We start from the raw sequence: 72,089 nt of genomic DNA, 5'->3' as shown, positions 1-72,089 counted from the left end.
GTTTGTTTAGCTTGTTCCAATGCCATGCTGTCTTTCTCTCCCCAGTGAAAGTCATAGCGTTTTCTAGAGACTGCATGCAGAGGTTGTAAAATGTTACCTAAGTGGGGAATATGATGTCTCCAGAATCCAAACAAGACAGTACATTTCTGGGCCTCCTTCTTAGTGGTGGGGTTTGCAAATTCTAGTATTTTAGCCCTAGCTTTTGGTAAAATGGACTATTTCTTTGCATTCCATAAAACACCAAGGGATTTTATACTTTGTGCAGGTCCTTGAATTTTACTAGGGTTAATTTCCCTTTTTTTTTTTTTTTTTTTTTTTTTTTTTTTTTTGAGACGGAGTCTCGCTCTGTCTCCCGGGCTGGAGTTGCAGTGGCCGGATCTCAGCTCACTGCAAGCTCCGCCTCCCGGGTTCACGCCATTCTCCTGCCTCAGCCTCCCGAGTAGCTGGGACTACAGGCGCCGCCACCTCGCCCGGCTAGTTTTTTGTATTTTTTAGTAGAGACGGGGTTTCACCATGTTCACCAGGATGGTCTCGATCTCCTGACCTCGTGATCCACCCGTCTCGGCCTCCCAAAGTGCTGGGATTACAGGCTTGAGCCACCGCGCCCGGCCTAATTTCCCATTTTTGAGATAGGAGCTGGGTTTTTACCCGCTTCAAGCCCCGGTTAGCTAGTTCTTCAGTTTTACCCTGACCAGGCCCTCTGGACAGCTGCTTTTTTCAGCAATAGGCTGATAGCTTTGAGCTTGATCAGTCAAGACATTGACTGGCATTGGGCCAGGGCCAGTCTGGAAGTCAGATTAGCATTTTCCTTTTTCAGCTTACATTTCTCTTGTAGCAACCAGACCCTATCTCGATAAATTAATTTATAAGCAGCAAGCAAACACCATCCACTTTGGGATGTCCCCTCAGCATCTCCCTTGCTGACCAGAATCCCCTGCAGCACTTCACGCACAGTCAAAGGTTTAAATTGCACTAATTTAGATTCCCAATTCTCACAAAGGCCAGTTCCCCTGGACCATTTACTCAACAAGAGGGAGAACTGGGGGAGTTCCCATCCCGGGATATGGGAAATCCCTGAGCCTCCAGCCCTGTCCTTCTGGTCAAAAAGGGGCACACTTTTGTTTCCAAATCCTATTTGTGACGCCAAAAATGTTCTCTGCTGGCAATGTTGAGGGGAGAAGAAAAGACACACACACAATACCTTTAAGGGTAAACAACCTTTATCCCACGTAAATGGCAATGCAGACATTATAGACTAATAACATAATAAGCAAATGACATAATAAGAAAATAAATATAAGCAGATTGATATAATAAGCAAATTGCAATAAGAAGAGTAGACGGGAAAAGATATATATTTATCCTCACCAGGCTATGGAGGATTCACCACCAGAGAGGGAAGCAACAGCCACGACTCCAGAGTCAGACACCTGTCTGCACAGATTCATCCGTCCTCCACAAATCCCCCTGTCTTGATGAATCAGCTGTGTCTAGGCAAAGGGCAAGGTGAACCCCTTGGGCTGTTACACAACCTCTGCCTCCTGGCTTCAAGCGATTCTCCTGACTTGGCCTCCGGAGTAGCTGGGACTACAGATGTGCACCACAACAAATGGGTAACTTTTTATATTATTAGTATAGATGGGGTTTCACCATGTTGGCTAGGCTAGTCTTGAACTCCTGATCTCAAGTGATCCACTCACCTTGGCCTCCCAAAGTGTGGGATTACCAGCGTGAGCCATCCGTGCCTGCCCCTAAATGATTTCTATCTCCTACAGCAGTTTGAAATTACTTAAAGGTTGTTTCGAATTGAAAAAATAAAAAGAATGTGGATAAAATTAAAATATAAATAAAAAATTACAAGATATTACAAAATACATACGTAAATCTGGAGTGGTCAAAAATGACAAATTTGATTTATTTATAAGGTTTTATTAAAATTAGCTTTAATAGATAATATACTATTACCAAAGTAAAAGTTGATTTTCTGTTGAACAAAAATTTTATGTATTATTAATATGACAGCAAATTACTTCCGGTCACCTTTTGAACACATTCAACAAGAGAGAGATTAAAAAAAAGATAAAATTTTCCCACGCTCTAGAGTGGGCGTGGCTCAGCTCAGGGAGGAAGCCTTGTTTGAAAAGGCTGCTGCTTAGGCTGTCGCTCTTTGTTCACTCAGCCCAGCGTCTGATCACACCTTATGTCACTCAGGGCCTGAGGGGGCGAGGCCTTAAGCATTATCCAATCAGGGACGCTGGGCTGGAAACCGTCCAATCAGGCACGCAGCCAGAGTGAACCGTAAGGCTTCCGGGTTTGGCGGGGCCTTTGTCTCTCGCTGCAGCCGGAACTCCGGGTGTCTTCTTCACTGCTGTGTGTCTTCTGCTCCTAGAGGCCCAGCCTCTGTGGCCCTGTGTCCTGCAGGTATTGGGAGATTCACAGCTAAGACGCCGGGACCCCCTGGAAGCTTAGAAATGGTGAGAGTGCCGGTCCGACATCCCGAGAGAGGGGGACGCGCTGGTTGGAACCGGTGAGAAGTAGCTGTGGCGGGACTCAGGCCTCCGGGCAGTCAGCTCCACAATCTGCGCCCCAAGTTCTCCTTGCCCAGCTCGGCCTCAGTCCCGTTCAACCATAAGATGGCGGCTACGCTGACAGCCGGGCCCACGGGCGTCCTGTCTCTTCCCTGCGCAGTGACCGTGCTCTGGCCTGGAGCGCTCTGTGGGCTGCTCTGCACCCGCAGCGCCCCATCTCTCCCAGAATGTGCAGGTACCACCGGAGGGTCGTCAAGGGAGAATCCTGACTCGGGGTGCGGGTCAGGGAAGAGCTGGAGAGGGAAGAGCTTTGGTCCGTGGGGTTCACAGTCTCTGTTTTCTGCTATTAAAAAATTATGGGGCCGGGTGCGATCGTTCACGCCTGTAATCCCAGCTCTTTGGGAGGCCGAGGCAGGCGGATCACTTGAGGTCAGGACTTGAAGATCAGCCTGGCCCAAATGGGGAAACCCCATGTCTACTAAAAATGCAAAAATTAGTTGGGTGTGATGACAAATGTCTATAATCCCAGCTTCTCGAGAGGCAGGAGTGAGAGAATCGCTTGAACCCGGAAGGTGGAGTTCGCAGTGAGCTGAGATCCTGCCACTGCACTCCAGCCTGGCGACAGAGGAAGACTCTGTCTTTAAAAAAAAAAAAAAAAGTAAGCACCTTAAAATTTCCTTCTCTTATGTAAACTGTTTGAGTAATTTCCCTGGATTTTTCAAACACTTAGTTTCAAAAACCAAGTGAATAACTGATATGGAAATTAAAGCTTGAACCTAAAAACTCCAAGCTAAGGCTAATATTAAGCCTGCAACAGGATGTTATTAAAGACTCAGTTTTTTTCTGAGGAGCCTCCCCTGCAGATTTCCCAGCCTGCTCATCCCAGCCATGTAAGGAGCCTTTATCCTGAGAGAAGCTACAGAGCCCTAGAAAGCTGGGGATCCACAGGCAGTTGCAGTTGAGATTAAGATGAAAGGAAACTGAGAGGGTCTTACTGATGATGAAGTTTTTATGTTTTGCGGCACTTTCTACACTTTGTAAAATAAAAAACATTAGATTTATGTAAAAAAAAAATGAATTCCAAAAAATTATTGCAACAGCAGAAAGTACCGACTAAGTATAAGATCTTTATGGCTTGCAAAGATGTCGGCAGAAAAGGGCTTTCTTTTTTAGGGAGGAGCAAACAAGATTAGAAAGGAGGTGTGAAGGGAATGGCAAATGGAGAGTGAAAAAGTCAGATTTTAGATCAGAGAATGTCTTACCCTGAAATCAGCGTATTCTTAGGAGGGACGTAAAATGGGGTTGTATGTTGACTCAGACTGAGGGTAGCACAAAGTTCAGGAGCCCGAAGGAGGGAGATAAGCTTAAGAAAAGTTTGACTAAGGATTATTTTATTTTAGGCTAAGTGTGGTGGCTCACACCTGTAATCCCAGCACTTTGGGAGGCTGAGGCAGGTGGACCTGAGGTCAGGTGTTTGAGACCAGCCTGGCCAACATGGTGAAATCCTGTCTCTACTAAAATACAAAAATTATTGGGAGGCTGAGGCGGGCAGATCACCTGAGGTCGGGAATTCGAGACCAATAAATAAATAAATAAATAAAAATAAAAGATTCAGGTATGGTGGTGCATGCGTGTAATCCCAGCTTCCCATAAGACTAAGGCAGGAGGAGATTCGCTTGAACCCGGGAGGTAAAGGTTGTGGTTAGCCAAGATCGCAAAACTGCACTTCAGTCTGGGTGACAAAGTGAAGAAATATTTTATTTTGAGCATGGAAGACAAATTCAGCTGATTTTTTTAATGAGAAAAAGGAGAAAATGTGCAGTGTGTGTGTCTGGCTGTGTGATAAGTAAGAAAAGAGAGCACCATCTAAGTCATAATGGGAAGAGTGTTTCTTTCCATAAACTGTTCCTGGAGCACACAAAGGATGGAGAATTTTATTAATCACAAATACTTTCCAGTATTATCTATGTGTTTCATCTTTCCCCATCTCTTTTCTTTGTTCTATGCTTTTCTTCCATTTGGCTTTTCCTGGGCTGCATCTCACATATGAAACTGGTAAACCTAACTACAGTGTTTTGCTGAGCTCTGTGAGTAGCTCTACCAAATTATCGAACTTCAGGGAGGTCATGGGACTCCCCAGTTTTTAAACAGTAGCTCAGAAGCGTAGAAAAGCCCATGGGGTTTGTGATTGGCATCTGCAGTGAGGACAGTGTTGCGGGACCGAGCCCTGAATCAGGGTCTGTGTTGACGCTGGGTGGTGTCAGAATTCAAGTGTTAGACAATGAGTTGGTGTTGGAGAATTGTTTGATGTTCAGCAAACTCTACAAATTTGGTGCCAGAAAAAAGATATCACAGAGGCCTGGCCTGGAATAAAACTCTAGGTGTTTGGGAATGGGAGCTCTGTTGTCCAGTACACAGGCTGTCACACTGCCCATTGTTCTGTGATTCCAGGTATTCTCCCAGGGTGACAGAGGACTGAAAACTTAGAAGAAAGGAGCTCTGATGACAGACCCCATTTTCCCACAGCTGCCACCACAGGATTCCCACCCACTCACAAACACACACACACTAGACATTGACATGGCCACACTCCACTGAGGCGTAAGCACCACCCTCAGGAACTTCACCATGGCGTTTTTGATCCTAGTGTTTCTTGCTAAGAACCCACAAGTGTCTACAAGTCTCCTGACATATCCCCACCCCCAGCTACTGAATCTGCAGCAGCAACCTGTTTTCTCCACCAACCTAGCATTTTGGACCAGCTGTTCATAATCTCATACGTTTGCATGCACTCAGTAATAAATCAGAGTACAGCTGCATTGGGACTACTGTCTGTAGCAAAAATCAGTCCTCTCACCCACATTGCACTCTCTCCCACCCAGGGATTTAATTTTTTCTTTTAGTTTTTATTTTTGTTTCAGGGTACCCTTGGGTTTGTTTTGGTACATGGGGGTTTTGTGCACAGCTTATTTTGTCACTGAGGTATTAAGCATAGCACAAAACAGGTATGTTTTCTGATCCTCCTAGTCTTCCACCCTCTACCCTCAACTAGGCCACAGCATCTGTTGTTCTCTTTGTGTTCATATGTTCTTATTATGTAGCTGTTACTTATAAATAATAACATGCATTTGGTTTTCTGTTTCTGCATTATTTTCTTTTTCTTTCTTTCTTTTTTTTTTTTTTTTTGTTGAAGACAGTTTCACTCTTGTTGCCCAGGCTGGAGTGCAGTGGTGTGATCCAGGCTCACTGCAACCTATATGTCCCAGTTTCACGTGATTGTCCTGCCTCAGCCTCCTGAGTAGCTGGGATTACAGGTGCGTGCCACCACGCCCAGCTAATTCTGTATTGTTAGTGGAGACAGGGTTTCTCCATGTTGGGAAGGCTGGTCTCAAACTGCTGACTTCAGGTGATCAACCGACATTTGACTCCCAAAGTGCTGGGATTACAGGCTTGAGCCACTGCACCAAGCCTCTGCATTTGTTTTTTAAGAATAATGGTCTCCAGCTTCATTGATGTTATAGAAAACAACATGATTTTATTTTTTAGTGGCCACAAAGTATTCCATGATATTTATGTACCATATTTTGTATTTATTTTATTTTTGAAGACATGGTCTCCCTTATTGCCCAGGCTAGAGTGCCATTGCATGATATTGGCTTACTTTAGCCTCAACCTCCCAGGCTCAAGCAATTCTCTCCTGCCTCATCCTCTTCTTGGGGCTACACATGGGCATTACCACACCTTGCCAATTTTTCTTTTTGTATTTTCCGTGGAGACAGGATTTTGCATTGTTTTCTCAGACTGGTCTGAAACTTCTAAGCTCAGGCAGTCCACCTGCCTCGGCCTCCCAAAGTGCCGGGATTACAGGCATGAGCCACCGCATCTGACCATACCATATTTTCTTTATCCAGTCTACCACTGATAGGCATTTAGGGCCTGTCCATGTCTTTGCTATTGTGAATAGTGCTGCACTGAACATGCATGTGGATGTGTCTTTATAATATAATAATTTATATTTCTTTGACTATATACCCAATTATGAGATTCCTGGGTCAAATGATAATTCTGTTTTTAGTTCTGTGAGGAATCACCACACTGCTTTTTACAGTTGTTGAACTAATTTACACTCCCACCAGCCGAGTATAAACATTCCGTTTTCTCTGCAACCTTGCCAGCATCTGTTATTTTTTGACTTTTTAAAAATAGCCATTCTGACTGGTGTGAGGTGGTATCTCATTATGGTTTTTCTTTTAATTTCTCTAATCATTACAGATGAGCATTTTTTTCATATGCTTGTTAGCCACATGTATGTCTTCTTTTGAAAAGCATCTGTTCATCTTTTTTGCCTACTTTTTAATGAGGTTGTTTGTTTTTTTCTTTTAAATTTGTTTAAGTTTCTAATAAATTCTGGATATGAGACGTTTGTCAGAGGCAAAGTTTGCAAATATTTTCTTTCTTCTGTAGGTTGTCTGTTTACTCTGTTGATAGTTTATTTGCTGTGAAGCTCTTTAGTTTAAATAGGTCCCATTTGTCAATTTTTGCTTTTGTTGCAGTTGCTTTTGGTAGCTTCCTCATGAAGTCTTTGCCAGTTTCTATGTCTAGAATGGTATTTCCTAGGTTGTCATGCAGTGTTTCTTATAATTTTACATTTAAGTGTTTAATTTATCTTGAGTTGATTTTTGTATATGCTGTAATGAAGGGACCTAGTTTCTGTCTTCTACATAGTGCTAGGTAGTTATTCCAGCACCATTTATTAAAGAGATAATTCTTCCCACATTTCTCTTGTCAGCTTTGTCAAAAATCTGATGGTTGCAGGAGGGTGCCATTATTTCTGGGCTCTCTATTCTGTCGCATTGGTCTTCAGCTTGAGTCTCTCCAGCCTGGCTTATCATTGGGCCATCAGCCCAGGGTCACTGGAAAGTCCCTCAAAATCACGTAGGTGTCTTTGAGGCATTTGAGGATGTTCAGAGCAGAATTGTGTTAGGCTGACAAGAGTGGCTAATTCTCCTTCTGTCTCAGTGTAAGAGAAATGAGTCATCCTGTGTTTGTTCATCCCCTCGTTGGTTGGTACCCAGATGAGAGTTTCTCCAGTTTTCTGGTACTTGGATGATAAAGAAGGAAAAGATCTGGAGACCCAAATGGATAAACTAGTTGCTCCCATTTTATAGGACCATTAAAAAAAAAACTATTAAGCAGTCTTGGTTCCTACAATCCAGAAACTTTTAGTCTAGACAAGCAACTGGATAAATAATGGAATTATGCATCATATGCTTGGTACAATACATAGATGTGTCCAAACATAGGAGTTATCTGTTTTTTGAGGTTTGCGTAAAACTGATGATTCTTTATGATTAAATCAGATTTTATTTACTTTTTTGAAAGACGAATATTTCAACAGTGATGCTGTGTTCTTCTATGTGCATTAGCACATCATAAAAATTTCTCCTAGTGCAGTTAATGATTAATGATTCACTTGCTTAAATGGCTCTGACAGATTGTTTTCACTATATAGCTGATTATTTTTCTCTTCATTATTAAGTATCTTTATGCAGCTCATGTGAGTAAACCATCACATTTAATCTGGCAGTTGTCCTTTCTTCTTAATTTTGTCTATATATTTTTCTTTGGAAAATGCAGGCTCTTAGGCCGGGCGCGGTGGCTCAAGCCTGTAATCCCAGCACTTTGGGAGGCCGAGACGGGCGGATCACGAGGTCGGGAGATCGAGACCATCCTGGCTAACATGGTGAAACGCCGTCTCTACTAAAACATACAAAAAACTAGCCGGGCGAGGTGGCAGGCGCCTGTAGTCCCAGCTACGCGGGAGGCTGAGGCAGGAGAATGGCGTGAACCTGGGAGGCGGAGCTTGCAGTGAGCTGAGATCCGGCCACTGCACTCTAGCCTGGGTGACAAAGCAAGACTCCGTCTCAAAAAAAAAAAAAAAAAAAGAAAATGCAGGCTCTTATCTTTGTTTACGGGCCAGAAAAACTGAGAAAAACACAGGCTATTCCACTGACTGGATGTTTGACAAAATATCCTTCTTGGGCCAAAAACATTGACATTATTGGTGAGCTTGTTAGAAATTCGAAAAATCAGACTTCATTCCAGATCTTCTGGGAAAAAACCCCTGCACAATAAGGTCTTCAACGTATTGTATATATTTAAATTTGAAAGGTGCCTTCTAACTCAACATATCTTTTTTTTTTTTTTTTTTTTTTGAGATGGAGTCTGGCTCTGTCGCCCAGGCTGGAGTGCAGTGGCCGGATCTCAGCTCACTGCAAGCTCCGCCTCCCGGGTTTACGCCATTCTCCTGCCTCAGCCTCCCGAGTAGCTGGGACTACAGGCGCCCGCCACCTCGCCCGACTAGTTTTTTTGTATTTTTTAGTAGAGACGGGGTTTCACCATGTTAGCCAGGATGGTCTCGATCTCCTGACCTCGTGATCCGCCCGTCTCGGCCTCCCAAAGTGCTGGGATTACAGGCTTGAGCCACCGCGCCCGGCATCTTTTTCATCTGAATATTCACAGCTCATTCCGTATGGTGTAAACATAGCACTCAAAAATGTACATGTTTGTGTTCCTTAATTTTACACTTTACTATCTAGAAAAATATATGAACTGATGTTGTGGATCTCATGCTGTTCTTTTTCTCAGAGAATACATTAGATAATATTTCTGTTTTGAAAGTTATTTTATTGGATAATTTTAGTCCTATAAGTCAGAACCATTTGTGTTTACTCTCTCATTTCACCTTAAGTCAAATTAAAAATTCCACACATGACCACTTGGTAAAAATGTATGTATGTGTGTTTCAGGGGCCATTGCAGTTTAGAGACGTGGCCATAGAATTCTCTCTGGAGGAGTGGCATTGCCTGGACACTGCACAGCGGAATTTATATAGGAATGTGATGTTAGAGAACTACAGAAACCTGGTCTTCCTTGGTGAGAAAAACTTTAATACATTATTCATAATATACACAAAAGGTTTTATTTCTCTTTTTTGTAGAATTTTTTTAGTAATTTATTCTTTTATAGAAGAGTTTCAGATCCACTTTTTCAAGAAAATCTTCAGAATTCGGTCATTTAGAAAAGAGAAACTCTTCGGTGCCTCTTGCCTGTAATCCCAGCACTTTGGGAGGCTGAGGTGAGGTGATTACCTGAGGCCAGGAGTTCAAGATCAGCCTGGCCAACATGGTGAAACCCCATCTCTACTCAAAGTAGAAGAAATTAGCCAGGCATGGTGGCACGCGGCTATAATCCCAGCTACTCAGGAGGGTGAGGCAGGAGAATAGCTTGAACCCAGAAGGCAGAGGTTGCAGTGAGTTGAAATCATGCCATTGCACTCCAGCCTGGGCAACAGAGCAAGATTTCGTCTTGAGGAAAAAAAAGAAAAAAAATTTCTTCAAGATGTTTCATCTTAATCCAACCTTTCCCTATTTCTGAGGTGAGCTGTAATCTTCACTCCAAATTGGTGGTAATTCCAGAAATTTAGTGGCATAAAATATTGTAGCTTCCACCTGAAAACCTAATTACCACCACCAATTTTTGATTCAGTAGTGCCAGGCAGGACAATTAAGAAACCTACAAATTGAAAGTTATTTTCTTTCTTTCTTTCTTTTTTTTTTTTTTTTTTTGAGACAGAGTCTTGCTCTGTCACCCAGGCTGGAGTGCAGTGGTGTGATCTCAGGTTACTGCAACATCCACCTCCCAAGTTCAAGCAGTTCTGCCTCAGCCTCCCGAGTATCTGGGACTACAGATGCACATCACCATGCTCAGCTAATTTTTGTAGTTTTAGTAGAGATGGGGTTTCACCATGCTGGCCAGGCTGGTCTCGAACTCCTGACCTCGTGATTCACCCGCCTCAGCCTCCCAAAGTGCTGGGATTACAGGCGTGAGCCACTGCACCCGGCAAATTGAAAGTATTTTCTAAATATTTAGAAATTTCTGTTATAATTTGTATTTTGGTATTAATTTACTAGAATATTTTATTACATTGTCTTTGCTGAGCACATTACTAGCTTGCAAGTGGAGAATATGAGCAAGATTCATGTTATTTGTTTTTAATAAAACAGGTATTGTGGTCTCTAAGCCAGACCTCATCACCTGTCTGGAGCAAGGAGAAAAACCTTTGACTATGAAGAAGCATGAGATGGTAGCCAACCCCTCAGGTAGGTGTGAGTGAAAATGAATACAACAGACACAGATAAGAGGTCCCCAGGTCAAAGAGAAGGCCAGTCCTTAAAGTGTGATTTGGGAAGCTGTGTTCCAAAGGAAATAGTTCCTGGTCAGCTGGGTTTTTTTTCTTTTTGTTTTTGTTTTTTTTGTTTTTTTTTTATTCTTTTTTAAAATTTTGCTCTTATAAAGGGGCATCTTCTGCTTATGCTTTTAAATTCTGTAAAAATTCTACTTTTCTTTCAGTGAGCTCCCTTCAGGTTCACAGTGAGAGCCAAAGTCCTCTTCATGGCATGTAAAAAACTGCACAATCTGACTGCTTTTTCATTGTTTTGGGGACATATACATATCTGCATGATTTTGAGAATTATTTCTCTTTTTGCATCAGGTCTGAAATGTGTGAAAGTAGTCATTTCTGTTGAAAAAAAAATTTTTTTTTTCCTGCTTAGTCCTTTCTATTTTTATTACTACATAGTTTTAAAATATAGTTTGAAATTATAAGATGATATTCTTCTGCTTTGTTCTTTTTTTTCAAGATTGTTTTGGTTATTCAGAGTTTATTTTAGTTTGATGTAAATTTTAGAATTGTGTTTTCCATTACTGTAAAAAAAAAACCACTGCAATTTTGACAGGACGTTTATAAAATCTATAGATCACTTTGGATAATATGACACTTTAATAAGATTTATTCTTTCAATCTCTAGACATAAAATATTTTAAAATGTATTTGGACCTTCTCATTTTTTTTTTGTTGTAAACATTTTCTTACCTTGGTTAATTTTTTTCTCAGAAATTTATTATTTAATGCTATATTAAATAAGATTTTTTCTTCCTCTATTTTATCAGATAGTTTGTTTTAAGCATATGAAACCATACATACACTTGTGTGTTAATTTTATATTTTGCTAATTTACTCAGTGTATTTGTTAGTTTAGATAGGTTTTAATGTACTGTTTATGGTTTTTTAAATATAAGAGGTATGATCCACAAACAGCAACTTTTACTTATTTTTCTTCAATTGCAATGGATTCTTTTCTTTTCTTTTCTTTCTTTTTTTTTTTTCTCCCCCAAGATGGGGTTGGGTTTCACTCTTGTTGCCCAGGCTAAAGTCCAATGGCATGATTTCGGCTCACTGCAACCTTTGCTTCCCAGGTTCAAGCGGTTCTCCTGCCTCAGCCTGCTGTGTAGCTGGGATTACTGGTACTCGCCACAACACCCAGCTAATTTTTTGTATTTTTTTGGTAGAGACCGGGTTTCACCATGTTGGCAAGGCTGGTCTCAAACTCCTGACCTCAGATGATCTGCCGGCCTTGGCCTCTGAAAGTACTGGAATTACAGGCATGAGGCACGCCTTCTAGCCCAGTTGCGTGGGTTTCTATGTAGGCAGAACTGACCATAAACTGTGGCTCAAGTAACTGAAACTGAGTCAGGAACCACTTCAGGAACCCCAGTAAAGGCCAAGGTCTGCAGGCCTGCCTACATTACTGTAAATGGATGTCTTCTTCTAGGTCTCTGGAATGGAAGGACCTCTGCCAGACTGTGGCTGGGAGTTTGGGGTGGTTATAGAGTAAGTTCAGAATTCTCAGTGGGACTAAGTTGGGTGAACCCTATTCTGGTCTGTAGCCAAGAACAAGGGTCCTGTAGTTTCCCACCTGAATGAGAGCCTGCCTTCTGAATAGAACACTTCTCAATCTTAAGCTTTAACAGCGTTTCACAACTCCCTCCCTGGCTCTCAAATCTCCCTTAGCGGCACTTATTTTGGAGATGGCATCTTGCTACATCTTTGATCTGGTCTTTGAGACCCAGGCTGGTCTCAAAATCCTGGCCTGAAGCAGTTCTCCAACCTTAATGTACCATGGAGCTGTCATTACAGGTGTGAGTCATAATCCTGGTTCTCTCATAAAAGTATTTTTGTCAGAGATGGCTGACATTGTTTTGCCGTAAGGGAATATGAAAATATGGCACTTTTAATCTTTTCATCTCACTGATGTCACTCTCCCTATAAGTTTTTACTTTCTATTTTCTCTTTCAGATTTGTTTGTAATTTTAGATTCAGATATTTAAGGCAATATGCTAGAATTTGCATGGTATGCCTGAAGTAAATTGTATAATTAGTAGGCACCCATAGTTACTAAAATAGTTATTTATAAATTTAAGTTTTCTGCAGGCAAAAAGGAATTATAGGATGTTCATCTACTTTTTTCAGCCTATATCTCCATAATAAAATAGTTTATTTCCTAATACTTGTTGTTCATATCAGAGGGTCTAACACTATTCTGGAAAATATATATTTTTTTATTTAACAATGTAAGCTACTCTTTGTTTCTAAAGTTGGATTACAGCAGTTTCAATTTGTGTAAGAATACCATATATGGAAAACATTAAAAGTAACTAGTTTCTTTTAAATGCTAATTTATTTTCTCATTAGAATCTTCTATTCATAATTATACTGTATATTCTCTGAAATTTTACTGCCACACAGTGCATGCCAATGATTCAGAATACTTGCATTTAGTGAGTACATACTAATAGTTAAATATTGCAATTATCTAGAAAATTTTTTTTTTTTTTTTTGAGATGGAGTCACGCTTTGTTACCCAGGCTGGAGTGCAGTGGTGTGATCTTAGCTCACTGCGAACTCCACTTCCTGGGTTCAAACTATTCTCATACCTCAGTCTCCCAGGTAGCTGGGATTACAGACATGTGTCACCATCCCCAGCTAATTTTTGTATTTCTAGTAGACATGGGGCTTCACCACGTTGGCCAGGCTGGTCTTGAACTCCTGACCTCAGGTGATCTGCTCATCTTGGCCTCCCAAAGTGTTGAGATAACAGTCGTGAGCCACTGCGCCCGGCCTGACAATTTTTTTAAATTATACATCAATGTTGCATACAAGATTTTACGAGTAAACATTTCTCTTATTGTTGTTTTGAAGTTTTGAACCCCTCTGGGGTTCAAGTGATTCTTCTGCCTTGACCTCCTGAGACGCTGGGACTACAGGCATGTGCCACCACGCTCAGCTAATTTTTGTATTTTTAGCAAAGATAGGGTTTCACCATATTGGCCAATCTGGTCTGGAACTGCTGACCTCGGGATTTGCATGCTTTGGTCTCCCAAAGTGCTGGAATTACAGATGTGACCCACTGCACCTGGCCTCAGTGTAGGTTTCTTAACATTAGTTTATTGGGTGTTTTGGGTTTACTTATGTATTACAATTTTAGACAATTTGCAATTCTTTTTGTACATTTTAAGTCAATTTAAGATATAAGTTATGCATGTCTATCACAATCAGATTACATATGTATGTGTATTTATCTATAAATATGACCCCAATTTTAGTTATGGCTTATCCTATATTCTTTCTTAGCTGATTTTTGATGGTAGTTTTATCTTGTCTAAGTGACTAGTCATCAAGATAGTCTTATTTTCACCATGTGTTTAATGATGACTATATATTTGCTTTTGTGAGAGAAGTACTTCTACGATTTGAAAGTAATTTTCAAAAAGATATATAATTCTGTTTTGGGTTTTTTTTCAGTTTTTCTTTTAAAAAATTGTCTTAAAAACACATAACATAAAATTTACCATCTTAAATCTATTGAAGTGTGCATTTCAGGGCCAGGCTAGGTGGAGGCTCTTATTTGTAATCCCAGGATTTTGGGAGGCCAAGACTGGAGGATCCCTGGAGCCCAACAGTTTGAGATCAGCCAGGGCAACATATGGTGACCCCTCTCTATAAAAAAAAAAAAAATTAATAGCTAGGTATGGTGGTGTGCAGCTGTGGTCCCAGCTACTTGGGAGATTGAGGGGAAGTCAAAATTGTACCACTACACTCCAGCTTCGGTAACAGAGTGAGACCCTGTCTCAAAAAAACAGCTGTTCATTTCAGGCATGTTAAATATGTTCACATTGTATGCAAAAGACTTCTAGAAACTTTACACCTTGTAAAACTAAAAGTCATTGACCATTAAGTACCAACTGCTCATTTTACCCTCTTTCTAGGCCTTAATAGACATACCTTCTACTTTCTGATTTTATGGTTTTGACTACTTAACATATCTCATATACATGGAATCATACAGTATCTATAATTCTGTCACCGGATTAATTCAGGTGACATAATATTCTCAAAGTTCATCTTAAAATTGAGAATATTGTTTTTTCTAAGGTGGAATAATACTTCATCATATGTATATGTTACATTTTTATTTATAAATCAAGAGACATCTGGATTGCTTTTGTGAATACTGGTACAATAAACATGGATTTTCAATTATATCTTCCAGGTCTTGTGTTGCATATTTTGTTTTTTTGTTGTTTTCCTTTTTTTGAGATGGAGTCTCACTCTGTTGCCCAGGCTAAAGTACAGTAGTGCAATCTCGGCTCACTGCAACCTCTGCCTTCTGGGTTCAAGTGATTCTCCTACCTCAGCCTCCCAAGTAGCTGGGATTACAGGTGGATGTCACATCGCCAAGCTAATCTTTTATTTTTAGTAGAAATGGTATTTCACCATGTTGGCCAGGCTGGTCTCAAACTCCTGACTTCAGGTTATCTGCCCACCTCAGCCTCCCAAACTGCTAGGATTACAGGCTTGAGACATTGCATATGGCCTGTGTTACACATTTTGGATATAGATTTATACATGAGGAACATTTATAACATTTTAAAATAATGGCTGTGTCTTTGTTTTCCACCAGCAATCAACATCGGTTTTATTTTCATTGCACCTAATGGGTGTAAGTTGATTTTGTCATGGTGTTTTTTAAAAAATTTCTCTACAAATTAGTAATTTTGTATGTTCTTTCAAATGCTTTTTCCCATTTGTGTATTTTTTTTTGTTTTTTTTTTTTTTTTGAGACAGAGTCTCGCTCTGTCGCCCAGGCTGGAGTGCAGTGGCCGCATCTCAGCTCACTGCAAGCTCCACCTCCCGGGTCTACGCCATTCTCCTGCCTCAGCCTCCCGAGTAGCTGGGACTACAGGCGCCCGCCACCTCACCCGGCTAGTTTTTTGTATTTTTTTAGTAGAGACGGGGTTTCACCATATTAGCCAGGCTGGTCTCGATCTCCTGACCTTGTGATCCACCCGTCTCGGCCTCCCAAAGTGCTGGGATTACAGGCTTGAGCCACCACGCCCGGCCCCATTTGTGTATTTTTATGTTTAAGCATTTTATTTAAAATATGTAATTGGCCGGGTATGGTGGCTCATGCCTGTAATCTCAGCACTTTGGGAGGCTGAGGCAGGGGGTCATGAGGTCAGGAGATCGAGACCATCCTGGCTAACACGGTGAAACCCCGTCTCTACAAAAAATACAAAAAATTAACTGGGCATGGTGGTGGGCACCTGTAGTCCCAGCTACTCGGGAGGCTGAGACAGGAGAATGGCGTGATCCCGGGAGGTGGAGCTTGCAGTGAGCTGAGATTGCCCCATTGCATTCCAGCCTGGGTGACAGAGCAAGACTCTGTCTCAAAAAAAAAATAATAAAATATATTATTGTATCATTCAAGGAAATAAACAACTTTATTTTATCAGTGTTGATATTCAGCTTTCAACATTTTTAAAAGAGATTATTTCTTTCTATTTTGTATGCATGGCAACTTTGTGGAAGATCAGATGATCTTCTGATCACAAAGATCTTCTGATCACAAAGATCAAAGATCAAATGAACAGAAGGGTTCATTTCTGAGCTCTCTATTCTGTTCTTTCATCTGTTTATCTTTGTGTCAGTGTTACATCGTTTATGTTACTGTAGGTTTTTTTTTTTTTTTTTTTGAGTCAGAGTCTCACTCTGTCACCCAGGCTGGAGTGCAGTGATGCAATCTTGGCTCACTGCAAGCTCTGCCTCCTAGGTTCATGCCATTCTCCTGCCTCAGCCTCCCAAGTAGCTGGGACTACAGGCACTCACCACCATGCCCGGCTAATTTTTTGTATTTTTAGTAAAGATGGGGTTTCACCGTGTTAGCCAGATGGTCTCAATCTCCTGACCTCGTGATCCACCACCCCAGCCTCCCAAAGTGCTGGGATTACAGGCATTAGTCACCACGCCTGGCCATGTTACTGTAGGTTTTAACTGTAGGTTGTATTGACATCTTTGAAAAATGAAATTTTTTGCCCCCTGAGCAAGAATATGTAGAGTGTGTTTCATTGTCACGTAGTTTTGAAATTTCCAGTTTGACTTTTGCTTTTAATTCCTAGTTTCATTCAGTTTTTGTTAGAAAACACAGTGTATGTAGTGTTTTTAAAATAATTGGTGGTTGTTGTTTTGAGACAAAGCTTACTGTCACCCAGGCTGCAGTGCAGTGGCAGAATTGTGGCTCACTGTAGCCTCAGCCTCCGGGGCTCAAGTGATCCCCTTCACCTCAATATTTTGAGTAGCTAGGACTGTAGATATGCACTACCATGTCTGGCTAATTGCTTGTTTGTAGTGTTAGGATCTCACTATGTTGCCCAGGCTGGTCTCAAACTTTTGGCCCCAATCAATCTCCCAAAGTGTTAGGATTATAGCCAAGAGCCATGGCACACAGTCAGTATTTTTAATTTAACAAAACTTGGTATGTGTCCTAACAGAATACACCAGATGCAAATAGGAATATTGTGTATTATCTTGGTTTTGACTGGAGAGTTTTGTGTGTTTCTGTGAAGCCTAGTTGGTCTATAATATGGTTTGGATGTCCATGTTATCCAAACCTCATGCTGCAATAGAAATTCTCAGTGTTGGATGTGGGACCTGGTGGGACATGTTTGGGTCATGGGGGCGAATTTTTCATGATCCACCCATGTCAGCCTCCCAAAGTGCTGGGATTACGGGCATGAGCCACTGCATCTGATGGGGAATTTACTTTTAAAGGCATAATGTTATACTGGAGAGCAGGAAGAGCTGTGTTGGGTATAAGTAACAGGCTTTTCTTTATCTTCTATGTGACTCTTTGCATTGTGCTCGCCTGGGGCCCTTCATACACTTAACTGACTTATAAATTTTTTACAGATGTATTTTGGGCAGTATGTTTTTGTTACATTTACGTGTCCAGGAAGAAATTACAGCTCGCGATATTTTGCTGTGTCATCTTGCTTAGGTAGTTTGTATAACTTTATAGGTTAGATTTGTAAATTATATTTATCTGAGTCTAGCAATCGAAGTAATGTGTTTTTATTGTTTCTTTCAGTTTTGTGTTCTCATTTTACCCAAGACCTTTGGCCAGAGCAGAACATAAAAGATTATTTCCATAAAGGGATACTGAGAAGATATGAAAAATGTGGACATGACAATTTACAGTTTAAAAAAGGCTGTGAAAGTGTGGATGAGTGTAAGGTGCACAAAAGAGGTTATAATGAACTTAACCAATATTTGACAAGTACCCAAAGGAAAATATTTCAGTGTGATAAATATGTGAAAGTCGTTCGTAAATTTTCAGATTCAAACAGACATAAGATAAGACATACTGGAAAAAAACCTTTCAAATGTATAGAATGTGGCAAAGCTTTTAACGAGTCCTCAACCCTTACTACACATAAGAAAATTCATACTGGAGAGAAACCCTACAAATGTGAAGAATGTGGCAAAGCCTTCAACTGGTCCTCACACCTTACTACACATAAGATAATTCATAGTGGAGAGAGACGGTACAAATGTGAAGACTGTGGCAAAGCCTTTAGCCGGTTTTCATACCTTACTGCACATAAGATAATTCATAGTGGAGAGAAACCCTACAAATGTGAAGAATGTGGAAAGGCCTTTAAGCGCTCCTCTAACCTTACTACACATAAGATAATTCATACTGAAGAGAAACCCTACAAATGTGAAGAATGTGGCAAGGCCTTTAAGCGCTCCTCTATCCTTACTACACATAAGATAATTCATAGTGGAGAGAAACCCTACAAATGTGAAGAATGTGGCAAGGCCTTTAAGCACTCCTCTGTCCTTACTACACATAAAAGAATTCATACTGGAGAGAAACCCTACAAGTGTGAAGAATGTGGCAAAGCCTTTAAGTACTTCTCATCCCTTACTACACATAAGATAATTCATACTGGAGAGAAACCCTACAAATGTGAAGAATGTGGCAAAGCCTTCAACTGGTCCTCACACCTTACTACACATAAGAGAATTCATACTGGAGAAAAACCCTACAAATGTGAAGAATGTGGCGAAGCCTTTAAGTACTCCTCTTGCCTTACTACACATAAGATAATTCATACTGGAGAGCAACCCTTCAAATGTGAAGAATGTGGCAAGGCCTTTAAGTGCTTCTCTATCCTTACTACACATAGGAGAATTCATACTGGAGAGAAACCCTATAAATGTGAAGAATGTGGCAAAGCCTTCAACTCGTCCTCACACCTTACTGCACATAAGAGAATTCATACTGGAGAGAAACCCTACAAATGTGAACGATGTGGTAAGGCTTTTAAGCGCTCCTTTATCCTTACTAGACATAAGAGAATTCATACTGGAGAGAAACCCTACAAATGTGAAGAATGTGGCAAAGGCTTTAAGTGCTCCTCTACCCTTACTACACATAAGGTAATTCATACTGGAGAGAAACTATAAATGTGAAGAATGTGGCAAAGCTTTTAACCCACTATCCTTTTTACACATAAGAAAATTCATATTGGAGGGAAACTGTAAAGCGTGATAAATGTGGCAAAGCCTTTATTTCATCCTCACACCTTAGTAGACATGAGATAATTCATGCGGAAGAGAAAGCCAATAAATAAGAAAATGCGACAAAGCCTTTAAGGACACCTCTGCCCTTCCTAGACATATGATAATTCATACTGGAGAGAAACCCTGTGAGTTTGATGAATGTGGGAAAGCCTTTAGTCAGCTATCAACTTTTACTAAATATGAGAATTTATATGAAACATAAACCCTATAAATACAAAGAATGTGACAAAGCTTTTAGGAAGTTCTGAACCCTTCTTACACATAATTCATACTGGACAAAAATCCTACAAGTTTGAGGAATGTGGCAAAGCCTATAACAAGTTTTCAATTTTTTTTTTTTTTTTTTTTTTGAGATGAAGTTTCATGCTCATCACCCATGCTGGAGTACAATGCTATGATCTCGGCTCACTGCAACCTCTGCCTCCTGGATTTAAGCCATTCTCCTGCCTCAGCTTCCTGAGTAACTGGGATTACAGGTGTCCTCCAACATGCCCAGCTCACTTTTGTATTTTTAGTAGAGATGTGATTTCGCCATGTTTGCCAGGCTGGTCTCGAACTCCTGTCCTCAGGAGATGCACCTGCCTTGGCCTCCTGAAGTACTGGGATTACCGGCGTGAGTCATGATGCCCAGCCACAAGTTCTCAATTCTTAAGAGACATGGTGATAATTCATACTGAAGAGGAAATCTATACAGCTAAAAAATATGACAGTGCTTTTACCAACACCTCCAACTTCTCTATACGTAACAATGATTATACTAGTGTGAAATCCTAGAAATATATAAAATGTGTCAAAGCCTTTATATGGTTGCCACACTTGATTGTAGGTAAGATAATTCATACTGGCAAAACTACAAGTGTGAAGAATGTGGCAAAACTTTTAATCAGTTCTTAAACCTTATTTCACAGAAAAGCTAGTATCCTTGAGAAAAACTGTACAAATAGAAGGAATATGGAAAACCCATTAATTCCTACTCACATCTAACTCAACATAAAAAGATTCCTTTTAAGAATGGTGTGAACCCGGGAGGTGGAGCTTGCAGTGAGCTGAGATCTGGCCACTGCACTCCAGCCTGGGCAACAGAGCGAGACTCTGTCTCCAAAAAAAAAAAAAAAAAGATTCCTTTTAATAAAAGCATTAAAATTGCAATTACTGTCAAAAAAAACTTTCAGAAAGTATAAGTCTTTAAAATGAGTATTTTTTGTAAAAAGCATTACAAATATAGAGAGGGTTATATAGTACATTTACTTTTATCACAGATTTTATTGCACACATTTTGTACTGAAGGAAACCCTAACGCAGTTGCTCAAGCTTTGTTCAACATCAGGGAATTTATACTGGAGATGAGTCCTACAAATGTATTAAGTTTAGAAACACTTTTTTTTTTTTTTTTCAGAAACTACAGCTTAGAAAACAGCAGAGAGTTTATACTAAAATATAATTTTGCAGATGCAGTAAATATGAAAAAATATTTAATTCAAAATAGATTGTATATAAATATCAGAGAAGTTACAGTAGAATAACTAAGGCCCTGATATTTCAGACATTATACTAAATCAGAGCATTGGGTATAAAAACTAATCCACAGCAGCAGTTTTTAGGTAAATGATTTCTATGTAACTTTAAAAGGAGTAGATTTTTGGAAGCATTGTAATTCCATTGAAAGTGTATTTGTTTCCTTGAATAAAATGTTTTGAAAGCTGAATAATGATGTAATACAGATTTCAAATTATGCTGTTATTTTCTACTCACATGTGAGAAAGCATGTGATCAATTGCTTCTGCATCAGAGATATCAGAGATTTTAAAAAATTATTTGGACATTATGACCTTTTCTATAAAATAATAAGAACATTAAAATGTAAGCTCCATAATGAAAATACAAGTGGAGAGGCTCTTTGTAGTAAAATTCTATTAAGTAATGTATAAGGTAAATGTTCAGAGCAATAACTTTATTATAGTGACAATTATGTTTAGAACGTTATTAAAATAAATGAGTATATTACTTTACTACTTGTACTTTTATGTAATAAAATGCAGTACATTTTAAAACTGTTAGGGCTGGGCTTGATGGCTCACACCTGTAATTTCAGCACTTTGGGAGGCCGAGGCGGGTGGATCACCTGAGGTCAGTAGTTCAAGACCAGCCTGACCAACAGACTGGTCTTGAACTACTGGAGAAACCCAGTCTTTACTAAAAATACAAAAAAATTAGCCAGGCATGGTGGTACATTCCTGTCATCCCAGCTACTCAGGAGGCTGAGGCAGGAGAAACGCTTGAACCCGGGAGACAGAGGTTGCAGGGAGCCGAGATTGTGCCATTGCACTCCAGTCTGGACAACAAGAACAAAACTGTCAAAAAATAGGTTGTGAACTTAATTTTATTTTATTTTTACCATATTAACACTATTGTGCATCTGATGAACCATTATTGTGCCACTAACTTTATCTCACCTTACTCAAGGGTGTAGGTACAAGATGGTAGGAATATAATATACTATTTGGCACATAGTAAAATAACATCTCTATTAGTCACTTTGTTAGTGGCTTTAAACTGCAAATGAGTTAAAGTGTATTCCCATAGATTACATGTTTACTCTTTTTTCTTATTGAAATTTTTTATTTGTATTCGTGGATATGTAGTATGTGTATATATTTATGCCTTATATGGCATCTTTTGACTCAGGCCTACAATATGTAATAATTACATCATGGTAAATAAGGTGTCCATCACCTCTAGCATTTATCTTTTGTATTACCAATAGTGTAATTATATGCTTTTTCATTTTAAAATGTACAATTGTTATTGACTACAGGATTATTTTTATGGTCATAATAATTATACAAAAGTATAAATAAAATACAGCCAGGTGCAGTGGCTCACATCTGTAATTCCAGTGCTTTGGGAGGACGAGGCAGGTGGAATGCTTGAGGGTAGGAATTCAAGACCAGCCTGGCCAACGTGGTGAAATCTTGTCTCTACTAAAAATACAAAAATTAGCCAGGCATGGGCCGGGCGCGGTGGCTCAAGCCTGTAATCCCAGCACTTTGGGAGGCCGAGGCGGGCGGATCACAAGGTCAGGAGATCGAGACCACAGTGAAACCCCGTCTCTACTAAAAATACAAAAAATTAGCCGGGCGCGGTGGCGGGCGCCTGTAGTCCCAGCTACTCAGGAGGCTGAGGCAGGAGAATGGCGTGAACCCGGGAGGCGGAGCTTGCAGTGAGCCGAGATCGCGCCACTGCACTCCAGCCTGGGCAACAGCGTGAGACTCCGTCTCAAAAAAAAAAAAAAAAAAAAAAAAAAGAAAATGGAACTGCCCTGGTGGAGCTCCAGAACCTGGATTACCCGTTCTAATTTGCTAGCTCTTGGGTAAGAAAAAGAACAAAAATATTCTTCTCCAGTATCACATTTTACAGGTAAATATAGTTGTGATCATGGCTCTGGATATTTTGTGGCCTTGATCTCTCATGCCTAAGATGCTTATTTACACTTACAGATTCTGCCATCAGATTCATTTTTCTCCTGGATCCTCTCACATAACTGTAGCAGGTCAATGAACAAGATGTGAAAAATCTCAAAGAGACGCGGTCCCAAATGGAGGCTGTAAGATGTTTAGGTTGATGTCTCACAACACAGAAAATGCCTTTTGTTAGTTTTCTGTACATTCTCTATCCAAAGTCCGGTCTTTTTTGTAAATCCCAGGCAGAGGCCAGACCTCATTTGCAGATTCTAGGTAGCGTCAACCTGGCTGTGCATCTTTTGGTGTTACAGCAAGCAGAGTGCAATCAAAGTAAAGATTGCCTCATGGAGGCTGCTCTAGAACATTCTAAATGATAACTCTACATAAAAAAAAAAAAAAGCTGATACAACATGAATAAAAGTACACAGTTTATTTGGGTCAAGCTTAAGGATTATAACCTGGGAGCAAAGATTCAAGTTGCCTAGAATCTACACTTTAATTAGCAGCAGTTACAAAAGGATTTGTAAAGACAATAACAGAGGAACAGAGTGGGCTGGATCAAAGTTGTTTTTCAGAAATTTTTCTTTACAGAAATAACATTGATTAGTGATTAGATATATATTAATGGTTTAGGGTATAAAATATAGTGTCCAGGCTGGGCTCAGTGGCTCACGCCTGTAATCCCAGCACTTTGGGAGGCTGAAGTGGGCGGATCACCTGAGGTCAGGAGTTTGAGACCAGGCTGACCAACATGGAGAAACCCCATCTCTACTAAAAATACAAAATTAGCAGGGCATGGTGGCACATGCCTGTAATCCCAGTTACTGGGGAAGCTGAGACAGGAGAACTGCTTGAACCCGGGAGGCAGAGGTTGCAGTGAGCTGAGATTGTACCATTGCACTCCAGCCTGGGCAACAAGATTGAAACTCCATCTCCAAAACACACAAAAAGGAATATAGTGTCCAATGTGGCATTATTAGTGTCATTTATAGCTACTTGTGGCAATAGTGAACAGTTTCAAGAGATGAATACATAGTTAATAGGGGGAGAAAGATATAGCTGCACTTTTAACATCTCTCTGAGTTTGAGAATCAAAAGGACTTGCATTTTTCAGATAAAAGATTTTTATTTCTCAAATCTCAAGACCTGAATTCAAAATTTGGAGCTGCAGATTTACAAGCTGAATGGCTAGAATAGCAGCAGGTGTTACCTGCATATTTGTGGGCATTTTGGCAAGAGGAGGAAGAAGAAAGTGGAGATTCTCATGTCTCTATATCTACTCAATGCATGCATGTTACTCTGATTGGGTTTCTGGGCTCCATATTTTCTGAATCAGTTTCAGGTCTGAAGATACAAGAGTCAGTGAAAGAGGTAAAATGATTGATTGCTTCTCTGTCAAGTTTGTAGACATTTGGTCTGGTCTAGTCTCTCTACAAGTGCCTGTAGAGGGCTATAGATACCAAATAGGCAGAGACACAATTCTGTCTGCATATTTATGGGACAGCTTGCACTTTGCTGCACAAGTTGACTGGAAGCCTGAAAGGGAAAGTCCCTTCTATAGTAAATTCTAATTGGCACCTTATGTGTTTATATAATGTCTGGTAATTCCAGACAGTGTTTGGAAACAATAATTAAAAGAAAAATCAGGCCGGAAGTGGTGATTGACGCCTGTAATCCCAGGACTTTGGGAGGCCAAGGTGGGTGGATCAACTGAGGTCAGGAGTTTGAGACCAGCTTGGCCAACACAGTGAAACCCTATCTTTACTAAAAACATGAAAATTAGCCCGGCACGGTGGCAGGTGCCTGTAATCCCAGGTACACGGGAGGCAGAGGCAGGACAGTCACTTGAACCCAGGAGCCGGAGGTTGCAGTGAGCTGAGATTGTGCCACCACACTCCAGCCTGGGTGACAGAGAGCAACCTCTAGCTCAAAAAAAAAAAAAGAAGAAAAGAAAAAAAAAAAATTCTGCAGCCCCTAGAGAAGCTCTAGCCCCAGAGAAAGAAAACAGTTTCATCAGCCCCAGACAAACAAAATTTTCTCCAGCCCCAGAAAAAGAAAATGGTTTTATTACAAAATTAAACTTGAATGTGACATGCATCATACTCAATCTGCTTAACAGATAACAAAGGCGGAAAGATGGTCACCATAATTAATCCGTAAGTAGAATTTCCAGCACCATGTCATACATAGTTCATCCTAAAATCACCTGGAGATTGAAGAGGCCATCTGTGTATGCGAATTCCTTATATTCAATGACAAATAAACTTCACATCTTCATAACAGGAGGTAGTTCAGCAGCTTCAAACCAGGTGTCTGCTGAAGCTAGGCTTTCACTCTGCTACAAAAATGGTTGCAAAGGGTTGGATCTTTTGATTATTTACATTTTAGAGCAGTGGCTCTGTACTCACTGGCACTGGGCTCCAGCACTCCTGCTTGCTTTCTCCTGGTTGCTGGTGTCCTCTCGACTTCTTCCGTCTGGCACAGCCCAGAGCACAGCTCACATTTTATGTGAACTACATTTGCCACAGCAGCACTCTAGTGTCACATCAGAGTGAAGCCTGAGCTGCAGGAGGAGAGCCTGCAGGCCTCCTGGGTAGAATTACACCTTCACAATAATGAAACTGAGAGCAGTGTTTCCGTCTCAGTTTGTGCTTATAATGGTGACATGGAAAAAATGTTGCTGAATTTCCAACATGAGTCCAGATAGAGATAACTCCAAAAGTTCTCACTGTGACAGCCCACCTCATTCAGACACCGAGGGATACTAATAAGGCTTCTGAAACAGACAAAGCATTGGAGAGAAAAACAGATCTCCTTCTGAGCAAGATTATTTTGAGAAGAAAGTTAAAAAGATCTTAAGAAAAAGTTCAGGCCGGGCGCGGTGGCTCAAGCCTGTAATCCCAGCACTTTGGGAGGCCGAGACAGGCGGATCACGAGGTCAGGAGATCGAGACCACCCTGGCTGACACGGTGAAACCCCGTCTCTACTAAAAAATACAAAAAAAAACTAGCCGGGCGAGGTGGCGGGCGCCTGTAGTCCCAGCTACTCGGGAGGCTGAGGCAGGAGAATGGCGTGAACCCGGGAGGCGGAGCTTGCAGTGAGCTGAGATCTGGCCACTGCACTCCAGCCTGGGCCACAGAGCGAGACTCTGTCTCAAAAAAAAAAAAAAAAGAAAAAAGAAAAAGTTCAGATTAGATATAAGATTGTTCAAGTTAGCCAGAAAATATTCCTCTAAAAGCAATTTCTCTCTAAACACTCAAAGTGCACAGCTGCTCTCATCAGCATTATGAAGAAAGGGGGTATATTTTCAGAATAATTTTATAAAGTTTCTTTTCCTTCTCTGCTGCTCTCTCATCTTCTAGCCACTGAATGGGTGTTCTATACTGAAATACATCTGACAACTTCAAACAGTACTTTTTGATAAAGAAATAAAATCTATGTTCATATAGTGGAATATATTAGAACTTGCAACATAGCTAACTGAAGAGGTATTATGGTGTCAGGGTGGCCACATCACCTGTCTTTATTTGTCTTGTAATAGCAGCATACCAATTTAGTGAAATAAAAGATACTAAAAATGTGTTTATTCATAGTTATTCCTATTGAATAAAGTAACAAACATGTCAGACTAATAATCCTAGCACTTTGGGAGGCTGAGGTGGGTAGATCACCTGAAGTCAGGAGTTCAAGATCAAGCTGGACAACACAGTGGGAACCCATCTTTACGAAAAGTACAAAATCTTACCCAGGTGTGGTGGTGCACACTTGTAATCCCAGCTACTAGGGAGGATGAGGCAAGAGAATCACTTGAATCTGGGAGGCATCAGTTGCAGTGAGCTGAATCATGCCACTACACTCCAGTCTGGGTAAGAGAGTGAGACTCTGTCTCAAAAAAAAGAAAATACTGCTTTATTTATATGAATGCAGGTTGCCTACAAACACTACACATAATGATGCTAATTGTTCTGAAGTAATAAATAGAAAGAAAGGTACAATTACAGACTCTACTGTTCAGTTTATGCACTGAACTGTTCTTGTTTTTGCAGTATAAGCACTTCAGCCTGCAAATATTGGATAATTTCCTTGGATAATCAGGTTTCTGACAAAGAAACTGAGTATCTTTTAGTGTTTATCATTCTGTATTGCTAAATTTAATTTTATCTTTGTGCTAAGTTTCCGTGTGCTCTTAAAATTAGCTTTTATCTAAAAAAATCTGTGCCCACTTTAAAGGACTAAAAATGAAAAAATAAACTTTTCAGAAGCAAAAACAAAGCAATGAATCTGAAGTACTAGAAAAAGAAAATCTGGAGTCATAAAAAATAACAAAAGGTTTATTTAGCTGTTAATATGATTTACATATATTTTTAAAAAGCAGAGAAAATATCTACATATAATCTAAATCCCTTAAGAGCAAAGAGAATAGCAAAATTTGTTTTTGAACTTTTTAAACCCCAGCTTTCCAGTGCTCTGTAGCTTTTCTCAGAATAAAGACTCCTTCCATGGCTGAAGTGAGCAGGCTGAGAAATCTGCAAGGGAGGGTCTCCAGAAAAAAACTAACTGGGCCTTAATAACCTCCTGTTGACCAGGCATGATGGCTATGCCTGCAATCTCAGTTACTCCAGAGGCTGAGGTAGGAAAATCCCTTGAACCCAGGAGGTAGTGTCATGGTGAGCCGAGATCACGCCATTGCAACAAGAGTGAAACTCCATCTCAAAAAAAAAAAAAAAAAAAGTTTAAAAAAAAAAAAGCCTCTTTTTGCAGGCTTAATATTAGCATTAGCTTGGAATTAGTAGGTTCAAGCTTTAATTTCCATGTCAGTGTTATTCACTTGATTTTTGAAGCTGTTTGAAAAATCCAGTGAAATTACTCGAACATAGTGTATATAAACAAAGGAGATTTTAAGATACTTACTTTTTTTTTTTTTTTTTTTTTTAGCAGGAGTCTCGCTCTGTCACATAGGCTAAAGTGCAATGACTCGATTTCAGTTCACTGCAACTTCCATCTCCCGGGTTCAAGCAATTCTCTCGTGCCCCAGCCTCCCAAGTAGCTGGGATTACAGGTGCCCGCCACCATGCCCGGCTAATTTTTGTATTTTCGGTAGAGATGGGGTTTCACCATGTCGGCCAGGCTGGTCTAGAATTCCTGACCACGTGATGCGCCCGCTTCGGCCTCCCAAAGTGCTGGGATTACAGGCCTTAGCCACCGCGCCCGGCCACGAAGCGGTTTTTAACACTAATGCAATTCCTGGTTTTGTGTCCGTCCCCTATTGGCTGGGGTCAGAAGGCACAATCTAAGCTGACCCCTTTGGCTTAGACCCAAACTTTTTCCAAGTAAGGTAAATGCGCGATTTGCGGGAAAAAGGAGAAGGGGACGAAGGGGGTAGCGTTGATTTACAACTTTTACAACTTATGACCAGGAAGTTGAATCTTGGAAGGGTAAGTTAGTTATCCTAACACTTCTTTACCTCAAGTGATCCACCCACCTTGGCCTCCCAAAATGCTGGGATTACAGGTGTAAACCACCGCACCAGGCCCCATAAATTTATTTATTTATTTATTTATTTTTATTTATTTATTTATTTTTTTGAGACGGAGTCTCTGTCGCCCAGGCTGGAGTGCAGTGGCGCAATCTCAGCTCACTGCAAGCTCCGCCTCCCGGGTTCACGCCATTCTCCTGCCTCAGCCTCCCGAGTAGCTGGGACTACAGACGCCCGCCACCACCTCCGGCTAATTTTTTGTATTTTTTTTTTTAGTAGAGACGGGGTTTCACCGTGTTAGCCAGGATGGTCTCGATCTCCTGACCTCGTGATCCGCCCGCCTCGGCCTCCCAAAGTGCTGGGATTACAGGCGTGAGCCACCGCGCCCGGCCCAGGCCCCATAAATTTTAATAAGAGAAAACAGAAACTGTGAACCCCACGAACCAAGGCTCTCCTCATTCATGAACCCGCACCCGAGTCAGGATTCTCCCCTGATGACCCTCCCCTGGTCACTGCACAATCTGGGAGAGACGCCGCGCTGCAGGTGCAGAATGGACCAGAGAGATCCAGGCCAGGACCCAGTCACTCCGCAGGGAAGAGACAGGACACCCCGGGCCCGGCTGTCAGCGCAGTCACCATTCTATGGCTGAAAGGGGCTGAGGCCGAGCTGGGCAAGGATAACTCGGGGCGCAGATTGTGGAGCTCACTACAGTGAGGCCTGAGTACCGCCACAGCCACTTCCCACCGATTCCAACCAGTCCCTCCCCTCTCTCGGGATATCGGACCGGCACTCTCACCATTTTTGGTTTCCAGGGGGTCCTGGCGTCTTAACTGTGGATCTTCCAATACATGAAGGTAACAGGGCCACAGAGGCTGGGCCTCTAGGAGCTGAGGACACAGAGCAGTGGAGACAAGACCCGAAGCTCCAGCTGCAGCGAGAAACAAATGCCGCGCCAAACCCAGAAGCCGGCCTCTTCGCTCCAGCTGCGTGCCTGATTGGACGAGTTTCCAGCCCAGCGTCCCTGATTGGATAATGCTTAAGGCCCTGCTCCTCAGGCCCTGCGACTTGGCGCTCAGTGAAGAAAGAGTGACAGCTTAAGTTGTGGCCTTCTTTTTTTTTTTTTTTTTTTTTTTTTTGAGACGGAGTTTCGCTCTCCTTGCCCCAGGCTGGAGTGCAATGGCGCAATCTCGGCTCACCACAACCTCCGCCTCCCGAGTTCAAGCGATTCTCCTGCCTCAGCCTCCCTGGTAGCTGGGATTACAGGCATGAGCCACCACGCCTGGTTAATTTTGTATTTTTAGTTTAGACAGGGTTTCTTCATGTTGGTCAGGCTGGTCTCGAACTTCCGACCTCAGGTGATCCACCCGCCTCGGCCTCCCAAAGTGCCGGGATTACAGACGTGAGCCACCGCGCCCGGCCACCTGTGGCCTTTTCAGGCAGGGCTTCCTGCCTGAGCTGAGCCAGGCACACCCCCGAGCATGGGAAAATACTCTCTTTTTTACTCTCTCTCTTTTTGAATGTATTCAAAAGGTGAACAGAAGTATTTGGCGGTCATAATAATAAATAAATAAAATTATTGTTCAAGAGAAAATCAACTTTTACTTTTGTAATAGTTTATTATCAATACTAAGGCTAATGTTAATAAAACTTTATAAATAAATCAAATTTGTTATTTTTGACCTCTCGAGATTTACATATATATTTGCAATCTAATGTAATTTTACTTTTTATATTTTACTTACAGTCTTTTTTTTTTCAATTTGAAACAATCTTTAATTTCAAACTGTTATAGGAGATAGAAATCATTTAGGGCCAGGGGCGTGGCTCAAGCCTGTAATCCCAGGACTTTGGGAGGCCAAAATGGGTGGATCACTTGAGGTTAGGAGTTCAAGACCAGCCTGGTCAACATAGTAAAACTCCATCTCTACTAAAAATACAAAAAATTAGCCAGGCATGGTGGCACACATTTGTAGTCCCAGCTAATAGAGAGGCTGAGGCAGGAGAATCACTTGAACCCAGGAGGCGGAGGTTGTTTAATGGCCAAAAGGATTCACTTTGCTCTTTGCCTAAACAGAGCTGATTCATCAAGACAGGGGAGCTGGTGGAGGAAAAGTTAAATATTACATTTGAACTCAATTGAAAGTGGACATAAACAATGGTCACAAAGTTCTGGAACAGGTTATGTGAGCCCCTTGACGCGTTCATCCAGCGATGTTTTGGAAAAATCTCTATTTCAATCTATTCCCATACTTTAGTTATTGAAAAACAATAGACGACTGCAAAAATACAAGTTGACCTTTTTGTGTTCCTTGAGCCCAGTCCCAAAGGGCTTTCGTGACTGGGCCTCACGCCAAACAACTTGTTACAGAAGAGCGAGGGTCCCAGAGTGCACCAAAGCTTCAAGAGACCTTTCCTTGTCTGTGCACGGATGGGTGGCCAACTCTGGAGCCCAGGCTGTGGCTTCCTGGTCTGGTGATAAATCCTTCATAGTCTGGTGAGTGTACATATATATATGTGTATACACACACACACACATACATACATACATATATACATACATATATATATGTATGTATATACATATATATATACATACATATATATATCTTTTCCTTTCTCCTCTTCTCATTGCAATTTTCTTATTGTATCAATTTGCTTATTATATCTGCATTCCCATTTACATGGGATAAGCTTGTTCACCCTTAAAGGTACTGCATGTGTGTGTCTTTTCTTCTCCCCTCATGCATTTCCTGCACAGAACATTATATTTCTCAGAGGCTTTGTTTTTTATTATTTTTTTTTTCTTTAATCGTGTCTGCATGCCTTATTTCGGCAAGGTGGTCTTCAAACTCTGATATCCTTTCTTCTGCTTGGTCAGTTCGGCTATGGATACATTTGTATGATTCCTGAAGTTTCCCTGCTGTGTTTTTCAGCTCTATCAGGTCACTTATGTTCCTCTCTAAGCTGGTTATTCTAGTTAGCAGTTGCTCTAACCTTTTATGAAGGTCCTTGGCTTCTTCTGATTTGTGGGTTGCACAGTTCCAAGGAAAAAGCACAGTTTCCCAGGCTGGGTAGCCCGCTCAGTCACCGCCTCCCTTGGCGGGAAAATGGCTGTGGCAGGACTCAGGCCTCCCTGCAGTCAGCTCCACAATCTGCGCCCCGAGTTCTCCTTGCCGACCTCTGCCTCGGTCCCCTTCAGCCATAAGATGGCGGCTGTGCTGACTGCCAGGCCCCCAGCCGTCCTTTCTCTTCCCTGCATCGGTGACTGCGACCCGGCCTGGCGCCCTCTCCAGGCAGCTCTGCACCCGCAGTGCCCCGTCTCTCCCAGATTGCGCAGGGACCAGTAGAGGCTGAGGCGGGCGAATGACTTGAGGTCAGGAGTTGAAGACCAGCCTGGCCGAAATGGGGAAACCCCATCTCTACTAAAAATACAAAAATTAGCTGGGTGTGATGGCGAATGCCTGTAGTCCCAGCTACTCTGGAGGCAGAGAAAAGAGAATGGCTTGAACTCAGGGAGGCGGAGGTTGTGGTCATCTGAGATCTTGCCACTGCACTCCAGCATGGGCGACAGAGCAAGAGTCTATCTAAAGAAAAAAAAAAAATTATGGGAGGCACTGTAAAAAATATCAAATAATTTAATCAAAGAGAGATTCAAGAATTGTAGACCAGGCAACTATAGTTTGAGGTTTGTTCTCCATGGGAGGGGCTTGAAGAAAAGACATTTATAAGGTGCATGATGAAGAAAACCAAATTCAATAATTGGTTGGGTATAGTTACGTAGTTTCTTAATTTGTACAATAAAGGTGGAAATTTCCTGGTTATTTAATCAGAACTTAAGTGGTAGTTTATAGTTGTTTAAACTTGAATTTTGTTGCCCCTAATGTAGTAATTTACCCAAAAAATGCACTTGAGTTTAGAGTTTTTTCTTAGAAGTAGGAATCTGGGGACTAGCACGTCCTCAGTCTAATTGCTTGCCACTTAATTATTTTCACACCCCACAGGGGACTGATTTTCCCTGGCATTTTTCACAAGTGTCCCAAGCAGGGCCTCTATCATACCCCATGTTCCTCAGTTAATCTTTTTTTTTTTTTTTTTTTTTTTTTGAGACGGAGTCTCGCTCTGTAGCCCGGGCTGGAGTGCAGTGGCCGGATCTCAGCTCACTGCAAGCTCCGCCTCCCAGGTTTACGCCATTCTCCTGCCTCAGCCTCCCAAGTAGCTGGGACTACAGGCGCCCGCCACCTCGCCTGGCTAGTTTTTTGTATTTTTTAGTAGAGACGGGGTTTCACGGTGTTCGCCAGGATGGTCTCGATCTCCTGACCTCGTGATCCGCCCGTCTCGGCCTCCCAAAGTGCTGGGATTACAGGCTTGAGCCACCGCGCCCGGCCAGTTAATCATTTTTTAAAAGCATGGCATAACAGTATTGAAAAGATTTATTTTCTGTTTGTAAATCTTTTCCCTGAGAAGAAAGCAAAGAATAATCCCCTGACACTGTATTGTAAAAATATCTGTCCCTTTTTTTCTTTTATTTTTCCAGAGGAATTACCAGAATGTTTTTAGGTTAAGATTACCCTTTGGAAACTTTATAGGGTGATGTGTCCTCAGCTATCCTCCAGTTTTATTTTCTGGTCATGGGTTTTAGTACTTTCTGGGGATAAACCAAGATACCCACCATGGCTATGTCTGCTAGAGTGTCTAGTGAACATTAGCTCTTGCGTCATTTTCTCCCATAGAACCACCTGAAGTATGCAGCGTAGCCTCTCAAGGGAGAAGGTGGCAGCCTTGGGGCTGAAAGGCATCTCCTGGTGCAAGTTTTTTTTTTTTTTTTTTTTTTTTTTTTTTTTAAAGCTAACCCCTCGAGACATGAAGATTGTCTTCACCCAACCTAGCTTCCTTTTATTCGATACACATTGCTGGTCAGCCAATCAGATGCTGGTTTGAGGGGAAAACAAATAATTTCTGCCCCCTGGATTGTCTTGGGTGGGGCAGAGAAACATTGAAATAAAAATAGTGAAAATTTTGCAATTAGAAAAAAAAAAAAAAACTACAGAAAACACAAAAACTGACCCCAGTGAGATGGCATAAAAACTTACAAAGTAAAATGCACCTGGGGCACTCACTGGGGCATAGTGCAGTGTCTTCTGGGAGGGTGGTTATTGAGCGTGTAAGTGAACAGATGGGCTGGGTGATTGGATCTGTACATTGAAAAGATTTCTTTACTTATTTTGACTTCAGGTTTTTCTGTTTTTCTTTTTTTTTTTTCTTTGACGGTTTCACTCTGTTACACAGGCTGCAATGCAGTGGCTTGATCTTAGCTCACTGCAACCTCCGCCTCCTAGGTTCAAGTGATTCTCATTCCTCAGCCTCCCGAGTAGCTAGGATTATAGGTGCACAACACTTTGCCTGGGTAGTTTTTGTATTTTTAGTAGAGATGGACCAGACTGCTCCAAAACTTCTGGTGTTAAGTGATCTGCCTGCCTTGGCCCCCCAAGTGTTGGGATTACAGGAGTGAGTCACTGCACCGAGCTGCATCAGGTTTTTTTTACTGTAATTTCCATTTTATTAGTAGGGGCTGAAAGCGGACTTCATAGCCCCCATGGCCTGGTGTTGGGTCTGATCATCCCAACAAGTGGCATGATCTCAGCTCACTGGAACCTCTGTCACCCAGGTTCAAGCGAATCTCCTGCCTCAGCCTTTTGAGTAGCTGAAATTACAGGCACCATGCCATCGTGCCCGGCTAATTTTCTTACTTTTAGTAGAGACAGGTTTCACCATGTTGGTCATGCTGGTCTTGAACTCCTGACCTCGTGATCCACCTGCCTCAGCCTCCCAAAGTGCTGGGATTACAGGCATGAGTCACCATGCCCGGCCAGGTGTATTTTTTATGGCTGAGTGATTTCAAACAGAATTCCAAGCCTTAGCTTTAAGAATGCTAGCTATCGGCCAAGCGCGGTGGCTCACGCCTGTAATCCTAGCACTTTGGGAGGATGAGGTGGGTGCCTCACGAGGTCAGGATTTCAAGACCAGCCTTTCCAAGATGGTGAAACCCTGTCTCTAAAACTACAAAAATCATACAGGCATGATAGCAGGCACCTGTAATCCCAGCTACTTGGGAGTCTGAGGCAGAGAATTGCTTGAACCTGGGAGGTGGAGTTTGCCGCGAGCCAAGATCGCACCACTGCGCTCCAGCCTGGGCAACAGAGATAGACTCCAAAAAAAAAAAAGAAAAAAAAGAAAATCTCTCTTCCATTTTGACTGTAGACGATAAACATATTTCCACAGGATAATGTGGTAGATAATTGATGAGTTACATAGACTCGTCAAAACATCAGTTCCTCTTTTTGCAGAGTAAATTTGTAACAGTGAATATCTCAGTTCTATATCATGTCTTGATTTCTGAGTTAAATGCTAAATTATATGTGATGAAACGTGGTATCTTCTACAAGTTTTCCCATATGACTAATTTTGTAGTACATTGTTTTTAATAGAAATAATAAAATAATACATATATTGTCCGAAAGAAGTAGATATATTTGCTTTTCTTTTGGAGGTATAAAATGCAAGCATCTTAGCCAGGTACAGTGGCTAACAACTGTAATCCCAACACTTTGGGAAGCCTAGGTGGGTCGATCACTTAAGGTTAGGAGTTTGAGACCAGCCTGCCCAACATGGTGAAATCCCATCTCTACTGAAATTACAAAAATTATCCAGGTGTGGTGGCGCATGGCTGTGGTCCCAGCTACTTGTGAGGCTGAGGCAGGAGAATGGCTTGAACCCAGGAGGCGGAGGCTGCAGTGAGCCAAGATTGTGCCATTGCACTCCAGCCTGGGTGATAGAGCGAGACTCTATCTCAAAAAAAAAATTTTTTTAAAGTGAATACCTTAAAATTTCCTTCCCTTGTGTAAACACTTTGTTTGAGGCCGGGCGTGGTGGCTAACGCCTGTAATCCCAGCACTTTGGGAGGCCGAGGTGGGCAGATCACGAGGTCAGGAGATTGAGACCATTCTGACTAACACGGTGAAACCCTGTCTCTACTAAAAATACAAAAAAAAAAAAAAATTAGCCGGGCGTGGTGGCGGGCGCCTGTAGTCCCAACTACTCAGGAGGCTGTGGCAGGAGAATGGTGTGAACTGTTCTCCTGGTTCCTGTATGATGTGGTATCTCATTGTGGTTTTTCTTTTAATTTCTCTAACGATCAATGATGAGCATTTTTTTCATATGCTTCTTAGCCACATGTATGTCTTCTTTTGAAAAACATCTGTTCATATTTTTTACCTACTTTGTAATGAGGTTTTTTTTTTCTTTTCTTGTTAACTTGTTTAAGTTCTTAATAAATTCTGGATATTAGACCTTTGTCAGAGGCAAAGTTTGCAAATATTTTCTTTTATTCTGTATGTTTGTTTACTCTGTTGATAGTTTATTTGCTGTGAAGACGCTCTTTAGTTTAAATAGGTCCCATTTGTCAATTTTTGCTTTTGTGGCAATTGCTTTTTGTAACTTTGTCATGAAGTGTTTGCCAGTTGCTATGTCTAGAATAGTAATTTTTAGGTTATCTTGCAGGGTTTCTTATAACTTTAAGTCTTACATTTAAGTCTTTAATTTATCTTGAACTTATTTTTGTATATGGTATAATGAAGGGGTCCCGTTTCTGTCTTCTACATAGTGCTAGGTAGTTATTACAACACCATTTATTAAAGAGAGAATTCTTCCCTCTTTTCTTTTGTCAGGTTTGTCAAAAATCTGACGGTTGGCTGGGCGCGGTGGCTCAAGCCTGTAATCCCAGCACTTTGGGAGGCCGAGGCGGGCGGATCACGAGGCCAGGAGATCGAGACCATCCTGGCTAACCCGGTGAAACCCCGTCTCTACTAAAAAATATACAAAAAATAACTAGCCGGGCGAGGTGGCGGGCGCCTGTGGTCCCAGCTACTCGGGAGGCTGAGGCAGGAGAATGGCGTGAACCCGGGAGGCGGAGCTTGCAGTGAGCTGAGATCCGGCCACTGCACTCCAGCCTGGGTGACAGAGCGAGACTCCGTCTCAAAAAAAAAAAAACAAAAAAAACAAAAAAAAACTGATGGTTGTAGGAGGGTGGCATTATTTCTGGTCCCTCTGTTCTGTTGCAAAGGTCTTGTGCACACATGGATTTTTTTATAACATCGTTCTCTCTTGTGCTTTTTCTCCCATAAGCATTATCTTAAGTGCATACTGTGTGCAAAATTCAGTTGTCCACGAGTTCAAAAACTCTTTAAAAAAAATCAAAAAACTATTTTACTATTCTCTCTTTTCTTTTTTTTTTTTTTTTAATTTATTTTTTTTGAGACGGAGTCTCACTCTGTCGCCCAGGCTGGAGTGAAGTGGCCGGATCTCAGCTCACTGCAAGCTCCGCCTCCCGGGTTTACGCCATTCTCCTGCCTCAGCCTCCCGAGTAGCTGGAACTATAGGCGCCCGCCACCTCGCCTGGCTAGTTTTTGTATTTTTTAGTAGAGACAAAGTTTCACCGTGTTAGCCAGGATGTTCTCGATCTCCTGACTTCGTGATCCACCCATCTCGGCCTCCCAAAGTGCTGAGATTACAGGCTCGAGCCACCGCGCCTGGCCTATTCTCTCTTTTCTTAAGGCATTTTGATTATATGTAGATATTTTTCTGTGCTTTTTTGAAATATACGTAAATTATATTAACAGTTAAATAAATCTTATGTCATTTTTTCAGACTCCAGATTATCTAGTACTTCAGATTTTTTGCTTTCTTTTTTCTTCTAAAAAGTTCATTTTTTTCATTTTTAGTCCTTCAAAGTAGACACAAATTTGTTTACATAAGCGCTCATTTTAAGAGCACACAGATGCTTAGCACAAAGATAGGATTAAATTTTGCAACACAGAATGATAAAGACTGAAAGATACTAAGTTTCTTTGAAAGAAATCTGATTATCCAAGGTAATTATCCACTATTTGCAGGCTAAAGTACTTATACTGCAAAAGCAGAAACAGTTCAGTGCACAAACTGAACAGTGGAGTCTGTAGTTATATCTTACTTTCTATTTATTACTTCAGAACAATTAACGTAGTTATGTGCAGGGTTTGCAGATAAACTGCATTCATATACATTAAACAGTATTATCTTTTTTTTGAGATAGAGTCTCACTATGTCACCCAGGTTGGAGTGCAGTGGCATGATCTTGGATCACTGAAACAGCTGCCTCTCAAGTTCAAGTGATTCTCCTGCCTTAGCTTCCCAAGTAGCTGGCATTACAGCACATGCCATCATGCCTGGCTAAGTTTTTGTATTTCTAGTATAGATGGGATCTCATCATGTTGGCCAGTCTGGTCTTGAACTCCTAACCTCAGGTGATCCACCCGCCTCATTCTTCCAAAGTGCTGGGATTACAGGCATGGGCCATAAGCAGTATTTTCTACATCATATGAATATAAAGTCACAATACTTACTTTGAATGAATCACTTAAATTGTTATTTTAATATTGTTATTTGTACTTTTGAAATATAGTGTTTTAACTGAAGTATAGTTGATTTTTTTTTTTTTTTTTTTTTTTTTTTTTTTTTTAGATGGAGTCTCGCTTTTTTGCCCTGACTGGACCACAGTGCTGCAATCTCATGTCACTGCAACCTCTACCTCCTGGGTTCAAGCGATTCTTCTGCCTTAGCCTCCCGGGTAGCTGGGATGACAGGCGGACTCCACCACGCCTGGCTAAATTTTTTTTTGTATTTTTAGGAGAGATGGGGTTTCACCATACAGGCCAAGCTGGTCTCAGACTCCTGACCTCATGATCTGCACACTTCGGTCTCCCAAAGTGTTGGGATTATAGACGTGAGACACCGCACCCAGCTATAGTTGTAATTTTTTAAAATGCTACATACATTATGACTAGTTCATTAAAATTATTCATACTTAGATACTTATACCTAATATCCAAAGAAAATTTACTACCAAATTGTTATAGTAGATATTAGTGTGACACGTTTATTACTTTATTCAATAGGGATAATTATGAGTAAACACATCTTTAGTATCTTTTATTGCACTAAATTGGAACGCTGCTATTACAGGACAAATAAAGACAGGTAATGTGGCCACGCAAAAACAATAATAACTCTTCAGTTAGCTATGTTACAAGTTCTAATGTATTCCACTCTATAGAAACAGTCAGATTCTATTTCTTCATCTTTAAGTGTTGTTGGAAGTTGTCAGATGTGTTTCAATACAGAACCTCCATTCAATGGCTAGGAAATGAGAGGGCAGCAAAGGTAGAAAAAAAACTTTATAAAATTCTTCTGAAAATCTGCCCTCTTTCTTCCTAAAGCTCATGTTTCTCAGCTGAGAGTAGCTGTGCACTTTGGGTGTTTAGAGAGGAATTGCTTTTAGGGGAATATTCTTTTACTGACTTGATCGATCATATCTAATCTGAGCTTTTTCTTAAGATCTTTTTAACTTTTTTCTACGAAAATAATCTTGCTCAGATCAAGATCTCTTTTTTCTCTCCAATGCTTTCAGAAGGCCTATTAGTATACTATGGTGTCTTAACGCGGTGGGCTGTCACAGTGACAATTTTTGCAGCTATTGCTATTTGGACTCATGCTGAAAATTCAGCGATATTTTTTCCTTGTCACCTCTATACGTAGAAACTGAGGCTGAAACACTGCTCACATTCCCATTATTGTGAAGGTGTAATTCTACTGAGGAGGCCTGCAGATTCTCCTCCTGCAGCTCAGGCTTCACTCTCTGATGTGACACTAGAGTGCTGCTGTGGCAAATGGAGGTCACATAAAATGTGAGCTGTGCTGTGGGTTGTGCCTCAGTGGCAGATGATAGAGATCAAGAGAGGACACTAGCAACCAGGAGAAAGCAAGCAGGAGTGCTGTAACCCAGTGCCAGGGAGTACAGAACCACTGCTCTAAAATGTAAATAGCCAAAAAGATAGAACCCTATTCAACCATTTTTGTAGCAGAGTGAAAGCCTACCTTCAGCAGGCACCTGGCTTCAAGCTGCTAAACTACATCCTGTTATGAAGATGTGAAAAGTTTATTTGTCATTGAAAATAAGCAATTAGCATACACAGATGGCCTCCTCAATCTCCAGGTGAATTTAGGATGAACTATGTATGACATGGTGCTTTAAATTCTTCTACTTATGGTCCAATTATAGTGACCATCTTTCTGTCTATGCAGTCTCTTAAGCAGATTGACGAAGATCCATGTCACATTCAAGTTCTATTGTGTAATAAAATCGTTTTCTTTCTATTCTATTATTGTGGGGTTTCTCTGGGGTGGAGAAAATTTTTCTTTTAATTATTGTTTCCAAACACTATCTAGAATTACCACACATGATATAAACACATAAGGTACCAACCAGAATTTGCTCTAGAGACTTTCCCTCTCAGGCTTCCGGTCAACTCAAAGTTGTGCAGCAAAGTGCCTAAATATGCAGGCAGAATTGTGTCTCTGTCTATTTGGTAGCTATAGTCCTCTACAGTCACTTCTAGAAAGGCTAGACCACATCGCTACAAACTTCACCGGGCAGCAATCAATCATTTTGCCTCTTTCAATGACTCTTGTATCTTCAGAATGAAACTGATAACAGAAACTGTGTAGCCCAGAAACCCAATCAGAATAACATGTGTGCATTGAGTAGACATTTAGACATCAGAATCCCCACTTTCCCCTCACTCCTCTTGCCAAAGTGCTCACAAATGTGCAGTTAACACCTGTTGCTACTCTAGCCATTCAGGCACTAAATGTGCAGCTCCAAATTTTGAATTTAGATCATGAGATTTGGGAAATAAAAAACTTTTATCTAAAAAATGCAAGTCCCTTTGGTTATCAACCTCAGAGAGACATTAAAATAAAAGTGCAGTTACTTCTCCTCCCTTTGAACTATGTATTCATCTCTTGAAACTGTTCACTATTGCCACAAGTAGGTATAAACTAATAATGCCACATTGGACACTATATCCCATATCCTAAACCATAACAGTATATATCTAATCAATAATCAGTGCTATTTCTGTAAATAAATAAATATTTCTGACAAACAACTTTGTATCATCTTTTAATGGTAGGTTGTATTGATATCTTTGAAAAATAAAATTTTTTGACCCCGGAGCAAAAATATATTGAAGAGTATTTTATATATACATATTTTTGAATTTGCCAGTTTGACTTTTGCTTTTAATTCCTAGTTTAATTCAGTGTTTGTTAGAAAACACACAGTGTATAATTTTAGTCTTTCAAATTGATTTGTTGTTGTTTCGAGACAAGATCTTACCATCAACCAGGCTGGAGTGTAGTAGTATAATTCTGGCTCACTGTAGCCTCAGCCTCCTGGGCTCAAGTGATCCTTTCATGTCAGTTTCCTGAGTAGCTAGGACTACAGATATGCACTACTGTGTCTGGCTAATTGTTTGCTTGCTTGTAGTGTTAGGATCTCACTGTGTTGCCCAGGTTGGTCTTGAACTTTTGGCCCCAGTGGATCCTCTTACCTCAGCCTCCCAAAGCGTTAGGATTATAAGCAACAGCCACTGCACCCAGTCAGTATTTTAAAATTTAATAAAACCTGCTATGTGCCCTAACAAAATACACCAGATGCAAATAAGAACATTGTGTATTATCTTGGTTTTGACTAGAGAGTTTTTTATGTGTCTGTGAAGCCTAGTTGGTCTAGAATATGGTTTGGATGTCCATGTTTTCCAAACCTCATGCTGCAATATAAATCCTCAGTGTTGAATGTGGGACCTGGTGGGACACGTTTGGGTCATGGGGGCAAATTTTTCATGAATGGCTTGGTACATCCTCCTGGTAACCAAAAAGTTAACACTCTATTAATTCAAATGAGAGCTGGTTCATTAAAAGAAACTGGCTCCTTCACCTCACACTTGCTCTGTCTCTTACCATATAATATGTCCAGTTACTCTTTACCTTCCACCATGATTTTAAGCTTCCTGAAATCCTCACCAGAAGCAGATGCTGGCACACACTTATACAGTCTGACAAACTGTGAGCCATATAAATCTTTTTTTCTATATAAATTATGCACTCTCAAGTATTCCTCTATATGCAAAATAATTAATATAGTCTGTAATGTTGTCTAAGTTTTCTGTTTCTTATTTTTCCCCTAAATTTTCTATTTATTATTGCAAATGGGGTTTTGATGTCTACAATTATTATGTTGCTATGTATGTCTTGCTTCACTTTTGTCAATATTTGCTTTATATATTTTGGAGTCCTGATGTTATATACACACATATATATAGATAAATAAATATTATAGTTATAGATTCCTGGTAAATCAACTCACTTTACCGTAATATAATGTCAAAATTGTATATTGTGTCTAATATAATTATGACCACCTTATTCAATTGTGGTTACTATTTTCATGGAATATGCATTTTTTTTCATTCTGTTACTTTCAGCCTATTTGACTCAATGCTTAAATGAATCTCTTGTAGGTAGCATGCTGTATACTTTTTAAAAAACCACTCAGGTATTCTATTTCTTTTTCGTTATATACTTTTATTTATTTACATATTTATTTTTATGTATGTATTTATTTATTTTTGAGGTGGTGTGTCACTCTGTCACCAAGACTGGAGTGCATCGGTGCAATCTCAGTTCACTGCAACCTCCACCTTCCAGGTTCAAGTGATTCTCCTGCCTCAGCCTCCTGAGTAGCTAGGATTACAGGCACACGCCACCATGCCCAGCCAATTTTTGTATTTTTAGTAGAAACACGGTTTCACCATGTTGGTCTTGATCTCTTGATCTCGTGATCCACCCACCTCAGCCTCCCAAAGTGCTGGGATTACAGGTGTGAGCCACAGTGCCCAACCTATTTATTTATTTATTTATTTATTTATTTTGCGATGGAGTTTTGCTCTTCTGGCCCAGGCTCCGCCTCCTGGGTTCAAGTGATTCTCCTGGCTTAGCCTCCCATGTAGCTGGGATTATAGGTGCCTGCCACCACACTCGGCTAATTTTTTGTATTTTTAGTAGAGACGTGTTTTCTTTTTTTTTTTTTTTTTTTTTTTTTTGAGACGGAGTCTCGCTCTGTCGCCCAGGCTGGAGTGCAGTGGCGCGATCTCGGCTCACTGCAAGCTCCGCCTCCCGGGTTCACGCCATTCTCCTGCCTCAGCCTCCCGAGTAGCTGGGACTACAGGCGCCCACAACCGCGCCCGGCTAATTTTTTGTATTTTTAGTAGAGACGGGGTTTCACCGTGGTCTCGATCTCCTGACCTTGTGATCCGCCCGCCTCGGCCTCCCAAAGTGCTGGGATTACAGGCGTGAGCCACCGCGCCCGGCTAGAGACGGGTTTTCACCATCACGGCCAGACTGGTCTTTAAGTCCTGACATCAGGTGATCTGCCTGCCTTGGTCTCCCAAAAGGCTGGGATTACAGGCATGAACCACTGTGCCTAGTCTCATTTATTTTTCAGAATGGACCTCACTGTGTCAACCAGGCTGATTTGCACATTTTGCTGCTGCCTGAACTTCCCAAACTCAGATGATCCTCATTTCAGTCTCTCAGGTAGCTGTGTTACAAGTATGTGCCATCATACCCAGCTAGCTTATTTGTTTTTTTTTTTTTCGTAGAGACGGAGTTTGCCATGTTGCCTAGGCCTCTCGTGAACTCCTGGGATCAACTGATCAGCCTACCTTGGCCTTCCAAAGTCCTAAGATTATATTTCATTTTTTTAAGTAGTCTAATTAATTTATATTTAAAATAATTGCTTCAAGAAATAAAGTTGTTGTCCAGGAGCTGTGGCTTATGCCTGTATCCGCCAGCATATTGGGAAGCCGAGGCGGGTGGATCACCTGAGGTCAGGAGTTTGAGATCAGCCTAATCAATATGATGAAACCCTCTCTCTACTAAAAATACAAAAATTAGCCGGGTGTGGTGGCATGTGCCTGTAGTCCAAGCTACTGGGGAGCCTGAGACAAAAGAATCGCTTGAACCCAGGAGGCGGAGGTTGCAGTGAGCCAAGATTGTGCCATTGCACTCCAGCCTGGGCAACAAGAGGGAATCTCTGTCCAAAACCAAAAAAAAAAAAAAAAAGTGAAGTTGTTATATTGTTATCATTTTATGTGTTTCTAGTAGTTACTTTTTCTCATTTCCTGTTTGACTTCCTTAATTTTCATTTAAATTTGTACTGGCATGTTTTGAAATGTGGCTAAGTACCAAGTACCATTATATTTGCTTCCACCATCACCATCTTACTTCTGAAAAGAGACCTAGACTTCTTTTTCATTACCATAACTACTCGACTTCTGCCACAAAGACAAAAAGACAAGAGTGTGATTTTACATTACACACTCCTGGAAAAAAAAAGAGTTCTTGGCCGGGCGCGGTGGCTCAAGCCTGTGATCCCAGCACTTTGGGAGGCCGAGACGGGTGGATCACGAGGTCAGGAGATCGAGACCATCCTGGCGAACACAGTGAAACCCCGTCTCTACTAAAACTACAAAAAAACTAGCCGGGCGAGGTGGTGGGCGCCTGTAGTCCCAGCTACTTGGGAGGCTGAGGCAGGAGAATGGCGGGAACCCGGGAGGCGGAGCTTGCAGTGAGCTGAGATCTGGCCACTGCACTCCAGCCTGGGCGACAGAGCGAGACTCCGTCTCAAAAAAAAAAAAAAAAAAAAAAATAGAGTTCTTGTCTTGATGGAATTTCTAAAGACTAGGTGAGAGATTAAATCACTCCCAGGAGCTAGATAATTGCTGTTTTACTAACAAATGTTCATTTTAATTTCTATATTGTCTCAAGCCATGTGAATAATGAAGTAATAACCTTTATGCAGAAAATTTCAAAAAAACTTATTTTTAAATCAGTCATAATAGTAATCCAAGACAGAGAAATGAAGGCCTTTAATATTCACAATTTATATTTTAAAACTAACATGCTTCTAGAAGTAAAGAAGGAAAGGAAGAAAAAAATACACAAACAAATGAAAGAGTAGCCTGGTCAACATGGTGAAAGTCTGCCTCTACTAAAAATAAAAAAATTAGCCAAGTGTGGTGATGCACACCTGTAATCTCAGCTACTCAGGAGGCTGAGGCACTAGAATTCCTTGAACCTGGAAGGTGGAGGTTGCAGTGAGCCAAGATTGCGTCACTGCACTCCAGCTTGGCTGACAGAATGAGACTCCATCTCAAACAAAACAAATCAAAAATGAAAACAAAACAAAACAAAAGAGAAGGAAGCGAGTGGATTACTCACAATAGCTAAGGTATGGAATCAACCTAAGTGTCCATCGATAGGGAATGGAGAAAAAAAATGTGGTATATGTACACAATGAAATGCTATTCAGCCACCCCTTAAAAATAAGAAAGTCTTGTTATTTGCAACAATATTCATGAACCTGAAAAATATTATGCTAAGTAAAGTAAGCCAGCACAGAAAAACACATGCAAAAAAATTCTTTTTTTTTTTTTTTTTCTGAGATAGTGTTTAGCTCTTGTTGCCCAGGCAATGATGCAGTAACACCATTTTGGCTCACTGCAAACTCCGTCTCCTGGATTTAAGCAATTCTCCTACCTCAGCCTCCCCAGTACGTGTGATTACGGACACCCACCACCACACCTGGCTAATTTTTATATTTTTAGTAGAGACAGGGTTTAGCCATGTTATCCAGGCTGTTCTCGAACTGCTGACCTCAAACGATCCACCCACCTGGGCCTCCCAAATTGGTGGGATTACAGGCATAAGTCACCGCACCCAGCCCACATAATTCTATTTGCATGTAAAGTGTAAAAAAAAAAAAAAGTAAACTCATCAGGCGCAGTGGCTCACGCCTGTAATCTCAGCACTTTGGAGAACAAGGCAGGGAAATCACAAGGTGAGGAGTTTGAGACCAGCCTGACCAACATGGTGAAACCCCATCTCTACTAAAAAAACAGAAAGTAGCGTGGGCGTGGTGGCGTGTGCCTGTAATCACAGCTACTAAGGAGGCTGAGGAAGGAGAATCGCTTGAGTACAAGAGCTGGAGGTTGCAGTGAGCCAAGATTGTGCCATTTCCCTTCAGCCTGGGCAAAAGATTGAGACTCTGTCTCAAAAAGAAAAAGAAAAAAAAATTAAACTCATAGAAGTAGAAAGTCAAAAAAAAAAAAAAAAAAAAAACTTCCTCTGTGTGGGTTTTTTTTGGCTGTTTAAGAGAGCTTCTTCGTGATCTTTCAGGGATTATATTTCCTTTCATCTTCTGCATCCTTCTGTTCTTCAGACCATGGACAAAAAAAATACACAGAGAAGACACATTTGCTTTTTATCCACTTCATTTCCACTCACTGTTAGTCAGTGTGGTTACAACTGAGAATAGCAGTTTTCTGGCAGGATGGCCACTTTTCAGCAATAAACAATAAACTGAAAAAAATGTATAAATATTTTGTAAAAAGCTAATGCATTTTAAGAAAAACAAGCATATGCGTCAATGCTTGTGGTAAAATAAAGATTCATTTTGTTGATTTCTATTGAGCTCCCATAACATTTGATCAAAGCTAGCAAATATACAGCAGAAAAGGAATATTATTCTAAATAAGAATATTGTGAATGGTTATTTAGTCAATATAAGTAAAAATATGACCTCACTAATAGTCTCACCTATAGTTGCACAACATCAAAAGTTATTTTTTATTTAAAATTTTATTACATATAAGCATTCAATTTATATCACTTTCCTTTGCCATTTTGATGCCTTTTCCACTTTTTTTTTTTTTTTTTTTTTTGAGGCAGAGTCTTGCTCTGTCGCCCAGGCTGGAGTGCAGTGGCACGATCTCAGCTCACTGCAAACTCCACCTCCCGGGTTCAAGCAATTCTCCTGCCTCAGCCTCCCCAGTAGCTGGGATTACAGGTGCCTGCCGCTACGCCCAGCTAAGTTTTGTATTTTTTAGTAGAGACGGGGTTTCACCATCTTGGCCAGGTTGGTCTTGAACTCCTGACCTCATGATCCTCCTGCCTCGGCCTCCCAAAGTGCTGGGATTACAGGCATGAGCCACCGTGCCCGGCCACCTTTTCCACTTTATGTCAGTGGAAAATAGGCCAGCAGGTCCCAGGAAAGTACATGGTGCTATTGTTACTTTAACAACGATCATGAAGAGCACTTGCCTGGGTGCTATTCACGTGTCAGACATTGTTATTTGGCTTAAAGTACTGGTTTTGTAAACTTACTGGTAATATAAAATTCTTAGCTAAGACGATTTCATCTTATTCAAATATGTTTTATGAGATTTCATTGACATTTAAGAGTCTGAATTATCTGGAATATTGAAATTTTTCATGAACCCAAATTGAGTACTATAATCTTTTCCTACAAGCTTTTCTGAGGCAGAGTAAGATTTATAACATTTTGTTATCATATGGAAGAAGTGTATTAATCATGTCTTCAGTAATCACTCTGAACACAGCATTCTCAGTTCCCAGTATGCACCGTGAGTCACTCAGGGGAAATTGGTATGTCTGTAAAGAGGCAGAAGAAAATGCTGAGTGGAGGTGCTCCACACTGCACAGCAGTGCTTTCCACATGCACCTATTAGGGTCTTCATTTAATTGGGCTGTTATTTGCCTGACTAGATACTTACTAAATTTAGTCATACTATTTTTTAACAACTAATGGCATCTGTTACCCATTAATTTTATACATTTGCTTTTTTTGAAAAACAAATCTTTTAATTGTACTCTAAATTGAGACTGCCTTTACAATCCTCAATTTTTCAATGTTAAAGTAAATCAGAGAAGAGCAATGTGTGTATATAGTGTGCATTTTCCTACCTATCAGAATTTTTCTTTCGTTGCCTTGGCAACCGTGAGAAGCCACCTATAAAATATTCCCTTTGAATACTTTAGTCAGGATTTTAGATTTCTAAGGTCAAAAACAATCATTGAGCAAAACCAAAATCTTTGTTTCTTGTTAGTCATCTGGCCATTTCCAAAAGCATGGCAATTACACCAAGCCATTGAGATGTGGTTTTGATTCATTTTATCTCATTTCAAATGTTTTCTCTAATTGTTACTTTTGTCATGTTAATTTGAAAGACACTATCTACATAACTAATCATGAATTCAAGAAATACTCATATTAAGGTGTTTACAGTTTAATCTTGTATTACAGTATAATAGAATCATCTATAATTAGAAGTTAATTATTTATAAATTCATTGTTTTTAAGGTTTTTCAAATGTGAAAACAAGTAATTAGGTATGCTTTTTGAAATAAGTTCAACTCTAGGATATTACCCACTGGGCTTCACGGTATTTCTGTAAGGAACAGTGTAAACCTGGGTCACCAGAATGGTGCAGACATGCTGATTGAATTAGAATGAGTTCAGCCTTTTTGGTAGACTATGGGTATCCCAGAGGCTGATCATTCACTACAACTTGCTAAGTGTTCTTCCATAATGCCAGTGAGCACTTTTACCCAGGTTACCCTTTTCCTCCCATTAATGTGGTCCTGTTGTCGTCTCCTGTTTCTTTTTTTTTTTTTTTTTTTGAAACAGAGTCTCGCTCTGTCGCCCAGGCTGGAGTGCAGTGGCCGGATCTCAGCTCACTGCAAACTCCACCTCCCGGGTTCCCGCCATTCTCCTGCCTCAGCCTCCCGAGTAGCTGGGACTACAGGCGCCCGCCACCTCGCTCGGCTAGTTTTTTGTATTTTTTAGTAGAGACGGGGTTTCGCCGTGTTAGCCAGGATAGTCTCGATCTCCTGACCTTGTGATCCGCCCGCCTCGGCCTCCCAAAGTGCTGGGATTACAGGCGTGAGCCACCGCGCCCGGCCTACGCCGGGCTAATTTAAACCGTGTTAGCCAGGACGGTCTCGATCTCCTGACCTCGTGATCCGCCCGCCTCGGCCTCCCAAAGTGCTGGGATTACAGGCGTGAGCCACTGCACCCGGCAAGAGTATTATTTCTGGAGATAAAGTTGCCTGTCCTTTAATGGGCAGATAATGGGGAGAATCCGAACCAAACCATAGGCCATAACTTTTTTTTTTTGAGACGGAGTCTCGCTGTGTCTCCCAGGTTGGAGTGCAGTGGCGTGATCTTGGTTCTCTGCAAGCTCTGCCTCCCGGGTTCACGTCATTCTCCCGCCTCAGCCTCCGGAATAGCTGGGACTACAGGCGCCCACCCCCACGCCCGGCTAATTTTGTTTTTGCATTTTTAGGAGAGATGGGGTTTCACCGTTTTAACTAGGATGGTCTTGATCTCCTGACCTCGTGATCCGCCCTCCTCGGCCTCCCAAAGTGCTGGGATTACAGGCATGAGCCACCGCGCACGGCCCATAAGCCATAACATTTTACATTAATAAATTCAAGACAGGCTGGGAGTGGTGGCTCACACCTGTAATCCCAGCACTTTGGGAGGCCGAGGTGGACGGATCATTTGAGGTCAGGAGTGCAAGACTAGACTGGCCAAAAAGGTGAAATCTTCTCTGCACTAAAAACACACAAAAAAATTAGCTGGGCATGGTGGCACATGCCTACAGTTCCAGCTACTGGGGAAACTGAGGCAGGAGAATCGCTTGAACCCAGAAGGTGGAGGTTGAGGTGACCTGAGATCGTGCCATTGCACTCGGTCCCGGGCAACAAGAGTGAAACTCTGTCTCAAAAAAATAATAATAATAAAATAAATAAATAAATTCAAGACAAAGCAGAAAGTATACATTTGCTTTCAGCATTTTTGAGGTGTTTAGTTTTCTATTAGTCACCTTATTTATTTGTTTTGTTCCCATAAATGCTCCAATTTTATTTATTTGTTTTGTTCCAGTGAGTAGGCATTAATGGTTCTTCCACATTTTTATATTTGTACAATTTTTCTCAAGGATAATAGCTTTCCTGTGAAATAAGGTGTAAGCACTGATTAAAAGTTTTGCCACATTCTTCACACTTACAGGAGTTTTGACAGTATTGACAGTATGGCAATCATACTGCCAAACAAGCATACTGCCATAGAATCCAGTGTGGCAACCATATAAAGGCTTTGTCACATTTTATACATTTCTAGGGCATCACACTAGTATAATTTATTTTTATGTATAGGAACTTTGGGGGTGTTGGTAAAAGCACTGTCACGTCTTTCAGGTTTGTAGATTTCCTCTTCAGCATGAATTAGCGCCATGTCTCTTAAGAGTTCAGAACTTATAGCCAGGTGTTGTGGCTCATGCCTGTAATCCCAGCACTTTATAAGGATAAGGCAGGTGGATCACGTGAGGTTAGGAGTTGGAGACCAGCCTGGCAAACATGGCAAAACCCCATCTCTCCTAAAAATACAAAAATTAGCTAAGTGTAGTGGTGGGCATGCACCTGTAATCCCAGCTACTTGGGAGGCTGGGGCAGGAGAATGGCTTTAACCCAGGAGGTGGAAGTTGCAGTGAGCTGAGATCTTGCCATGGCACTCTAGCCTAGGTGACAAGAGTGAAAATCCATCTCAATTAAAAAAAAAAAAAAAAGAATTGAGAACTTGTTATAGGCTTTGTCACATTCTTCACACTTCTAGGGTTTCTGACCAGTATGAATTATGTGTAACAAGGGTTGAAAACTTTGTTAAAAAAGCTTTATCACATTCTTCATATTTGTAGGGTTTATGTTCCATATAAATTCTCTTATGTAGTAGGAGCTGAGGGCTGGTTAAAGGCTTTCCCATATTCATCACATTCATAGAGTTTCTCTCCAGTATGAATTATCTTATGTTTATTAAAAGTGGAGGAACATTTAAAATATTTGCCACATTCTTCACTATGTAGGTTTTCTGTTCAATATTAATTCTCTCATGTTTATTAAGGTCTGAGGACCAGTTAAAAGCTTTGCCACATTCTTCACATTTTTAAGGTTTCCCTCCAGTATGAACTAACTTATGTGTAGTAAAGTCTGAGGACCCATTGAAGGCTTTGCCACATTCTTCACATTTGTAGGATTTCTCTCCAGTATGAATTTTCTTATGTGTAGTGAGGTTTGAGGAGTGCTTAAAGGCTTTGCCATATTCTTTACATTTGTAGGGTTTCTTTCCAGTATAAATTCTCTGATGTGTAGTGAGGTTTGCAGATTGATTAAAATCTCTGCCACATTCTTTACATCTGTAAGGTTTCTCTCCTATATGAATTTTCTTACAGGTAGTAAGGGTTGAGGACCAGTTAAGAGCTTTGCCAAATACTATGCATTTGAAAGGACTTTTTCCAGTAAGTCTTATCTTATGTCTGTTTGAATTTGAAAACTTAGGAAAGACTTTTCCATATTTATCACATTGAAATATTTTTTTCTGGGTGTTTGTCAAACATTGGTTAAGTCCATTATAATCTCTTTTGTGCAACTTATGCTCACCCACACTTTTACAGCCTTTTTTTTTTTTTTTTTACTGTAAATTGTCATGTCTGCATTTTTCATATCTTCTCAGTAGCACGTTTTGGAAAGAATCTTTTATGCTCTGCTCTGACCAAAGTTCTTGGGCAAAATGAGAACACATAACTGAAAGAAACAATGAAAACACACTACTTCAATTGCTAGACTCAGATAAATATACTTTGCAAATCTAACCAATAAAATTATACAAACTACATAAGCAAGATGACATAGCAAAATACTACCAACTGCAATTTCTTCCTGGACATATAAATTTAACAAAAACATACTGACCAAAATACATTTGTAAAAAATTTATACATGAGTTAAGTGTGTGAAGGGCCACAGGTTAGCACAATGCAAAGGAGCCATATAGAAGAAAAAGAAAGCTGTGTCACTTATACTCAACACAGCTCTTCCTGCTGTCCAGTATAACATTGTGCTTTCAAAAGTAAATTGCCAGCTGGGCATGATGGCTCATGCCTGTAATCCAAGTACTTTGGAAGGCAGAGGTGGGTGAATCACGAGGTCAAGACTTCAAGACCAGCCAGGCCAAGATGATGAAACCCCGTCTCTACTAAAAACACAAAAAAATTAGCCTGATGTGGTGGAGGATACCTTTAATCCCAGCTATTTGGCAAAGGTAGAGAATTGCTTGAACCAGGGAGGCGGAGGTTGCAGTGAGCCAAGATTGCACCACTGCACTCCAGTCTGGGCAACAAAGGGAGACTCCGTCTCAAAAAAAAAAAAAAAAAAAGTAAATTGCTGGCCAGGCATAATGGCTTATGCCTGTATTCCTAGCACTTTGGGAAGGCAAGGCGGGTGGATCAACTGAAGTCAAAAGTTTGAGACCAGCCTGACCAACATGGTGAATCCCCAACGCTACTAAAAATTAAAACAAAAATTAGTCAGGCATGGTAACAGGCACCTTTAATCCTAGGTACCTGGAGGCTGAGGCAGGAGAATTGCTTCAACTGTAGAGGCAGAGATTGTAGGGAGTCAAGATTATGCCCCTGCACTCCAGCCTAGGTAACAGAGAAAGACTGTCTCTCACACACATAGACACACACAAATGTAAATTGCCAACTCCTGGTTTATTTAAAAAAAAAAAACAAATAAGAAAAATATTGGCACATACATCTTTATTTCCGGCTTCTAGGAACTTTTTTAGACACTGGTTAATGTCTCCCATGACATAAAATGCTGAAAGAAATGGTGATATACATTGGAATGACAGTTTGAGTCTGCTGAGTCTAAAGGTAAATGTTACAGAAGCAGAGAAACTGCAGGAACCCAAACAGGAAAGGGGTGTAGCAAATGACTACTAAGAAGAAATATGAATAAGCTGATTTAATTAATCAATAAACACAAAATTTTAGACAAGACTCATCCTAAAAACATGTTTGAGAAATTCTCAGAATCTCTAGCCAAGACAATTGATTTCAGACGACACCAGGACAAAGCTGTATTATAAAGATTGGAACAGGTAGCTTTTTGTTATGTCGGAATCTCAAAGATTACAATGTATACAAAATATTTGGGCAACATGACCCCATTAAAAAAAATTATAAAATTTTTAAAAGGGCCGGGCGCGGTGGCTCAAGCCTGTAATCCCAGCACTTTGGGAGGCCGAGACGGGCGGATCACTAGGTCAGGAGATCGAGACCATCCTGGCGAACACGGTGAAACCCCGTCTCTACTAAAAAATACAAAAAAAAACTAGCCGGGCGAGGCGGCGGGCGCCTGTAGTCCCAGCTACTTGGGAGGCTGAGGCAGGAGAATGGCGTAAACCCGGGGGGCGGAGCTTGCAGTGAGCTGAGATCCGGCCACTGCACTCCAGCCCGGGCGACAGAGCGAGACTCCGTCTCAAAAAAATAAATAAATAAATAAAATAAAATAAAAAATTTTAAAAGCAACTATAAAAACTGTATAAAGTAATTTTAAAAATTCAGAATACATTGAACAGGCCACACTTGGTGGCTCACTCCTGTAATCCTTATACACTGGGAGGCCAAGTGGGAAAATTACATGAGGTCAGGAGTTTGAGACCAGCCAGGCCAACATGGTGAAACCCTGTATCTACTAAAAATACAAAAATTAGCTGGGCATGGTGGCCTGTGCCTGTAATCCCAGGTACTTGGGAGACTGACACCATGAGAATTGCTTGAACCCAGGAGCGGAAGGTTGCAGTAAGTGAAGATTGTACCACTGCACTCCAGGCTGGGCAACAGAGCAAGACTGTCTCAAAAATAAAATAAAATAAAATGAAGTAGGCCTGGCACGGTGGCTCACGCCTGTAATCCCAGTACTTTGGGAGGCCGAGGTGGGTGGATCATTTGAGTTCAGGAGTTTAGGATCAGCCTGGCCAACATGGTGAAACCTAGTCTCCAGCAAAAATACAAAAATCAGCCGAGTGTGGAGGCAGGCACCTGTAATCCCAGCTACTGGGAGGCTGAGGCAGGAGACTCGCTTGAACCTAGGAGGCAGAGGTTGCAGTGAGCCAGTATCATTGCAGTGAGCCACTATTGTGCCATGGCACTCCAGCCTGGGAGACAGAGCGAGACTCTGTCTCAGAAAAATAAATAAATAAAATTGAATAATATTCAGTAAGTGAAATAGGAACACAGACAACTAATGAAGATCAGAAAAATGAGGATGACAAGAAAAAATCTTAAAATAGCAAAAACCAAAAATTGTGGATATAAAAAATACAAAAAAAAACACTGAAAAATTTCTTAAGAGAAAAAATAATGTAAACATGAAAAAGCTGAACAAACTAGGACACACACAAAGATATTTATAACAAACACAACTATAAGCAAAATTTCAAAAATCACAGATAAGAAGAGAATTTTGGGAGCTGCAAGATTAAAAAATGTGTCATCTGTAAGCATAGTCTCATGAGATAACCAGCGAATTTATCAAAAAAAAAGTTTTACAGGTCAGAAGGAAACTGTGATATTGTTAAAGTTATAATTTTATTTTATTTTATTTTATTTTTTTTTTTTTTTTTTGAGACGGAGTCTCGCTGTGTCGCCCAGGCTGGAGTGCAGTGGCGCGATCTCGGCTCACTGCAAGCTCCGCCTCCCGGGTTCACGCCATTCTCCCGCCTCAGCCTCCGAGTAGCTGGGACTACAGGCGCCCGCCACCACGCCCGGCTAGTTTTTTGTATTTTTAGTAGAGACGGGGTTTCACCATGTTAGCCAGGATGGTGTCGATCTCCTGACCTCGTGATCCACCCGCCTCGGCCTCCCAAAGTGCTGGGATTACAGGCTTGAGCCACCGCGCCCGGCCCAAAAAGTTATAATTTTAAAAAGTCACGTGAGAATAATACCATCAGCAGAATCGTACCACCAAATAAAAAGAGGTCCTTCCACAATAACCAAATCCTGAGAAAGCATATTGGCACTGCATATGCCCTACATATCAAAGATGCTGAAAGGAGTTTCTTCCACTGAAAATAACATAATGCAAGAAAACAACACATAATCAGATGAAAATACATAACTTTCTGGGAAAGATATGCACATACACAAAAATGGAATTGCTTACTTATCATTATCATAAGGGTGCAGAAAACACTTTCAGCTATTTAAAACTTAAAAGATAAAGTAGAGAAATTATTACAAACATTGTTTTTTAGCAACAATGGAAATTACATTGGCATACCTATGTTACCCATTTTCCCTGTATATGTTTCTCTAGCCACCTATCTTATATCTGTATCTATATGTATATAAAAGACTGCCAAAGAAGAGTAGGTTAAAGGTGATTTTTTTTTTTTTTTTTTTTTTTTTTTTTTTTTTTTTGAGACGGAGTCTCGCTCTGTCTCCCAGGCTGGAGTGCAGTGGCACGATCTCGGCTCACTGCAAGCTCCGCCTCCCGGGTTTACGCCATTCTCCTGGCTCAGCCTCCCGAGTAGCTGGGACCACAGGCGCTCGCCACCTCGCCCGGCTAGTTTTTTGTACTTTTTAGTAGAGACGGGGTTTCACCGTGTTAGCCAGGATGGTCTCTATCTCCTGACCTCGAGATCCGCCTGTCTCGGCCTCCCAAAGTGCTGGGATTACAGGCTTGTACAAACATTGTTAATGAATATATAAAACATAAAAAATATAATTAGCAAAATCAATAACAAAGTTGAAGGCAGGTGTAATCATGAAGATTTTTTGCATTCAACTGAAGTTAATTTTTTACTACACTTAAATATATGGTTGGATCTTTTACAGGTTTTATGTAATCCCCAAGATACTACTAAGAAAATATCTGTATAGATACACAAAAGAAAATAAGAAGAAAATTGAAAGCATATCAATACAAAAATTAAAAAAATATACAAAAAGGCAGAAAAAGAATGAGAGACAAAGATACAAGAATCAAATAAAAGAACTAATAAAGTAATATTGGCCAGGTGTGGTGGCTCATGCCTGTAATCCCAGCACTGTGGGAAGCCAAGGAAGGCGGACCACTTAAGGTCAGGAATTCAAGCCCAGCCTGGCCAACATGGCATAAACCCATCTCTACTAAAAATACCAAAAATTAGCCCAGTGTGGTAGCAGGTGCCTGTAATCCCAGCTGCTCAGGTGGCTGAGACAGGAGAATCGCTTGGACCCAGGAGGTGGAGGTTGCAGTGATCTGAGATTGCACCATTGCACTCTAACCTGGATGAAAGAATGAGACTCCATCACACACACAAAAAAAGATAAGTTTTTCTCTTTCAGAAAACTATTTAAATATATATATATACACAATTATCTTTCCAATCAAGAGACATACTTTCAATAAAAAGCATTATTAAACAATTTTACCAGCTTGACCAACATGGCAAAACCCTGTCTCTACAAAAAGAGCAAAAATTAGCCAAGTGTGGTTGTGTGCACCTGTAATCCCACCTACTCGGGAGGCTGAGGCAGGATAATCGCTTGAACCCAGAAGGTGGAGGTTGCAGTGAGCCAAGTTTGCGCCACTTGCACTCTAGCCTGGGTGACAGAGTGAAACTCCATCTCAAAAAAAAAAAAAAAAAAAAATTAAAAATCAAGATCCAACTGGCCTTTCTACAAGAGTCACCTCAGATCTAATGATAATGACTGAAAGTGGTAAGATGGAAGGAGAAATTTCATGTAAATATTAATCAAATGAGAGCAGAAGAGGTCAAAATAATATTACACAAGCTACATCTTAAGTCAAAAACTGTCATATTTTATAAAATGTACTTTAAGTCAAAACTTCAAAAAGACACAGAAGGACATTAAACAATATATAGATTCATTCACTGGGAACCTATCAAAAATTTGTTTGTACATGTGTGTATTTGTGTGTGTGTGTGTGTGTGTTTCAAATTAGGGTTTCAAATATATAAAGCAAATACTAACAAAACTGAATAAACATATAGAGAGAAATATAATTATAGCAGGATATTTCAATACCCCACTTGCTATAATAATAATGACATATTTGAAAATCCATGTTTATTGTACCACTATTCACAAAAGACAAAAGGCTGAAGCAACTCAGATGTCTCTTGATTTATAAACATATCAAAAAATGTAACATATACATACGATGAAATATTATTCCACCTTAAAAAGAACAATCTTGTCACATTTTAAGATGACCTGGAGAATATTATGTCACCTGAATTAATCCAGTAACAAAATTACGGATACTCTATGATTCCACTTATATGAGGTATCTTAAGAAGTCAAAATCATGCCGGGCACGGTGTTTCACGCCTGTAATCCCAGCACTTTGGGAGGCCAAGGCGGGCGGATCACGAGGTCAGGAGATCGAGACCATCCTGGCTAATACACTGGAATCCCATCTCTACTAAAAATACAAAAAATTAGCCAAGCACGATGTCAGGCGCCTCTAGTCCCAGCTACTGGGGAGGCTGAGGCAGGAGAATGGCGTGAACCCGGGAGGCGGAACTTGCAGTGAGCCGAGATTGCGCCACATCACTCCAGCCTGGGAGACAGCGCGAGACTCCGTCAAAAAAAAAAAAATAAATAAATAAATAAGAAGTCAAAATCATAAAAAGAGAAAGTGGAAGGTTTGTCTATCTAGGGCTGGAACGAGGGTAAAATTAGCAGTTGTTACTTAATGGGTATTGAGTTTAAGTTTTACAAGACGTAAAGTTTCTAGAAGTCTTTTGCATAACAATGCGAATATATTTAACATCCCTGAAATGAACAGCTTTTTTTTGAGACAGGGTCTCACTCTTTCAACCAAGATGGAATGTAGAGGCACAATTTTGACTCTCCCTCAATCTCCAACGTAGATGGGACCACAGGTGCACACCACTACGCCTGGCAATTATCAATTTTTTTTTTTAATAGAGAAAGGTCTCCATATGTTGCCCAAGCTGGTCTCAAGCTTTTGGGCTCCAGGGATCCTTCTGTCTTGGCCTCCCAAAATCCTTGGATTACAGATGAGAGCCACAACCATGCCTGGCCGTGAAATATACACTTCAATAGATTTAAGGCGGTACATTTTATGTTATGTGTTTTTAAAACATTTCTTTTAAAGAAAACCTGAAAAAAATACAGAATTATAAATCTTTTTGAAAATTACCTTCAAATCACTAAAGTTTTCTTCTCACAAAAGGAAATATATATTCATTATTAAACACACAGTAAAAATAAGACTATATCCATGACAACTCACTTAGATAAGATAAAACTACCATTGAAAATCAGCTAAGAAAGAATATAGGATAGACGGGTGGATCACGAGGTCAGGAGATCGAGACCATCCTGGCTAACACAGTGAAACCCCGTCTCTACTAAGAAATACAAAAAACTAGCCAGGCGAGGTGGCGGGCGCCTGTAGTCCCAGCTACCTGGGAGGCTGAGGCCGGAGAATGACGTGAACGGGAGGCGGAGCTTGCAGTGAGCTGAGATCCGGCCACTGCACTCCAGCCTGGGCTACAGAGTGAGACTCCATCTCAAAAACAAAAAATAAAAAAAAATAAAAAAAAAAGATATAACTAAAATTGGGATCATATTTATAAATAAACATACATACATATGTAATCTGATTGTGATGAACATGCATAATTTATCTCTTAATTAAACCTCAAATTGACTTAAACTGTACAAACAGAATTTCAAATTGTCTAAAATTGTAATACGAAAGTAAAACCAACAGACACAAAAAACTGATGTTAAGAAACCTACACTGAGGCCAGGTGCAGTGGCTCATATCTGTAATCTTAGCTCCTTGGAAAGCTGAGGCACGAGAATTGGTTTGAACTCAGGAGGTGGAGGTTGCAGTAAGCCAAGCCCACACCACTGCACTCCAGCCTGGGCTACAGAATGTGACTCTGTCTCACAAAAACAAAAAGATTGTCTAGGTAACTGGAATATTTAACTATTACTGTGTACTCATCAAATGCGGGTATTTTGAATCATTGGCATGCACTGTGTGGCAGTAAAATTTCAGAGAATATGCGGTATAATTATAAATAGAAGATTCTAATGAGAAACTTTTAATAAATAAGCATTTAAAAGAAACTAGAGTTATATTTATGTTTTAAATATATGCTATTCTTACACAAAATGAAACTGCTGTAATTCAACTTTAGAAGCAAAGAATAGCCTTACATTGTTAAATACAGAAAATATATGTATTTACTTTGCAGAACAGGGTTAGACCTTCTGATATGTAAAACAAATATTAGGAAATAAACTATGTTATTATTCAGATAGAGGCTGAAGAAAGTAGAGGAAAATCCTATAATTCCTTTTTGCCAGCAGCAAAATTAAATTTATAAGTAAATACTTGAGTAAATACAGATTACCTACTAATTATCTAATTTACTGCAGGCATAATATGCAAATTCTAGCATATTGTTTTAAATATCTGAATCTAAAATTACAGAAAAATTTGCAGTAGAAAATAGAAAGTAAAAATGTATAAGGAGAGTGACATTAGTAAGATAAAAAGACTACCTGGGCGCAGTGCCTCAGCCTGTAATCCCAGCACTTTGGTAGGCTGAGGCATGCAGGTCAAGAGATTGAGACCATCCTGGCCAACATGGTGAAACCCCGTCTCTACTAAAAATAAAAAATTAGCCAGGCATGGTGGCAGGCGCCTGTAATCCTAGCTACTTGGGAGGCTGAGGCAGGAGAATTGCTTGAACCAGGGAGATGGAGGTTGCAGTGAGCCAAGACCACACCATTGCACTATAGCCTGGGCAAAAGGAGCAAAACTCCATCTCAAAAAAAAAAAAAGAAAAAGAAAACAAATTGCAAAAAAAAAAAAAAAGAAAAGAAAAGACTAAAGTGCCCTATTTTCATATCCTCTTACAGGAAAAAAAAAAAAAAAAAATCAGCCATACCTGACAAAAATGCCTTTATGAGAGAATCAGGTATTGTGGCTCACACCTGTAATGACAGCTACATGGTACATTAAGGTTATGAAACTGCTTCAGGACAGGATTTCGAGACCAGCCTGGGTTATGTAGCAAGATGCCATCTCCAAAATAAGTGCCTGTAAGAGAGATTTGAGATCCATGGAGGGAGTTGTGAAATGCTGTTAAAGCTTAAGATTGAGAATTGTTCTATTCAGAAGGTAGGCCCTCATATAGGTGGGAAACTAAAGGAACCCTGTTCTTGGCTACAGACAAGGCTAGGGTTTACCCAACTTGGTCCCACTGACATTTCTGAACTTACTTTGTAACCATCCCAAACTCCTCCCAGACAGAGTCTGGGAGAGGTCCAGCCATTCCAGAAACCTGGAGGAAGGCACCCATTTACAGCCATGTAGGCAGGCCTGCAGACCTTGGCCTTTACTGTGGTCCCTGAAGCAGTTCAATGACTCAGTTTCATTTAACTGAGCCAAGTATGTGGTCCGTTCTGCCTATATAGAAACCCTCACAGGGTTACTTGAGGAAATGCTCTCTGATACTCACTGAAAGCCATACTCATCCACATCCTGATATAAGGCTTACCATAAGCAGTCCTGACTGCAAAAACATGCCCTAGTGTCTGCCCTGTGGAGCAAAGTCCTGAAGGATATTCAGTCTAAAAATAAAATGGAAATTACAACTACCCAAGCCCCTATACCAAGCCAACTAAAGGTGGACCCTAGTGCAGACCCAGCAGCTTTGTGACCAAGCTACAACCCCTCTTCAGTACAAATTCAGAGAAGATCTCATCACCCTAAGGGCCAACAAAAGAAGATCTTTACCTTCGAAAATCAGTTTGTGAAAACTTGAAGAGGTACTTGCTCCATTGAATTCAGACACCAATACAAAACCATATTGTGCCCATTGCCAATGCTTCTTTTTTTCTTTTTTTTTTTTTTTTTTTTGTGAGATGCCGTTTTGCTCTTGTTGCCCAGGCTGAAGTGCATTGGTGTGATCTTGGCTCACTGCAACCTCTGCCTCCCGTGTTCAAGCGATTCTCCTGTCTCAGCCTCCTGAGTTGCTGGGATTACAGACTCATGTCACCACACTCGGCTAATTTTTGTATTTTTAGTAGAGACGGGGTTTCATCATATTGGTCAGACTGGTCTCAAACTCCTGACCTCAGGTGATCCACACACTTTGGCCTCCCAAAGTGCTGGGATTACAGGTGTGAGCCACGGAGTCTGGCCAATGCTTCTATTTTAATGTAGCACTGGAAGTATGTGGCAGAAGAATTAGTCATAGAAATAAAAAAAAATCGGCCAGGCGCGGTGGCTCAAGTCTGTAATCCCAGCACTTTGGGAGGCCGAGATGGGTGGATCACAAGGTCAGGAGATCAAGACCATCCTGGCTAACAGGTGAAACCCCGTCTCTACTAAAAAATACAAAAAACTAGCCGGGTGAGGTAGTGGGCGCCTGTAGTCCCGGCTACTCGGGAGGCTGAGGCAGGAGAATGGCCTAAATCTGGGAGGCGGAGCTTGCAGTGAGCTGAGATCCGGCCACTGCACTCCAGCTTGGGCGACAGAGTGAGACCCCGTCTCAAAAAAAATAAAAAATAAAAATAAAAATAAATCTATTGAAATAAAAAAAATAAGTAAAAAGTTGCTGCTTGTAGATCATACAATTGTATATATAAAAAACCATAAACAGTACATAAAAATCTGTCTAAACTAATAAACACACTCAGTAAATTAGCAAAATACAAAATTAACGTAGAAGTATATATATGGTTTTTATACACTTTTTTTTTTTTTTTGAAAGAGTCTTGCTCTTGTTGACCAGCCTGGAGTGCAATGGTGCGATCTTGGCTAACTGCAACCTCCACCTCCCAGGTTCAAGCGATTCTCCTGCCTCAGCCTCCCGAGTAGATGGGATTATAGGCATGCACCACCACACCCAGCTAATTTTTGTATTTTCAGTAGGGACAGGGTTTCTCCATGTTAGTTAGGTTGGTCTTGAACTCCCCACCTCAGTTGATACACCTGCCTCAGTCTCCCTAAGTGCTGGAATTACAGGCATTGGCCACCGTGCCTGGCTATGGTTTCATACACTTAAAACAGACTATCTGACAAACTAGAGGGAAAAAACATTTTATTTACTATAGCGTTAAGTAATAAATTTCTGAGAAAAAAATTGACCATGGAGGTGAAAATCTTTACAATAAAAAATGAAAAAATTAGAGAAGATCCAAATAAATTTTAAAATATTTTATGTCTATGGATTGAAAGAATAAATATTAATAAAGTGCCATATTATCCAAAGTGATCTGTAGATTCAATAAACTTCCTATCAAAATTGCACAGGCATTTTTTTCACAGTACTGGAAAATGCAATTCTAAAATTTACATGAAACTAAAATAAACTTTGAATAGCCAAAGCAACCTTGAGGAAAAAGAACAAAGCAGAAAAATATCATACTTATAATTTCAAACTATATTTCAAGACTTTATAGTAATAAAAACAGATAGACTGTGCAGAAAAATGAACAAAAAAATGCAACAGAAACTATTACTCTCACACATATCAGACTTGATGCAAAAAGAGAACATGAAAAACAGTTTTAGTTTCTCTAAATCATGCAGATAGATATTTGCGTATCTGCAAAACAATGGAAAAGCAGCCAGACTGTGCAGTCTCTTTTTGTTTGTTTTGTTTTGTTTTATTTTGTTTTGTTTTGTTTTGTGACAGAGTTTCACTCTGTTGCCCAGGCTGGGGTGCAATGGCACAATCTCAGCTCATGGCAAGCTCCATCTCCTGGGCTCAAGTGATTCTTTGGCCTCAGCCTCCCAAGTAGCTGTGATTACAGGCGCCGAACAACCCACCTGGCTAATTTCTGTATTTTTAGTAAAGACGAGGTTTCACCATGCTGGTCAGGCTAGTCTTGAATTTCTGACCTCCGATGGTCCACCTGCCTTGGCCTCCCAAAATTCTGAGATTACAGACATGAGCCAATGTGCCCAGCCTCTGCAGTCTCTTACATGGCATGAAGATGTCTTTGGCTCTCACTGTGAACTTGAAGGAAGCTCACCAAAAGAAAAGTAGAATCCTTCGAGAATTTAAAATGACAAGACAGAAGATGCCCATTTGTGGGAGCAAAATTAAATAAATGAATAAACAAACAACACAGCTGCCCAGGAACTATTTTCTCTGGAACACAGTTTTCTGAATCACATTTTAAAAACTGGCTTTCTCATTGACCTTGGGACCTGTTATCCGTGTAGTCTGTGGTATTCAATTTCACTCACACCTACCTGGGGGTTTGGCAATCATCTCATATCTCTTTATAGTTAAAGGTTTTTTTTCCTTGCTCCAGATAGGTGATCAGGTCTGGCTTAGAGACAACAATACCTGTTTTATTAAAAATAAATAACATGAGTCTTGCTCATATTCTCCAATTACAAGCTAGTAATGTGCTCAGCAGAGCAGATGTAATAAAATATTCTTGTAAATTAATACCAAAATACTAATTTATGACAGAAATTTCTAAATATTTAGAAAGTACTTTCAGCTGAGTATGATGGCTCACACCTGTAATCCTAGCACTTCGGGAGGCTGAGGTGGGCAGATAACCTGAGGTCAGGAGTTCAAGACCAGCCTGACCATGATAGAGAAACCCCATCTCTACTAAAAATACAAAAAATTAGCTGGGCATGGTGGCACATGCTTGTAATCCCAGCTACTCAGGAGGTTGACACAAGAGAATTGCTTGAACCCAGGAAGTGGAAGTTGTGGTGAGCGGAGATCATGCCATTGCACTCCAGCCTGAACAACAAGAACGAAACTCTGTCGAAAAGGAAAGGAAAGGAAAGGAAAGGAAAGGAAAGGAAAGGAAAGGAAAGGAAAGGAAAGGAAAGGAAAGGAAAGGAAAGGAAAGGAAAGGAAAGGAAAGGAAAGGAAAGGAAGGAAGAAAGGAAGGAAGGAAGGAAAAAGAAAGAAAGGAAGGAAGGAAGGAAGGAAGGAAAAAGAAAGAAAGAGAAAGAAAAAGAAAGAAAGAGAAAGAAAGAAAAGAAAGAGAAAGAAAGAAAGAAAGAAAGAAAGAAAGAAAGAAAGAAAGAAAGAAAGAAAGAAAATACTTTCAATATGCAGGTTTCTTAATTTTACTATCTGGTACTACGGAATCAAAAATTGGTGGTGACAATTAGATTTTCAGATGGGGGCAACAATATTTTATACCACTAAATTTCTGGAATTACCACTAATTTAGAGTGAAGAATACAGCTCAACTCAGGAATGTGGAAAGTTTGGATTAAGATGAAACATCTTGAAGAAATTCTATTCTAAATGAACAAACTCTGAAGATTTTCTGGAAAAAGGAATCTAAAACTCTTTTATGAAAAGAATAAATTACTAAAAAACATTCTACAAAAAAAGAGAAATAAAATCTTTAGGGTATATTATGAATTATGTATTCAGGTTATCCTCACCAAGGAAGACCAGGTTTCTGTAGTTCTCTAACATCACATCCCTATATAAATTCCGCTGTGCAGTGTCCAGGCAATGCCACTCCTCCAGAGAGAATTCTATGGCCACATCCATAAGTTGCAATGGTCCCTGAAACACACACACACACACACACACACACACACACACACACTTTTACTAAATGGCCATGAGCAGAATTTTTAATTTGACTTAAGGTGAAATGTGAGAGTAAAGAGAACTGGTTCTGACTTACAGGACGGACTAAAATTATCCAATAAAATAATTTTCAACACAGAAATATTCTCTACTGTATTCTCTAACTCTGAGAAAAAAGAGCAGCTTAAGATCTACAACATTAGTTCATATATATTTTCCTAGATAATAAAGTATAAAATTAAGGGCATGAACATGAACATGTACAGTTTTGAGTGCTATATTTACATCATACAGAATGAGTTGTGAATATTTTTCAGACGAAAAAGGTTGAGTTAGAAGGCACCTCTCAAATTTTAATATACATAATAAGCTGAAGACCTTGTTATGCAGGCTTTTTTTCCATAAGATCTGACATAAAATCTGATTTTTTGAATTTCTAACTAGCTCATCAATAATGCCAATGTTTTTGGCCCAAGAATGATATTTTGTCAAACAACTGGTAATTGGAAGAGCCTGTGTTTTTCCCAGTTTTTCTGGCCTGTAAACAAAGATAAGAGCCTTCATATTTCAAATTAAAATATGTAGTAAAAAAAAATAAGAAAAAAGGACAGCTGCCAGATTAAATGTGATGTTTTATGCACATAAACGGCATAAAGATACTTAATAATGAAGAGAAAAATAATTAACTCTATAGTGAAAAAAATTCTTTCAGAGAGCTATTCCACCAAGTGAATCATTAACTCTGTCACCCAGGCTGGAGTGCAGTGGCATGATCTCGGCTCACTGCAACCTCCGCCTTCCAGGTTCAAGCGGTTCTTCTGCCTCAACCTCCCAAGTAGCTGAAATTACAGGCACGCACCACCATGCCCTGCTAATTTTTGTATTTTTAGTAGAGATGGGGTTTCACCATACTGACCAGGCTGGTCACGAACTCCTGACCTTGTGATCTGCCCGCCTTGGCCTCCCAAAGTGCTAGGATTACAGGCATGAGCCACCACACCCAGACTTTCTAAGGTAATTATGTTAGAAAATAAATATGTGGCCGGGCGTCGCGTCTCACGCCTGTAATCCCGCCACTTTGGCAGACCGATGTGGGCAGATAATGAGGTAAGGAGATTGAGACCATCCTGGCTAACACGGTGAAACCAAGTCTCTACTAAAAATACAAAAATTAGTTGGGCCTGGTGGCAGGCACCCGCAGTTCCACCTACTTGGGAGGCTGAGGCAGGAGAATTCCATGAACCCGGAAGGTGGGGGTTCCAGTTAGCCGAGATAGCACCATTGCACTCCAGCCTGGGGGACAGAGTGAGATTCCGTCTCAAAAAAAAAAAAAAAAAAAAAAAAGTAAAGAAAAGAAAAAAAAAGAAATTAATTATAATAACAATTCTTCTGTTCATGAATATCCCTTCAGGTATAGACATCAGAAGTCACAACAATATAAAGAAAGCGGCCTAAATAAAGCCCAAGATTTTGGACACATCCATTTATTTTACCAACGATATGATGCATAATTCAATTATTTATCCAGTTGCTAGTCTAGACAAAAAGTTTCTGGGTTGTAGGAACCATGACTGCTTCATGTATTGTTTTAATGGTGATATGAAATGTAAGCAACTCCATTATCTATTTGGGTCTCCAGATTTCTCCTCCCTGTTTATCATCCAAGTACCTGGAAACTGGAGAAACTCTCATCTGGGTACCAACCAAAGACATTTCTTGTATGAGGAGAGGAACAAACACAGGATGACTAAATTTCTCTTACACTAAGAGAGAAACAGAATTAACCATTCTTCTGAGTCTGGCACAATTCTGCTATGGACATTCTCAAATGCCTCAAAGACACCTGGATGATTGTGAGAGAATTCCCAGTGACCCTGGATTGATGGCCCAATGATAAGCCAGGCTGGAGAGACTCAGGCTGATTCTAAACAGAAAATAGAACTACCCAGGTGGAACTCCAGAACCTGGATCAATTGTTCTGATTTGCTAGCTCTTGGATAAAGGAAAGAATGAAAATACTCTACTCCAGTATCACATTTTACAGGTAAATATAGTTGTGGTCATGGCTCTGGATACCTTGTGGCCTGGGAGTTCCAATAATATAGGAAGGGGCCTATGATATAATATTTCATAGGAAGAATATCCTGTTCTCTTTGAAGGGTTGCCTCTAATCTTGAACAGTACCAGGGTTAAAGGTATCACTTTAATCCTGTTTCCTGACAACTTTCCCTAAACTGTTTTTGATTGTCTGATTCATCCACTCCACCTTTCTGGAACTCTGCAGTTGGTAGGCGGCATGCAGTTTCCATGTGATCCCCAATACCTTTGATGTTTACTGTACCAAGTCAGCCACACACGCTGGCCCATTGTCCAAGCCAATCTGTAAGGGCAGTCCAAACCTAGGGATGAGATCTCGAAGAAGCACACAGGTTGCCTCACCAACTTTTCAGGTTGGATAAGCCTCTACCCACCCAGAGTAGGTACACACAAGAACTAGTAAATACTTACTACCTCCACACTTTGGCATTTCTGTGAAGTTTACCTGGAGATCTTCAAAGAGGGCTGCTCCATATGTCTTTATACCTGGCAGAATGGCTGGACCCTGTCTTGCATTGTGCTGTTGGCAGATAACACATAGCTGTGCTACTGTTTTGGCAAGAGCTGATAAATGGGAGATGTAAAAATACCGGCCTAACAACTTTTCAAGTGACTCCTGACCTAGATGGGTAGTTTCATGCACAGCCAGTACAACCACTGCTCCAAGTAGCCTGTGGCACATCTATTCTCCCATCCGGTAACCAGATTCATCCTTCTTTTATTACCTGTACCCTTTCCACTTGGAGAAAGTTTTTTTCTTCTTTACAATAAGTAGGTACAAGTTCAGGTGCTTAAGGGAGCAGGGGCGCAGTGATTGACGCCTGCCTGGTAAGGGGTGGATGCTGCCTTTTGAACCTGTGAGTCAACTCAGGAGTTCCGATGGAGCCCAGGCTGTTGCTTCCCACTCCCAGCTACTCGGGAGACTGAGGCAGGAGAATGACGTGAACCCAGGAGGCGGAGCTTAGAGTGAGCAGAGATCGTGCCACTGCACTCCAGTCTGGGCGACTGAGCGACTGAGCGACTGAACGAGACTCTGTTTCAAAAAAAAAAAAAAAAAAAAAGAAATCATTTAGAGACAACCTCGGTGGTTCACGCCTGTAATCCCAGCACTTTGGGAGGCCAAGGTGGGCGGATCACTTGAGGTCAGGAGTTCAAGACCAATCTGGCCAACATGATGAAACTCCATCTCTATTAAAAATACAAAAAATTAGCAGGGTATGGTGGTGCACTTTTGTAGTCCCAGCTACTCTGGAGGCCAAAGCAGAAGAATCGCTTGAACCCAGGAGGCAGAGGTTGTGTAAGACCCAAGCGGTTCCCCTTGCCCTTTGCCTAGACAGAGCTGATTCATCAAGGCAGGGGAATTTGTGGAGGAAAAGTTTGTTTTTTGTTTTTTTTTTTTTTTGAGACGGAGTCTCTGCCGCCCGGGCTGGAGTGCAGTGGCCGGATCTCAGCTCACTGCAAGCTCTGCCTCCCGGGTTGACGCCATTCTCCTGCCTCAGCCTCCCGAGTAGCTGGGACTACAGGCGCCTGCCACCTCGCCCGGCTAGTTTTTTGTATTTTTTAGTAGAGACGGGGTTTCACTGTGTTAGCCAGGATGGAGGAAAAGTTAAATAATAAATTTGAACTCAATTGAATGTGGACACAAACAATGGTCACCGTCAGGCCTCTGAGCCCAAGCCAAGCCATCGCATCCCCTGTGACTTGCACATATATACGCCCAGCTGGCCTGAAGTAACTGAAGAATCACAAAAGAAGTGAAAATGCCCCGCCTTAACTGATGACATTCCACCACAAAAGAAGTTAAAATGGCCGGTCCTTGCCTTAAGCGATGACATTATCTTGTGAAATTCTTTTTCCTGGCTCATCCTGGCTCAGAAACCTCCCCCACTGAGCACCTTGTGACCCCCACTCCAGCCAGAGAAAAACCCCCCTTTGTCTGTAATTTTCCTTTACCTACCCAAATCCTATAAAACGGCCCCACCCTTATCTCCCTTTGCTGACTCTCTTTTCGGACTCAGCCCGCCTGCACCCAGGTGAAATAAACAGCCATGTTGCTCACACAAAGCCTGTTTGGGGGTCTCTTCACACGGACGCGCATGACAGTCACCAAGTCCCAGAACAGGTTGTGTGAACCCCTTTAAGCATTCATTCAGCGCTGTTTTGGAGAAATCTCTATTTCAATCTATTCGTATACATTAGTTATTGAAAAACAATAGGCAATCACAGAAACAAGTTGACCTTTTTGTGTTCCTTGTACCCAGTCATGAAGGGCCTTCCTGACTGGGCCTCATGCCAAACAATTCATTACAAAAGAGCTAGGGTACCAGACTGCACTGAAGCTTCATGAGACCTCTCCTCATCTGTGCAGGAATGAGTGGCCAGCTCTGCAGCCCAAGCTGTTGCTTCCCAGGCTGGTGGTGACGCCTCCATTGTCTGGTGAGTGCAATGTCCAATGCTGGAGCCCAGGTTGTTGCTTCCCACTCTGGTGGTGAATCCTCCATAGTCTGGTGAGTGTAAATATATATATCTTTTTTCCTTTCTCCTCTTCCCATTGCAATTTGCTTATTATATCCACTACTTATTATATCAATCTGCTTATTATATTGATTTGCTTATTACATAATTTGTTTATTATATCTGCGTTGCCATTTATGTGGAATGAAGCTTGTTTACCCTTAAAGGTATTGTGTGTGTGTCTTTCCTTCTCCCCTCGTGCGTTCCCCGCACAGAACATTTTTGGTGTCACAAACAGGATTCAAAAACAAAAGTGTGCCACTTTTTGGCCACAAGGACACGTCAGGAGGCTCGGCGACTTCCCATATCCCTGGACGGAAACTCCCCCAGTACTCCCCCTTGGCGATTGAATGGTCAAGGGGAACTGGCCTTTGTGAGAATTGGGAAACCAAATTAGTGCAATTTAGACCTTTGTGTGTGAAGTGCTGCAGGAAATTCCAGTCAGCAAAGGAGATGCTGGGGGATCTCCCAGAGTGGATGGTGTTTGCTTACTGATTATGAGATAATGTGTCAAGATAGGGGCTGGTTGCATCCTATGGAATGCAGGGAAATAATTCATTTTACCAAAAGTTAAGGCTAAAATACTAGAATTTGCAACCCCTACCACTAAAAATGAGGTGCAGAAATTTACTGGCTTGTTTGGATGGTGGAGACATCATATTCCCCACTTGGGTGACATTTTACAACCTCTGCATGCTGTCACTGGAAAACGCTATGACTTTGATTGGGGAGAGAAAGAGATCATGGCTTCTGAACAAGATAAACAAGCAGTGCAACGGGTCCTGGATCTATGATTCATTCGGGAAGGGCCAGTAGAACTGCAAGTAACTGTCCTAGGTCAACATGCTAATTGGGGCCTTAGGCAGAAACAAGATGGGAAGAGGTACATTTCTGGTTTTGGACCCAGAAACTGCCAGAGGCCGGCAAGGCTTATACCCCTTTTGAGAAGCAGTTGTTAGCTTGCTATTGGGCTTTGCTGGAAACAAACACCTCTGCTTCAACCATGACGTCTTTATGAGGCTTGAAATTCCTATTATGACTTGGGTCATGAGTTCCACCGAAACTCACCAGATAGGGCACGCCAAGGGGGAGAACTGGAGGAGTTTCCATTCCGGAATTCGGGATACCCCCAAGTTTCCAGCCCTGGGCTCCAAGAGTCAGACACCGCACTCTCCAGACTGGAAGATTCACCACCAGACCAGGAAGCGACAGCCTGACCTCCAGAGTCGGACACCACACTCATCAGACTGTGGAGGATTCACCACCAGACAGGGAAGCAACAGCTTGGGTTCCAGACTCAGCCACTCGTCCCTGCACAGATAAGGAGAGGTCTCATGAAACTGCGGTGCAGTCTGGGACCACAGCTCTTTAGTAATGAGTTGTTTGGCATAAGGCCCAGTCACCAGGGCTCTTCAGGACTAGGCTCAGGGAACACAAAAAGGTCAACTTGTTTTTGCGATTGTTAATTGTTTTTCAATAATAGTAGCTGTAATCCCAGCTACTCAGGGGGCTGAGGCAGGAAAGTCGCTTGAACCCGGAAGGCGGAGGTTGCAGTGAGCAAGACCGCACCACTGCACTCCAGCCTGGGTGACAAAGCGAGACTTCGTCTCAAAAAAAAAAAAAAAAAAAAATAGCTTTAGTATTGATAATACACTACTAACAAAGTAAACATTGATTTTCTCTTGAGCAAATATTGTATGTATTATTAATATGACAGCAAAATACTCTGTTCACTATCAGGCCTCTGAGCCCAAGCCAAGCCATTGCATCCCCTGTGACTTGCACCTATACTCTCAGATGGCCTGAAGTAACTGAAGAATCACAAAATCAGTGAAAATGCCCTGCCCCTGCCTTAACTGATGACATTCCACCACAAAAGAAGTGAAAATGGGCGGTCCTTGCCTTAAGCGATGACATTATCTTGTGAAATTCCTTTTCCTGGCTCATCCTGGCTCAAAATCTCCCCCACTGAGCACCTTGTGACCCCCACTCCTGCCCGCCAGAGAACAACCCCCCTTTGACTGTAGTTTTCCTTTATCTACCCAAATCCTATAAAACAGCCCCACCCTTATCTCCCTTCGCTGACTCTCTTTTCGGACTCAGCCCGACCGCACCCAGATGATTTAAAAGCTTTATTGCTCACACAAAGCCTGTTTGGGGGTCTCTTCACACAGATGCGCATGACATTCAAAAAGAGAGTGAGTACAAGAGAGAATTTTCTCATGCTCCGGGGTGGGCCTGGCTCAGCTCAGGGAGGAAGACCTGCCTCTAAAGGCTGCAGCTTAGGCTGTCTCTCTTCACTTAGCCCAGCATCTGATCACATCCTCTGTCACTCAGGACCTGAGGGGTGGGACCTAAAACATTATCCAATCAGAGGCGCTGGGCTGGAAACCCCCAATCAGGCATGCAGCCGGAGGGAAGAGGACGGCTTTCCGGGTTTGGCGCGGCCTTTGTCTCTGGCTGCAGCCCGACCTTCAGGTCTCCTCTTCACCGCTCTCTGCCCTATTCTCCTGGAGGCCCAGTCTCTGTGGCGCTGTGACCTGCAGGTATTGGGAGATCCACAGCTAAAACGCCAGGACCCCCTGGAAGCCTAGAAATGGTGAGCGTGCGGGGGCCTACATCCCGAGAGAGAAAGAGGGGTAGAGTGGAACCGGTGGGAAGTGACTGTGGCGGGACTCAGGCCTCCGGGCAGTCAGCTCCACAATGTGCGCCCCAAGTTCTCCTTGCCCAAGTTGGCCTCAGTCCCCTTCAGCCGTAAGATGGCGACTGCGCTGACAGCCGGGCCCTGGGCCTCGTTTCTCTTCCTCTGGCAGTGACTGTGCCCTGGCCTGGAGCCCTCCCTGGGCAGTTCTGCAGCGGCAGCGCCGCGTTTCTCCCAGATTGTGCAGGGACCATCGGAGGGTCGTGGGGAGAATCCTGACTCGGGATGTGGGTTCATGAATGAGAAGAGCTTTGGTCCCTGGGGTTCACAGTTTCTCTTTTCTGTTATTAAAAATGTATGGTGCCAGGCGCTGTGGCTGCCTCCAGTAATCCCAACACTTTGGGAGACTGAGAAGGGCCGATCACTTGAGGTCAGGAGTTGAAGACCAGCCTGGGCAAAATGCGGAAACCCCGTCTCTACAAAAAATACAAAAATTAGCTGGCTTTGATGGCGAATGTCTCTAGTCCCAGCTACTCGGGAGGCAGAAGGGAGAGAATCGCTTGCACCCAGGACGCAGAGGTTGCAGTGAGCTGAGATCGCGCCACTGCACTCCAGCCTGGGAGACAGAGCAAGACTTCGTCTAAAAAAAAAAAAATTATGGGAGTCACCGCAAAAATATCAAATAATTTAATCAAACAGTCATTCAAGAGCATCCAGCTATAGTTTGTAGTTTGTGGTCCATGGGAGGGGCTTGAAGGAAACACATTTATAAGGTGCATGATGATGAAAACCAAATTCAATAATTGATCAGGTATAGTTACGTAGTTTCTTAATTTGTACAATTAAGGTGGAAATTTCCCGGTTTTGTAATCAGAGCTTAATTGGCAGTTTACAGTTTTTTAAGCCTGAGTTTTGTTTCCCGAATGTAGTAATTTAGCAAAAACTGCACTTGAGTTTTGATTTTTATTTTAGAAGTAGGAATCGGAGCACTAGAGGCTCCTCAGTCTAATTGCCTGCCCCTTAATTATTTTCACACCCCACAGGGGAGTGATTTTCCCTGGCATTTTTCACATGTGTCCCAAGCAGGGCCTCAAATGTACCCCATGTTCCTCAATCTTTTTTTTAAAAGCATTGCATAACATTATTGAAAAGACTTGTTTTCTCTTTGTAAATGTTTCCCAGAAGAAGAAAGCAAACAATAATCCCCTGACACTGTATTGTAAAAAATATCTGTGCCTGTTTTTCTTTTG

The 72,089-nt window shown here is 41.2% G+C and overlaps 1 protein-coding gene and 1 pseudogene across 1 annotated transcript; one reads left to right on the top strand and one right to left on the bottom strand.

Annotated features, from left to right (window-relative positions):
- The first annotated feature begins 2,308 nt into the window (after window positions 1-2,308).
- On the top strand, window positions 2,309-19,524 carry LOC105489727 (zinc finger protein 737-like). Its single transcript, XM_071086656.1, is given in 7 exon segments — window positions 2,309-2,421; window positions 9,338-9,464; window positions 10,595-10,690; window positions 17,855-19,232; window positions 19,234-19,265; window positions 19,268-19,309; window positions 19,312-19,524. Coding segments are annotated over 6 exon segments (1,677 nt in total). The 5' UTR covers window positions 2,309-2,421; window positions 9,338-9,430; the 3' UTR covers window positions 19,407-19,524.
- Window positions 19,525-49,949: 30,425 nt separating this feature from the next.
- Window positions 49,950-69,308, bottom strand: LOC105489728 (zinc finger protein 253-like; annotated as a pseudogene).
- Between the last annotated feature and the right edge of the window lie 2,781 nt (window positions 69,309-72,089).

Source organism: Macaca nemestrina, chromosome 20 (genome assembly GCF_043159975.1).
Source record: "Macaca nemestrina isolate mMacNem1 chromosome 20, mMacNem.hap1, whole genome shotgun sequence".
Taxonomy (NCBI): Eukaryota; Metazoa; Chordata; class Mammalia; order Primates; family Cercopithecidae; genus Macaca; species Macaca nemestrina.
Note: the sequence above shows the minus strand (reverse complement) of the source record. Positions and strands in the feature narration are given on the sequence as shown.